The 69,819-nt window shown below is 45.6% G+C and overlaps 4 protein-coding genes and 3 long non-coding RNA genes across 33 annotated transcripts; 4 read left to right on the top strand and 3 right to left on the bottom strand.

The window, feature by feature from the left end:
- Window positions 1–498: 498 nt before the first annotated feature.
- LOC120705197 lies at window positions 499–1,535 on the top strand. The gene is made up of 2 exons (XR_005687836.1): window positions 499–767; window positions 1,246–1,535. It is a non-coding gene; the product is annotated as an uncharacterized LOC120705197 (long non-coding RNA).
- A 29,822-nt stretch (window positions 1,536–31,357) lies between these two features.
- Window positions 31,358–32,600, top strand: LOC120703773 (atherin-like). Of its 2 annotated transcripts, none has more exons than XM_039987944.1 (3): window positions 31,358–31,714; window positions 31,808–31,939; window positions 32,235–32,600. In XM_039987944.1, exons 1-3 carry the CDS (start codon window positions 31,432–31,434, stop codon window positions 32,297–32,299), a joined length of 480 nt encoding a protein of 159 aa, XP_039843878.1. In that variant the 5' UTR covers window positions 31,358–31,431; the 3' UTR covers window positions 32,300–32,600. The 2 variants fall into 2 exon arrangements, with proteins under 2 accessions (XP_039843878.1, XP_039843879.1); XM_039987945.1 differs by having other exon boundaries at window positions 31,368–31,714; window positions 31,811–31,939.
- An 865-nt stretch (window positions 32,601–33,465) lies between these two features.
- LOC120703774 lies at window positions 33,466–34,465 on the bottom strand. Its single transcript, XR_005687249.1, has 2 exons — window positions 34,213–34,465; window positions 33,466–33,901 (listed from the first exon to the last, which is right to left on the bottom strand). It is a non-coding gene; the product is annotated as an uncharacterized LOC120703774 (long non-coding RNA).
- Window positions 34,466–36,703: 2,238 nt separating this feature from the next.
- On the bottom strand, window positions 36,704–39,116 carry LOC120703771. Its single transcript, XM_039987943.1, has one exon. It carries the CDS (start codon window positions 39,022–39,024, stop codon window positions 37,000–37,002), a length of 2,025 nt encoding a protein of 674 aa, XP_039843877.1. The 5' UTR covers window positions 39,025–39,116; the 3' UTR covers window positions 36,704–36,999.
- Window positions 39,117–40,442: 1,326 nt separating this feature from the next.
- Window positions 40,443–42,717, bottom strand: LOC120703770 (pectate lyase-like). The gene is made up of 3 exons (XM_039987942.1): window positions 42,141–42,717; window positions 41,275–42,060; window positions 40,443–41,159 (listed from the first exon to the last, which is right to left on the bottom strand). Exons 1-3 carry the CDS (start codon window positions 42,350–42,352, stop codon window positions 40,799–40,801), a joined length of 1,359 nt encoding a protein of 452 aa, XP_039843876.1. The 5' UTR covers window positions 42,353–42,717; the 3' UTR covers window positions 40,443–40,798.
- A 1,675-nt stretch (window positions 42,718–44,392) lies between these two features.
- On the top strand, window positions 44,393–49,336 carry LOC120703769. 24 transcript variants are annotated; one of them, XR_005687231.1, is made up of 9 exons: window positions 44,393–45,009; window positions 45,076–45,445; window positions 45,608–45,706; window positions 45,807–45,867; window positions 47,066–47,181; window positions 47,286–47,367; window positions 47,715–47,826; window positions 48,056–48,185; window positions 49,144–49,336. It is a non-coding gene; the product is annotated as an uncharacterized LOC120703769 (long non-coding RNA). The 24 variants fall into 24 exon arrangements; XR_005687248.1 differs by adding an exon at window positions 47,458–47,591 and having other exon boundaries at window positions 44,393–45,706; window positions 45,812–45,867; window positions 47,718–47,803; XR_005687241.1 differs by adding an exon at window positions 47,458–47,591 and having other exon boundaries at window positions 44,393–45,706; window positions 45,812–45,867; window positions 47,718–47,822.
- Window positions 49,337–62,366: 13,030 nt separating this feature from the next.
- Window positions 62,367–66,946, top strand: LOC120703768 (calmodulin-binding protein 60 D-like). Of its 3 annotated transcripts, XM_039987938.1 has the most exons (12): window positions 62,367–62,615; window positions 62,721–62,778; window positions 63,208–63,260; window positions 63,718–63,778; window positions 64,160–64,208; window positions 64,449–64,924; window positions 65,038–65,198; window positions 65,249–65,455; window positions 65,562–65,733; window positions 65,822–65,941; window positions 66,200–66,306; window positions 66,396–66,946. In XM_039987938.1, the coding sequence occupies exons 6-12, from the start codon at window positions 64,588–64,590 to the stop codon at window positions 66,558–66,560; spliced, it is 1,269 nt and encodes a 422-aa protein (XP_039843872.1). In that variant the 5' UTR covers window positions 62,367–62,615; window positions 62,721–62,778; window positions 63,208–63,260; window positions 63,718–63,778; window positions 64,160–64,208; window positions 64,449–64,587; the 3' UTR covers window positions 66,561–66,946. The 3 variants fall into 3 exon arrangements, with proteins under 3 accessions (XP_039843872.1, XP_039843874.1, XP_039843873.1); XM_039987940.1 differs by lacking the exon at window positions 65,822–65,941 and having other exon boundaries at window positions 62,372–62,615; XM_039987939.1 differs by lacking the exons at window positions 62,367–62,615; window positions 62,721–62,778 and adding an exon at window positions 62,794–63,075.
- Window positions 66,947–69,819: the final 2,873 nt, after the last annotated feature.

The following is a 69,819-nucleotide window of genomic DNA, read 5'->3' as shown; positions in this document are numbered from 1 at the left end:
AGTCAGTACAGGACATAGTCAGGAAACAAAACTCAAACTATCAGTCCATCAAAAGAATACCCAGGACAGTATTTTGATTCTGGATACTAAAACCAACTTTATCTAGACAAAATTTTCACAAAATGGCACCGTTTCTGAGAATGTTAAAATCTTCGTCTCGAAAGCTTTCCCATAAATTGATTTCAGGAAAAAAGAATAGTACTAACAGCAACCCTGATGAACCAGTGCCAAGTGTCGCTTGCATTATCCTGAACCTGCACTAAGAAAGTTGACATTTCAGGCTTCATATAGCACACTGAGATTCCGGTAGGCCACCAACCTTTGCACGCTGCTATTGACCCATCCAGCTGCCGAAAACTTTGACCGAGGAGAATATATTCATCTGCAGAACTTTCCATGACTCTGATACAGCCATGATGTAAACGCACACCCGCCTTCTAAATGAATCTATGAAAGCACATGATAGAATTCTTCGGTTCCCAGGTCAGGTAGGTGGGTCAAATGGTGCTTTTCCTTTTCTGTCATCCAATTGCATACCCTTACAAGCAAACTCCCTGAAGACAGTCTCACCCTTCAGGTTGCGTTCTTCCTAGAGCTGATGACACTTGATAACAACTCCCCCGTTCAGTTGGCCCCTTCATCAGTTAGCAATTCTCCAGCCACACCGACCATTGCACCTCCAGCCACTCCAGGCAGCAGCGATCCTCCGGCTACTCTTGGAGCAGGAGGTGATCCTCCGGCAGTTCAACCCGTCACACCTCCTGCAGGTAAAGGCTCGATCATCATGATTGTACTACTCTGAATCACTAGTGACTAGTTTGATAAATAAAATTTAGTTGTTTACAAGAATTGTTACTTAATTATTTACTTGTATGTGCAAATATTATGAAATATAAATTCTTATGGACAGTCACTACTCAAATGCTGCTTAATTATTCCGGGCACCAAAAGTATATATATAATTGCTGAACATGACACATTGGCAATTGCATTTTACATCAAGTTATATATAATTAGGAGGCATGCAATCGTCAAGTACATGTAAATCTCATGATAACAGTCAAAACTTAAGTATTCTTTTCCCTTTTTGTGAAGAGTCACAAGGCTTAAGCCATATGAAAAATTCCTCCAATTGCACTCCTCAATATCTCATTTCTTTTCCCCTTTAAGAATGCTGCACATATATTTCTTTTTCTTTTTTGTTGATTCATTATAGATCTAATTGGTTGATCCACAATGTTGCAGTTCCAGATCCAGATCCGGATAGTGAGAACCGTCATGACCCCAAAGCATTTCTTCGTGACCCATGATGTTGTGAGCTGAGCTCGAATCATGACCAGCCTTAGGGTCCATTAACACCGACAGTGCTATTTGGCAAAATTGTGTTCCAAAGTGCATCAAATTTGGAATTTGAGTATCACCACATAAGAGACCATACCAACTATGTAACCATTATTACTACGATGTTGCAGAGTTATATTATTGTAAAAAAAAGTTATTGGGCATACAAGTTTAGCAATTGGACCTATTATTAACTTGTGCGTGCTATTCACCTTCTCTGTTTTATATTGAAAGCTATCAGAAAATTTACTTATGCATGAGATAATTGGCCTTCTTTTTCTTGTTCTACAATGAAAGCTAGGGTTGGACCCCAAGCATTGATATAGACAATTCTTATAATTGGGTCACGTAAATTGACAAATAAAAATAACCCTAATGACTAACCAATGCCAAGTTCTGAAATGACTTACGTAGACAGACCTAAAGATGCTGAATATGTTATCAATATGTCACCAGTCAATCCCACACTATTGATCCTTGACGATTAATCCTCACAGGCTGGTAGAAAATTATATGAACAACTGGATAGGAGAAAAATTTAATATTTTAAAACATCTGCAAAATGCAATTTGTGGAGTATAAATTATGTCATAGACTTGAAGCTATATTTTTAAGCGAAACAAACCTCCCTTCAAGTTAGTTACTGAACGCCTATTAGTGGCAAACTAGTAAATATTTGAATATTTAAAACTTATTCAGTATGGTAATGTGTCATTGTTTTAAATACTATTAGCGAAATTAGGTCTCTCTTGGTCAATGGCTAGAAATGGTGTCACCATCCTACAAGTCGTCCTGGGCACGGAAAATCAAGAATCGAGAACTGAACCGAAAGAATCGGGAACCGAAACCGAAAGAACCGGAACCGAGAAAGTTCGGTTCCTATGAACATGGAACCGAACTAGTACCGAACTTTCTCGGTTAATTCGGTTCTTGGGCTCGGTTCCCCCGAAGAACCGAAATTTCCGCCCAAGCCCAATATGGAGCAGGCCCAAGTACAAACACTAAAATTCTTTCACCCATCCCAGCCGCCAGCCGCCAGCCCCCACCAGCCACCTGCCGCCAGCCCCCCCGACCCCAGCCCGGCATCCCCCTGCCCTACCCCCTGCCCGATGCCGCCGCCCCCAACTCCCCAGCGCCGCCTCGGCCGGCCGGCGAGCTTCCGCCGCCATCGTTCCCTCCCCCGGCGCGTACCCGCCTTCCTCGGCCCCCAGCCCGCGCACACCACCCTCGGCCCCGAGCCCCGGCGAGCGCCCGCCGGCCGCCGCCCTCAGCCCCACCCTCTGCGAGCACGCACCAGCTGCCCTCTGGCTCCCGCCCCTGGCCACCATCCCCGCCTGCCACAAGGCAATTGGTCGCCGCCCCCCAGCCCCGGCCGCCCGCCCACACCCCTACAGCCTGCAGGCGTGGTGGCGGCTCGCCCCAGCAGGCACGACTGGCGCACAGCGGCGGCTCCCCAATAGGCGCACCGGCGCGGCGGCGGCGGCTCCCTAGCAACGCACCGGCGGCGGCTCCCCAGCAGCGCACCGGCACGGCGGCGGTGTCGGTCAGCCTCCAGCAGGCCTGGCTGGACAAGATCTAGCTTTTTTTCCCTTCTGAACGGGCAGTCTGTGTTCTGTTCGGTTAGTTCGGTAGAATCGAGAATCGAACCGAACTAACCAAAACAGAAGTTGCTCGGTTCCCAATCTTGGAAAGAACCGATGGGTCCCAATTTTTTTAAGAACCGAATTTCTCTAAGAACCGAGGAACCAAACCGGTTCCTCCCGAATGCCCAGCCCGACCTACAAGCCTACAACATGATCGACCGATACTACACTTATACTACTAGGAAGGTTTTGTGTGAAATCTACTTTCAATGTGCAAGACGAAATAAAGGATAACTTTTTTTAGAACTTGTTAGTTCATTGGAACGCATATGCGACAAATGTTGAACTCGGTGCTCTAGCAGAGGCATTTGCCTCTATGAAGACTCTTTTTGAATAAGCCCGAATTTTTCTTAGAGGTGAAGAAATTTCTTGGGGGCCGAAATAAAACAGCCTTCATCTAGGACAACAAAACCAACGTTCCAAACAAATGACAAATTAGCATGAGAAACATCTAGGGTAAAAGGTAAATTTGTACAAAAAAGTTTCGGTATTTTTACTTCAGATCCGTAGAACCATGTAAGGTGACTCAACTATTTTTTCACATTTTTTTATCTGCATGAGAATTTGTATTGCTGAAACTAGGAACCTTTTTCGCAAGCAATCTGAATAAACTTCAGCTAAATGTTCACATGGACTAATTAAAATTAATATAAAAATAAAACTTATAGCTAATATTATAATTATCTGTCACACACCATGTTTCATCCATTAGATATTCTAACACATACTCTAAAATATATATTTATCATATCTAATTACAATAGATTTCATTTTGCATCACACCTTCATATATGTTTGATATATATTTAATTGAACCGCATTTGTTTGTGAATTGGTATTCTGATCTCTTCCATCATACATGAATGATGGTGACACATAACATGGGTAGTATTATTTATATAAACAAAAATATAAAATATATTAGTAATGATAGAAATAGTATCCTTTGTGACAAGGGGGTGCCACAAATGCTAAAAGGCAAATTCTATAGGACAGCAATTTGTCCGGCGATGTTATACGGTGCTGAATGTTGGCCTACAAAAAGGCGACATGTCCAGCAACTGAGTGTAACAGAGATGCGGATGTTGCGGTGGTTTTGCGGGCACACAAGGAGGGATAGAGTCCGGAACGAAATTATTCGGGATAGGGTCGGGGTGGCACCAATTGAGGAGAAACTTATCCAGCATCGGCTGAGATGGTTTGGACATGTCCAACGAAGGCCTCCTGAGGCGCCGGTGCGTAATGGGGTTCTTGAGCGGGTCGATAATGTAAAGAGGGGTAGAGGTAGACCTAAACTGACGTGGGATGAGTCAGTTAAGAGAGACCTTAAGGATTGGAATATCTCTAAAGAGATAGCTTTGGATAGGAGCGCTTGGAGACTAGCTATCAATGTGCCTGAACCTTGAACTTATTGCTTTCGGGTTTCATCTCTAGCCTACCCCACCTTGCTTGAGAAAAAAAGCTATATTGCTGTTGTTGTTGTGCACTTTAATATTTTATTATAAGTATATAATTTAAATTCAGATTTAGATATTACTTTAACTTTAAATCTGTACCTAACAGTATGGGTGATCTAAAGGCACCTGGAGTGGATGGGATGCCAGAATTGTTTTACAAACAATTCTGGGATATTGTGGGTGCGGATGTCACGAGAGAAGTAAAGAAGCTGCTGGGTGGAGGTGCTATGCTAGAGGGTTGGAATGATACGATGGTGGTACTAATTGTCAAGGTTCCTAATCCAGATCGGCTGAAGAATCTCAAGCCTATCAGTCTGTGTAATGTGGTCTACAAAATTACATCGAAGGTACTGTCCAACCACTTGATGAAGATCATACTCGTATGATCACTGATAACTCTTAGCATATGAGCTGACTCACTTCATGCAGACAAAGAGAGGTGCGGGAGAAAGCTATGCAACTGTCAAACTTGTGATATGCGTAAAGCATATAACCGTGTGGAGTGGCAATTTCGGGAAAAAATGATGAGCAAACTAGGTTTCTGCCAGCAAAGGGTGGTCACAATAATGAAGTGTGTTACAATGGTTAAATATCATATAAAGGTGAATGGTGAGCTCAAGGAGGAAATTATCCCTGAATGTGGTCTTCGACAAGGGGATCCTCTCTCCCCCTACTTGTTCTTGTTGTGTGCCGAGGCATTTTTCTAGTCTGCGCCATGCAGCTGAGGAGGATGGTGAGCTGGTGGGGGTGAAAATATGCCAAAACGTTCCAAGTATAAATCATCTATTGTTTGCAGACGACTAAAAAACTGATGATCAGAGTGCAAACCGTGAGGAACGAGAGAACTCTATTCTGCCTATGATGAGTGAATTGTCAACCGTGTGGTGTGATCGTGCTCTTGGTCTTTAGATTGCAGGTACACGGGCATCGAGTGTCGATGGGGAGCTGCCGTGGAGGTGCTGTGGCCGATGGATCGTGCAGTGGACGGCGGTGAAGGGCAGTCGGGACCGGAGCTCGGACCGGGCGGCAGCTATGGCGTCCACTCCTGGATCGAGGGCGCAAGCGGCAACGGAAGGCGGGTTTCTTGGTTTGCGCCACAAAACCAAGCAGGCGGACGGCGGTTGAAGACGCCAAGTCGTGGAGGCACGGGCGTCGGTCTCGGGACTGACGGAGGTGACGGGCGTCGACGGCATCTAGGGCCTCGCTGCAGGCGAGGAGGTGACGGGCGTCGGGCGGCGTCTAGGGCCGTCAGGAGGCCGAGGCGGGAACGGCGTCTAGGGCCACGGCGTGGAGGCGGGAATCTTCTCGCGCGTGGAGTTTTGGCGGTTTTCTCAAAACCGGCCATCTACCCGGGTTTCACGGACCTTCCAAAACCGTGGACCAGATCTTCATCAAGATGGCGGTATCGTGGAGAAGACTTCGTTCCGAAGAAAGAAACTCAGCCATCAGATGAGATCGTGTACAGGGGGTGCTGCAGACCAACCGGTCTGATCGGTCCCTAGCACCGGTCTGGCCGGTCTAACCAACCGGTCTGACCGGTCCATGGAACCGGTCTGACCGGTCTCCGCGGGTATAAATACCCCTTCACTTGTATTAGGTTAGTGGTGGCTTTTGTATTCTGTTCATGGACTGCTTGTTCCTCCAGGCCGCCGCCCCTGTGTCTCTCTCCCCCCGTTCTTCTCTTTAGAGTAGGATTTGATTATGGATTTGTGAGACTCTGTATTGGATTCGATTGGGAAAGGAGGCCCCATCCTCCTTGTGCCCTCTGGGCTTTTGAATCAATCCAATCCCGTCGTTTTTGTGCCTTTTTGAGATGGATTTTGGTTTCATTTTTGGTACACATGATTGCGATGGTTTTACGAGCTCTTTGTTGTGATTCCCTTGCTTCTAGCTCTAACCCAAACCCTCTGGAATCGAGAGCTCTTTCGAATTGGATTTCTTGAGTTCTTGAGAAATCCCCATCCCTTTTGATCTCATCCCGAAATTCTCGTGTTATGATTATCTTTAGGTCGAGATCCCTTGGAGATATGCTCACAGGGTAGGGGCGAAGCTATCCCCCAAGTTTCATTGAATTCCGTGGTCGTTTGGTCGAGATTCACCATTTGGATTCAAGTTTTCGGTGTTTTTCTGGGTGCCACCGATCAGACCGGTCTGCTCGCCCTTGGACAGACAAGACCGGTCAGACCGGTCCAGTGCACCGGTCAGACCGGTCCAGGCAGACAGGACTGCTGTTTTCCCGATTCGCTTCATATTTGCTTCTGAGTCTTCGCTCACTCGTTCTATGCCTTTTTGTGTTGGTTTAGCTTTTCCATAGCTATTCCAAACTTTGGTCAGAACGCTCGAGGGCTTGGGTGATTTTGGGATATAGGCCGACGGGTTGAATTTCGAGAGAAATTTTGATCGGCTCCCATTCACCCCCCCCTCTGGTCGCCGGTTTCGGTCCCTCAATTGGTATCAGAGCTTGGTTGAGGTTTTTAGTAGCTTAACCGGTTCGAAAACCACTTGGCGACCATGGCGAGTCTTGGGAAGATCCCGGTGTTTTCTGGAGAGGACTATACCTACTGGAAGGTTCGCATGAGAGCCTTCTTGCAGAGCATGGGAGCCGAGGTCTGGGATATTACCAAGAATCATGCTTACGTGGTGCTTGCCGCTTGAGTCACTCCTCTTCAAGTGACTGAGCACGAGGCTAACGCCAGGGCTGTCAATGCCCTATTCTCTGGCGTTTCTCGTGCGGAGTTCTCACGCATCCAGGGTTTTCAGGAAGCCCACAAGATTTGGACGTGCCTTGAGAACTATCACGAGGGCACACCTCAGGTCAAGGCTAGACTGTTCGAGACTCACCGGCGTGAGTACGAGAACTTCACACAGGAGCCAGGTGAGAGCATTGACTTGATGTTCAGTCATTTTTAGTCGATTGTGAACAAAGTCAATGCGAACAGATCTGCTGATGCCCTTGAGTACATAGAGCACGAGAAGGCCCTCAAGTTGCTCTACGCACTTGACCGCTCTGTGTGGGATCTCAAGGTGAACACCATCATTGAGTCTGCTGGCTATGAGACTCTGACGATGAACGAGCTTTTCAGCAAGCTCAAGGCCACAGAGTGGATAACCAGATACGAGCCAAGCTCAATGGTGCCCCTCCTTCCAAGAGCATCGCTCTTGTGACTGGCCCAGGTGGATCGAGCTCTAACGCTAACTCTGCTCTTGGCTTTTCTCTTACCTCTTTACCTTCTGTTACAGATGAGCAGCTGGAGACGCTGGGCGACGACGACTTGTGCCTCCTTATCAGCAAGTTCCAGCGCGTCTACCACAACAGGCAGAGGAAGAAGAACCCCGGGTGCTACAACTGCGGTGATTTGAACCACTTCATCGCCGATTGCCCCAAGAAGTCCGGCGGTGGCTAGAACAACCACTTCGACTACTACCGCCACCGCAACCGTGACGAGGAAGGCTCCAACAAGGAGCGTCGGTGCCACAAGCAACGCAGTCGTGACCGGGGAGGACGCTTCGACAAGGAGTCGCTCAAGAAGCGCTTCCAGTACAAGGCCAAGAAGTGGAAGATGGCCTTCCTGGCGCAGCTCAGCGACCTCGACACCGACCGCTCTTCTTCACCGACCTCCGGTGATGACGACAAGAAGAAGAAGAAGCGGGACAAGGAAGCCACCGGCTTCATCGGCCTTTGCTTGGCGGTCGGTCAGCGCAAGGGCTTCTGCACCATGGCGGGTGAAGCCGATGGTGCTCGTGCGTCTTCAGGTGGACATGTAACACCGACGCATGCCGACTCTTCTCCTGGATCTGAGAGTGATTCAGAGGTGAACTCCACGATCGACCTGCTAGATACAGAGGTTAGGGAGTTGTACGCCGCTCTCGACAATCAGAAAAGGCTGCTTAAGGAAGCAGCTAGAGAGCGTAGAAAGCTTAGGGCTGAGCTGGCTTGTGCTAGGGAGAAATCTAGTGAGGATGAGTGCGCTGGCTGCATATCTCACATGAACAATCTTGTTGCTCTCCGTGCCAAGCATGATGAGAATGTCGCGAACTTAGATGTTGCTAAGACTTCGCTTTCTGACGTGTCTCATGAGCTTGCTAAGGCCAAACATGAACTAGAACTGGTTAAGGACACTCCTATTGTTAGCGATGTGCTTGAATGTGATGAGTGTCCTATCTTTAAGTCCGATCTAGCTTCGTTGCAGTCCAAGTTTGCTACTGCTGTGTGAGAGCTAGAGGAGATGAAGTCTATGCCAGTTTTGCTTGGTGCTTGTAAACTTTGTTCCACGCTTAGGTCGGAGCTAGATGAGAAGAACGCTTTGATCAAGTCTTTTGGGAAGACTAAGGTCGTAGAGTCTAGCCCACCTATTGACTGCTCTGTTTGCCCTGGTTTGATTGCTGATTTAGATAGTCTTGTGGTAGAGAATGCCAACTAAGAGAATGAGAATACCTATCTTAGGGCGATTCTGAGTTGGGTTTCTAGCAGTAAGCCGCAGTTGGGCATGATGATTAAGCAGTTTAAGCGTGGTGATGGGTTTGGGGTCGGTTACACGTACACGAAGTTAGACTTTGACAGGTTGTATGGTAAGATTGGCAAGGCTACTGGAAACACTGCTAGCACGAGCACGCAGCCTACGCTTGTTGACCCCGCGGATGGTGTGCTTAAAGAACCACCGAAAGCACCTCCGCAGAAGCAGGTTTGGGTTCCAAAACCCAATGAGCTGAGGAATCCCCTCGACACGCTCCCTGCTGTCGCAGCCCAGGTTGCCCAGAAGAAGGGGGCTGCTCCTCCCTGTCCGCATGCTAGGCCTCCACCTCCCAAGCGTGAGGTGAGGTACCACTACGAGTTCTGTGACAGGGAAGGTCACCTGGAGGAGTTTTGCTTCAGGAGGAAGCGGGCTGTGAGGTGAGAGCAGGAGAGACAGAACGCGGACATGTACTCTGCTCGGGTGCATGGTCCTTCTCGGCGTGGTGGTAGGCAAGATGCGAGGGCGCGCTGTGTAGGTGGAGGTCAGGGAGACGGTGGTGGTTACCGTGCTCCAGCGGGTGGTCGCTTTGCCGGCCGTGCTCTTGGTCATTTTCAGTACGGCTATGGACCACGGGACCGAGGCTTTGGAGGAGGTTTTGAGGCTCCACGTTTTGCTCGCGGTGGTGTTTGTCAGTCACGCGGTAGATGGGACGGGGGATACGCTTTGCCTGATTTTGCTAACCCTTCTGTAGAGCAAATGTCTCGACACTGGTTTGCTTCTCACTTTGCTAACCCCAGTGTTGAGATATTTGCTCACCCTTTGTCTCACTACTGATGTGCAGGTTGGAGGCTTGGAGAACAGGTGGATCATGGACTCCGGTTGTTCGCGACATATGACCGGGAATGACAAATGGTTCTCCGGCCTCACCCTGATGCGCTCAAAGGAGTATATTGTGTTAGGGGATAATGGAAGAGGAAAGGTACGTGGACTTGGCGCTGTTCGAGTTTCTGATCGCTTTACCCTGAGACAGGTTGCTTTGGTTTCTAACCTTGGGTTCAATTTGCTTTCTGTTTCGCAACTTCTTGATGAGGGGTTTGAGGTTCGCTTCAAGGAGGGTTGCTCGCGTGTTTTGGATTGGAGAGGAGATTTGGTTTGCCGGATTACACCTTGCGATCGGGTTTTCTTGGTTGACTTCTCTGGAACTCCTCTTGGCCCTTCTCGTTGCTTGTTGGCTGGTCCTTCTTCTGATCTGTGAAAGTGGCAAAGGAGACTTGGACATTTGAGATTTGACTTGTTATCGAGACTAAGCTCACTTGGCCTGATCCGAGGATTGCCCAAATTGAAGTTTGAAAAGGACCTTGTTTGCCATTCGTGTCGCCACGGTAAGATGATTGCCGCTTCTCATCCGCCTGTTAACCAGGTGATGACCACTCACCCTGGAGAGTTGTTACACATGGACACAGTTGGTCCTTCTAGGGTGATGTCCGTTGGTGGGAAGTGGTACGTTCTTGTGATCGTGGACGACTTTTCTCGCTATTATTTGGTCTTTTTCATGAGAACCAAGGATGAGGCTTTCGAGTTTGTTCGAGACTTGATCTTGAGGTTGAAAAACGAGCTATCCCAGGCCATGCGAGCGATTCGCAGTGATAATGGCATAGAATTCAAAAATGCTCGTTTTGACGCCTTTTGCAGTGATCAAGGGCTTGAACACCAGTATTCTTCTCCTTACACTCCATAGCAGAATGGAGTTGTAGAGTGGAAGAATCGGACGCTGGTTGAGATGACAAGGACGATGCTCGATGAGCATAGGACTCCTCGCAAATACTGGGCTGAGGCGGTTAACACTGCTTGTTACGTGTCCAACCGCATTTTCTTGTGTGCTTTCATGCACAAGACTTCTTATGAGTTGCAGTTTGGACGCCAGCCCCGTGTTGACCATCTCAGAGTTTTCGGTTGCCGGTGCTTTGTGCTGAAAGATGAAAATCTTGATAAATTTGAGTCTCGCTCGTCTGACGGCATTTTTCTCGATTATGCTTCTCACTCCAAAGCTTACCGTGTGCTGATTATTGATACTAACATCGTCAGAAAGACTTGTGAAGTCACTTTCGACGAGACTGCACCGTGCAATTCTTCTGTCTTTGAAGTTGCAAGAGATGATGAGCTCGGCACCTCCAACTTTGAAGATGAGGAGGAAGAAGCTGCGGAGGGCGACGCTGAGGCTACCACGCGTGCTGTGGACCCAGTTGCCTCCACCATGAGCTCAGACGATGATGATGGCCCCGATCCGACTACGTCTACTTCCAGGGGGCCGATCGAGGAGGTGACTCAGGCTTCACCAGCTGCACCTGAGGAGATACCAGCTTTGGTTGAGGAGGAGGCAACTTCGACACGGGAAGCACCTAGACATATTCAGCGTCGTCATCCACCTCAACAGATGCTAGGTGATCTCAACGAGCGAGTCACCAGGTCCAAGGTAACAAGTATCGCTGGCTTTGCTCATTCAGCGTTTGTTGCCTCTTTTGAGCCCAAAGATATTAGACACGCTCTTTCTGATTCTAATTGGGTCAATGCCATGCATGAGGAACTTGAAAATTTTGAAAGAAACCAAGTTTGGGTTTTGGTCGAGCCTCCACCTACTTGTAATCCCATCGGAACGAAGTGGGTTTTCAAAAACAAGCAGGGTGAGGATGGGTTGGTTGTTCGAAACAAGGCTCGTCTTGTTGCCCAGGGGTTTTGCCAAAAAGAGGGTATTGATTTTGAGGAAACTTTTGCCCCTGTTGCTCGTTTGGAAGCTATTCGAATCTTTCTTGCATTTGCTGCTTCCAAGGGTTTTAAAGTTTTTCAAATGGACGTTAAATCTGCCTTCTTGAATCATTTTATCGAAGAAGAGATTTATGTGAAACAACCCCCTGGTTTCGAAAATCCCAAGTTTCCAAACCCTGTTTATAAAATTCAGAAAGCTCTTTACGGTTTGAAACAGGAGCCTAGAGCTTAGTATGATAGACTGAAAACTTTTTTGCTGGCTCAGGGTTTTAAAATGGGATGTGTGGATAAAACTTTGTTCCTCATGCGATCTGGCACTGATTTTCTATTAGTTCAGATATACATGGATGATATTATCTTTGTTGGCTCTTCTCACGCTCTTGTCTCCAAGTTTTCTGAGCAGATGTCCAGGGAGTTCGAGATGAGCATGATGGGTGAGTTGCAGTTTTTCCTCGGGCTGCAGATCAAGCAAACTCCTCAGGACACTTTAGTCCATCAAGCCAAGTACACTAGAGACTTGCTGCGGAAGTTCGACATGAGTGACTTGTCTCCTCAGCCGACTCCGATCAGCACATCTACGGTGCTTGATGAGGACTTGGACGGCGAGGCGGTGGACCAGAAGGAGTACAGGAGCATGATCGGCTCTCTCCTGTACCTGACGGCGACGCGACCGGACATCCAATATCAGGCTTCTCCGTGCACCTCCCATAGGCAGGTGGTGAAACGCATCTTCAGGTATCTGAAATTCACCCTTGAATTTGGTTTTTGGTACTCTGCGGATTCTTCTCTGGTTTTGGTGGGCTTTTCTGATGCCGATTTTGGTGGGTGTCGGTTGGATCGCAAGTCAACATCCGGCACTTGTCAATTTCTCGGTACATCTTTGGTGTCTTGGTCCTCTCGCAAACAGGCTAGCGTAGCGCTTTCTTCCACAGAAGCTGGGTATGTTGCCGCTGCTAGCTGCTGCTCCTAGATACTTTGGATGAAGCAAACCTTGCAGGATTATGGTTTGAGTTTCGGTAGGGTTCCAATCTTTGTAGACAACATGTCAGCCATTAGCATTGCAAAGAACCCTGTCCTACACTCCAGAACCAAACACATTGATATCCGGTTCCATTTTCTGCGAGATAATCATGAGAGAGGACACATAGACTTGATCCATGTCCCTTCAGAGAGGCAAACCGCAGATATCCTAACCAAACCGCTTGAGCAGGACACTTTTGCTCGTTTGCGAGGGGTGCTTGGGGTTTGTTACCCCTTTTGATCGCTAACTTTTCTTTGGTTAGCTTTGTAGGTTTTACTTGTCCTTCTCTTTGTTTTTTAGGTTTGGTAGTTGCGTTGTGCATATGTATTGTATATATTTGCATTTTGCATTGCCTCACTTGCACTAGCATTCTTGTATACATTGTTATGATCTTCTAGTGCCTGCTAGTGTGAGTTGATAAATTTGATCATGTATAGCTTGCTCCACTGTGTATATGACATCATCTGAGTTAAGCTAATTTGATTTGAAAATCTGAAAACATAATCACCCTGTCTTGGCTACTAGCATGTTAGGGCGTGTTGATATGCTTTGCTATCTTATTCATGCTAGTGTAGCTTTTTGTTCAGCAATTCATACTTGAAATGATCTAAATTTGATAAAATTGCTTGAACTGCACTTGAAATAGTTTGAAAAGATCCAAGTGGGATTGCATGTCGCACTGATTGAGCTTTCGGGACGGCTCACTTTGCACTTGTGAGAACTCGGGCAAGGCTGTGCATGATTGAAACGAGTGCGTTAAGCTTCTGATTGTCTTTTGGCATAGGCTTGGCCTCGTTGCTAAGTGAAGCATGACAAGCTTTCAACCCCTGGCATTAAGAATTGCTTGATAAAAATTTGGCTGAAAAATGAATGTGTGCAACATGCTTTGGCTGGTTTGGCTCACCTGTATGAGTATGAATAGCACTGCTTTCCATTCCCTACCTGTTAATGCTAGATCATGTGTGATGCTTTTATTTCTCCTAAACTGAACTTGCCTAGCTCTAGACTGATTTGATATACTCTGTTGAGCTAGATACAGGTCTTGTTTATGGATGCACACATGCTTGTGACTAGATGTCGCTCATATCTTTTGTATCCTTGAATGCTTTCATTTACACCTCCTGCATTGCATTCATTGCATAGCATCTGTTCAGGGGGAGTCTCAGCTTCAGGGGGAGCTTTAGGTCTTTTTAGGCTTGATGTGTGCATGTGCCAACAAGGGGGAGAATTTTGGGAGAAGTGATCGAACAAGGGGGAGACTTGTTTGATTTTTGAAAAACTTGTTGTGCACAGGGCTTTGAGAGTGCATCATTTTGGGAGAGTTGCACTTGTGAGAGGGAAAAGCTTTGGTTTGGGAGTGTCTGCTTTGTTTTTGGCTCCTGGTTTTCTTTGTTTTCCTTCCACTTCCAGCATGATTGCGTCGAGCGTTACCTCTGTCTTTGAGGAGTCATGTTTTGGCTTTTGATCGATTGCATCGAGCCGTTGCCCTTGTCTTAGGGAATCGATTTGTGCTTGAGTAAGTGACTATTCTTGACTTTCTGAGCTTTTTGTCACTTGCTTGAGTTCTTCACTTTCTTGCTTCTCTTTTTATCACTTCTCTGCTTTCAGGTGGTGTGTTGACAATGCACTCATCAAGGGAGAGATTGAGGAACGAGAGTACTCTATTCTGCCTGTGATGAGTGAATTGTTAACCATGCGGTGTGATCGTGCGCTTGGTCTTTGGATTGCAGGTACACGGGCGTCGACTGTCGATGGGGAGCTGTCATGGAGGTGTTGTGGCCGATGGACCGTGCGGTGGACGGCGGTGAAGGGCAGCCGGGACCGGAGCTCGGACCGGGCGGCAGCTGTGGCGTCCACTCCTGGATCGAGGGCGCAAGCGGCGACGGAAGGCGGGTCTCTTGGTTTGCGCCACAAAACCAAGCAGGCGGACGGCGGTTGAAGTCGCCAAGTCGTGGAGGCACGAGCGTTGGTCTCAGGACTGACGGAGGTGACGGGCGTCGACGGCGTCTAGGGCCTCGCTGCGGGCGAGGAGGTGACGGGCGTCGGGTGGCGTCTAGGGCCGTCAGGAGGCTGAGGCGGGAACGGCGTCTAGGGCCACGTCGTGGAGGCGAGAATCTTCCCGCGCGTGGAGTTTTGGCGGTTTTCTCAAAACCGGCCATCTACCCGGGTTTCACGGACCTTACAAAACCGTGGACCAGATCTTCATCAAGATGGCGGCATCGTGGAGAAGACTTCGTTCCGAAGAAAGAACCTCAGCCGTCAGATGGGATCGTGTACAGGGGGTGCTGCAGACCAACCGGTCTGACCGGTCCCTGGCACCGGTCTGACCGGTCTCACCAACCGGTCTGTCCGGTCCATGGAACCGGTCTGACCGGTCTCCGCGGGTATAAATACCCTTTCACTTGTATTAGGTTAGTGGCGGCTTTTGTATTCTGTTCGTGGACTGCTTGTTCCTCCAGGCCGCCGCCCCTGTGTCTCTCTCCCCCGTTCTTCTCTTTAGAGTAGGATTTGATTATGGATTTGTGAGACTTTGTATTGGATTCGATTGGGAAAGGAGGCCCCATCCTCCTTGTGCCTCTGGGCTTTTGAATCAATCAAATCCCGTCGTTTTTGTGCCCTTTTGAGATGAATTTTGGTTTCATTTTTGGTGCACACGATTGCGATGGTTCTACTAGCTCTTTGTTGTGATTCCCTTGCTTCTAGCTCTAACCCAAACCCTCTGGAATTGAGAGCTCTTTCGAATTGGATTTCTTGAGTTCTTGAGAAATCCCCATCTCTTTTGATCTCATCCCGAAATTCTCGTGTTATGATGATCTTTAGGTCGAGATCTCTTGTAGATATGCTCACGGGGTAGGGGCGAAGCTATCCCCTAAGTTTTATCGAATTCCGTGGTCGTTTGGTCGAGATTCACCATTTGGATTCAAGTTTTAGGGGTTTTCTGGGTGCCACCGGTCAGACCGGTAGGTAAGACCGGTCTGCTTGCCTTTGGACAGACAAGACCGGTCAGACCGGTCCAGTGCACCAGTCAGACCGGTCCAGACAGACAGGACTACTGTTTTCCCGATTCGCTTCCTATTTGCTTCTGAGTCTTCGCTCACTCGTTCTAGGCCTTTTGTGTTGTTTTAGCTTTTCCATAGCTATTCCAAACTTTGGTCAGAACGCTTGAGTGCTTGGGTGATTTTGGGATATAGGCCGACGGGTTGAATTTCGATAGAAATTTTGATCGGCTCCCATTCACCCCCTCTGGTCGCCGGTTTCGGTCCCTCAAGCCGACTGCAATACATTCTTTCATTGTATGAGGATTGCTTGGGGCAGATCATAAACAAGGACAAGTCTTCGGTGATGTTCAGTAAAAATGCCAGGCATTCTGAGAAGCAACAGTTGATGGCAGTAGTGGAAATTACAATGGAAGCCCGTAATGAGAAGTATCTGAGATTGCCGGTTTATATGGGCCGTTCCAAGGAGAAAACTTTCGCTTACTTGAAGGATAGGGTGTGGAAACGAATACAAGGCTGGAAGGAGAAGTTATTATCCAAGACCGGGAAAGAGATTTTGATAAAAGTTATGGCACAAGCTATTCCAAGTTATGCAATGTCGTGTTTTGACCTCACAAAGACCCCCTGTGCAGTGGCGGAGGACCATGGTGGCCGGGTATGGCGCCTGCCATACCTTGTTTTTTTCCGGGTATGGCGCCTGCCATACCTTGTTTTTTTCCGTGGTAGTCCACTGCTGTAAATTCCAGTTCACTTCTATACTTATACTATGACGCACAACATGTTGCAAGTTTTATTATTTGAGAATCAATTGACTCCGCCACACCTCAATTTTTGTCCGTCCTCCGCCACTGCCCCTGTGATGATATTATGATAATGATCTGCCACTTCTGGTGGGCTCAATAAGATCAGCAAAACAAAGATGCGTTGGCTGTCCAAAGAGACATTGTGCACACGAAAGGAGAATGGTGGACTTGGGTTCAGAGATTTGCATCTCTTCAATTTAGCTATGTTTGCATGATAGGGGTGGAGGCTGATAATAAACAACCCCGAGTCTATGTGCTCTAGTGCCGAGGGCGAAGTACTTTCCCGAGGGGAACCTGCTGGAGGTATTAGAGAAGCCGGGCATTTCTTATGCTTGGCGCAGCATTGTTCGTCGAGTGCCTGCTCTGAAGAAAGGGTTGATTTGGAGAGTGGGAGATGGAACACAGATTGACATTTGGAGTGATCCATGGATACCAGATGGTCTTACTAGGCGACCAATAACACTGTGAGGTCGCACACTCCTACGACGAGTTTCTGAGCTGATTGATCCAGTGACTGGAGATTGGGACAGCCAGCTAATAACATTAGTGTTCTGGGAGGAGGATGTACATCGTATCATGGGTATCCCGATGAAGCATGGCATGGAGGATTTGCTAGCCTGGCATTTTGACAAGAAAGGCAACTTCTCGGTGAAATCAGCTTACCATGTCTTCGATAATGACAAGGCACGTGCACAGTGTTGCCAGCAAGGAAAGGGCAGCTCTAGTCCAGGACCGTCTGTGTCAGTCAGTTTCAATTGGAAATGTATATGGCGTCTAAAGTGCCCTCCAAAAATTAGACATTTCTTTTGGAGATTCACACACAATAGTCTGCCCTTGAGAAGAAACATTTCTAGAAGAGGGATGGAGATTGACACGAGCTGCGCTCCAGTCTTTGTGAAACAGGTTGCAGAGCATATTCTAAAGCTGAAGGAGCAGAGAAAGCTTCTGACCATTGGCCTCCTGTGGTCTTGGTGGGAGTGGGACGCTCGGAACAAAAGTAATGCAGGGGAACAAAGGAAATCAACAGGTGAGGTGGTCTACAGAGCTCGCATGGCAATGATTCATACTGAAATACCCATGACGGTTGAATGAGGAAGTGTGCTGAGAAGCCAGCGTAGAGGCTGGGAACCACCACCTGAGGGAGTTTGGAAAATTAATGTGGATGGTGCTTTCTGTGCGGGAGATAAGAAAGGAGCCTTGTTGTGCGCGACTCTGATGGCTGCACGTCCCTGGCAGGAGCTGGTAGCATTGTCATGGCAGCAGATGCTCTTTGTGCTAAAGCTCATGCGTGTGTCGCCGACCTGAACGCAGCAGATGATGTGGGGATGCAAATTATTATATTGGAAACAGACTCATAGATCCTGGTCAAAGCGTTGCAAATGGAGGAGCATGATCGGGCGATGGGTGGAGTGCTTTTTATGGAAAGCAAAGTTCATCCTTTCCACTATGTTTAATTCTGCTAGAGTGTTATTTGTCCCTCGTACTTGTAATTTTTCTGCTTATGATTTGGCTTGCTTGGGCCGGAGTCAGGACCCAGATCATCCAAGTGTTTGGATGGATCCCCTCCCTAGTCTTGTAATCGAGGGACAAATGTAGCAGTTACGATCTTAAAATTAAAATTCACCAAATTGTGCTACTTTTTAAGACTATCTGATTTGCTATGGCACAAAAGTACTATCCACAAATTGAGAATAATACCTAATATTTCTAAGACATGATGTATTAATTTATAAAATTATTTTGTATCATATGTTACCTATAGAATTTTGAAGTTTTGTTAAAGAACTTCAAAATTATCTAAGTAACATATAGTACAAAATAATTTCATAAATTAATGCATCTGATCTTAGAAATATTAGGTATTTTTATCAATTTTGGATAATATTTTTGTACCATAAAAAAATCAAATAGTCCTAAAAAGTATCGTAATTTGGTGAATTTTAGTTTTAATATCGTAAATGATACATATATTTATTTTTACAAAATGGATTCATCTCCATTAGTTGTATCGCTATAAAAATTCTTACAAATTTTGGAGGTGATTTGGATGTTGTTTTAGTTATGAAAAGGAGGGCGAAAAAACACATGTTACTATTCGTGAGTTAACTGAGTTGACTTAGGGCCAAATATGGAAGATTCAATTTTTGAGGGTCATAGAAGGGAGTGGTATTATTCCTAGAGCCATAAAGGGAATTTACCCTTAATTAAATATATTGTCAGTGTTTATTTTCAAATTTTTGACGCGTATTTTATTTTCAGAATAACATCGAGGTTATCTACATTTCCATGCTTTGCTAATTTTTCTTAGAAACTCAGCTGCCATGTTACTAGAAACTTACAGCTCGTATCAAGTCAGGTTAATCTGGACGTTATCTTACATTTTATGACTACAATCCAAGACGGACCAGACCAATCCCAACTTCACTGGAATCTTACTATTTGCTAGATCATATCAAAATTGATATATATGATCCTACATACTTCCAATAAAATGTTAAAAAAATTCTCAAATACGCAGGAGAGCTGCGCATCTTTGTATTAAGGAGAAGAAACACAAAAGTATTTACAGGTTGTAAAACCCCTCCAAAGGCCACCCAGGCAAAAACGCCTAACACTAGAACTAATGGACATCCACGGTTCCAAAAGAACAACGTCTGAAAAAAAAAGAGGAATGAGAGTACTCAATCCTGCTTGTGATGAGTGAATTGTCAACCGTGCGGTGTGATCGTGCGCTTGGTCTTTGGATTGCAGGTACACGGGCGTCGAGTGTCGACGGAGAGTTGCCGTGGAGGAGCTCGGGCCGGGCGGCAGCTGTGGCGTCCACTCCTGGATCGAGGGCGCAAGCGGCGACGGAAGGCGGGTTTCTTGGTTTGCGCCACAAAACCAAGGAGGCGGACGGCGGTTGAAGACGCCAAGTCATGGAGGCACGGGCGTCGGTCTCGGGACTGACGGAGGCGACGGGCGTCGACGGCGTCTAGGGCCTCGCTGCGGGCGAGGAGGTGACGGGTGTCGGGCGGCATCTAGGGCCGTCAGAAGGCTGAGGCGGGAACGGCGTCTAGGGCCACGGCGTAGAGGCGGCAAGCTTCCCGCGCGTGGAGTTTTTGCGGTTTTCTCAAAACCGGCCACCTACCCAGGTTTCGCGGACCCCTCAAAACCGCGAACCGGATCTTCATCCACATGGCGGCACCGCGGAGAAGACTTCAACTCGAAGAAAGAACCACGGCCGTCGGATGAGTCCAATGTATCTTTTCCGGTTTTGCCCCTAAGGGCTTTCTAGTGTCTAATTAAGTCTAGGGGTAGTTTGGTCTAGAGTTAGTGGGTTAAATACCCTTCCATCTCTCTCTTTCTCCCTGCGCTTGGAGACATACACGGCAGCAACCTCCCAGGCGCCCCTCTCCTCCTCCCTCTTCCTCCCTCTCTAGGATTAGGATTAGAGGTATGGATTCTTGAGGTTTTTGTACTGAGATTGTGTGGGAAAGGAGGCCCAATCCTCCTTGTTCCCTCCGGGGTTTTGAATTCAAATCAATCTCGTACGTTTTGTCCCTAGTTTTGGTTGAATTCGATTTTCCTTCGTCGATTCTTGAACACGAGATGATTTGTGGGTTCTTGATGACTTCGTGACTTTTTGTGATGATTCCAATCCTTCTAGCCTAGTGCTAAACCCCTCGGAATCACGAGTCTCCTCGAATCGAAGTTTTCGCGTTCTAGAGAAAACCCCGTTCTTTCTCGGGAATTCCTCGATTCCTCCCAAACCATGGAGTGATTCGTCGATTCCTTCCGTGGATATGTTCACAAGTCCTTTGTGATCGTGTATACAAAGTTTGGCAAGGTTTGGACATGATTTGGTCTTTCGATCGTTGAGTTTGTCAAGAAACGCGGGCCGGAAAAACCTCTCTGGTTTCTGCTTTTCCTAGCACCGGTTGAACCGACGCTTTGAAGATGTATGCGTCGGATCAACCGGTGAGTAGGTTTCTCTGATATTAGGGTTTTTTGGTGTTCTTCAGTTGCACCGGTGCTTTAGCTACCACGAGCATCGGTTCAACCGGTGTAACTGCTGGGTTTGCAGTTTTTGTGCGTTCAACCGGCGTATAGATTTTTCTAGACGTTGGTTTAACAGGTGCTCAGTTGGATTCGATTTGCTATCTCTCTGGACAACTGCACCGGTGTTTTGGTTTTGCTCAGCGTCGGTTCAACCGGTGCTCACTAAGACATTTTGCAGTCCCTCTGGACAACTGCACCGGCATTTAAATTGGATTTTGCCGGATCATCCGGTGTGTGACGTCGGTTGAACCGACGCAGTTCAAATCATTGCGTCGGATCAACTGGTGTTTGCTTCTCTCGTGCTGCCGGCTCTACTCGTCGGTTGAACCGACGCCATTCAAACTCCAGCGTCGGATCAACCGGTGAGGTATACCGTGCGTTGTTTCATCTACTTCTTCTCGCTGTTTGTTTCTGCGCCGATTCTCGTCTGTCCTAGGATTGTTTTGTGTTAGTGTAGCTCCCCTATAGCTACTCTACACTTCACCTAGGATTCAAGAGTTGGGTGTGTTCTCGAGATCATAAGCCGAGCTTTTGTTTGCAAGAATTTTTATCGGCTCCCATTCACCCCCCCCCTCTGGTCGCCTTTTCGGTCCCTCAATTGGTATCAGAGCTTGGTTAAGGTTTTCAGTACCTTGACCAGTTCGAAAACAATTTGGCCACCATGGCGAGTCTTGGTAAGATCTCTGTGTTTGCCGGCGAGGACTATGCTTATTGGAAGGTGCGTATGCGAGCCTTCTTGCAAAGCATGGGAGCCGAGGTTTAGGAGATTACCAAGAACCAGGCTTACGAGGTGCTTGCCGTTCGGACCACACCTCTTCAGGTGTCCGAGTACGAGGCCAATGCCAAGGCTGTCAATGCCTTGTTCAATGGCGTTTCTCGTGCGGAGTTCTCACGCGTCCAGGGTTTTCAGGAAGCCCACAAAGTTTGGACATGCCTTGAGAACTACCACGAGGGCACACCTCAGGTGAAGGCCAGACTGTTCGAGACTCATCGGCGTGAATATAAGAATTTCACACAAGGGCCGGGTGAGAGCATTGGCGACATGTTCAGTCGGTTTCAATCGATTGTGAACAAAGTCAATGCGAACAGATCTGCTGATGCCCTTTGAGTACACAGAGCATGAGAAGGCCCTCAAGTTGCTCTACGCACTTGGCCGCTCTGTGTTGGATCTCTAGGTGAACACGACCATCGAGTCTACAGGCTATGAGACTCTGACCGTGAATGAGCTTTTCAGCAAGCTCAAGGCCACGGAGGTGGATAACCAGACACGAGCCAAGCTCAATGGAGCCCCTCCTTCCAAGAGCGTCGCTCTTGTGACTGGCCCAGGTGGATCGAGCTCTAACGCTAACTCTGCTCTTGGCATTTCTCTTGCCTCTCTGCCCTCTATTACAGATGAGCAGCTAGAAATGCTGGGCGACGATGACTTATGCCTTCTCATCAGCAAGTTCCAGCGTGTCTACTACAACCGGCAGAGGCGGAAGAACCCCGGGTGCTACCACTGCGGCGATCCGAACCACTTCATCACCGAGTGCCCCAAGAAGTCCGGCGGTGTCCAGAACAACAACCCCGACTACTACCGCCACCGCGACCGCGACGGGGGAGGCTCCAACAAGGAGCGTCGGCGCCACAAGCACCGCAGTCGTGACCGGGGAGGATGCTTCGACAAGGAGTCGCTCAAGAAGCGCTTCCAGTACAAGGCCAAGAAGCGGGAGAAGGCCTTCCTGGCGCAACTCAGTGACCTCGACAAGAGCTCTGACACCGACCGCTCTTCTTCACCGACCTCCGACGACAATGACAAGAAGAAGAAGAAGAAGAAGAAGAAGAAGAAGAAGAAGAAGAAGAAGAAGAAGAAGAAGAAGAAGAAGGATGCCACCGGCTTCATCGGCCTTTGCTTGGCGGCCGGTCGGCGCAAAGGCTTCTACACCATGGCGGGTGAAGCAAATGGTGCTCGTGCGTCTTCGTGTGAACATGCTACACCGACGCACGTCAACTCTTCTCCTGGATCCGAGAGTGATTCAGAGGTAAACTCCACCATCGACCTCCTTGATACTTAGGTTAGGGAGTTGTACGCCGCTCTCGACAACCAGAAGAGGCTGCTTAAGGAAGCAGCTAGAGAGCATAGAAAGCTTAGGGCTGAGCTGGCTTGTGCTAGGGAGAAATCTAGTGAGGATGAGTGCGCTGGCAGCATATCTCACATGAATGATCTTGTTGCTCTCCGTGCCAAGCATGATGAGAACGTCGCGAACTTGGATGTTGCCAAGACCTCACTTTCAGACGTGTCTCACGAGCTAGCCAAGGCCAAGCATGAGCTTGAACTGGTTAAGGACGCTCCCATTGTTAGTGATGTGCTTGAATACGATGACTGTCCTATCTTTAAGTCTGATCTAGCTTCTTTGCAGTCTAAGTTTGCCACTGTTGTTTGTGAACTAGAGGAGCTTAGATCTAGGCCTGTTCTGCTTAGTGCCTGTAAGCTTTGTCCCACGTTTAGCTCGGAGCTAGATGAGAAGAACGCCTTGATTAAGTCTTTGGGGAAGACTAAGGTCGGGGAGTCTAGCCCACCTATTGATTGTCTTGTTTGCCCTGGTTTGATCTCTGATTTGGATAATCTTGCGGTAGAGAAAGCCAACTTGGAGAATGAGAATACCTATCTTAGGGCGATTCTTAGTTGGGTTTCTGCTAGTGAGCCGCAGTTGGGCGTGATGATCAAGCAGTTCAAGCGTGGTGATGGGTTTGGGGTCGGTTACACATACATGAAGTCAGACTTTGACAAGTTGTATGGTAAGATCGGGAAGGCTGCTGGAGCTCCAAGTGCTTTGAACACTACTAGCACGAGCACACAGCCTTCACTTGTTGACCCCGTGGATGGTGTGCTTAAAGAACCACAAAAAGCACCTCCACAGAAGCAGGTTTGGGCTCCAAAGCCCAATGAGCGGAGGAATCCCCTCGATACGCTCCCTGCTGCCACAGCTCAGGTTGCCCAGAAGAAGGGGGCTGCTCCTCCCGTCCGTAGGCTAGGCCTTCACCTCCCAAGAGAGAGGTGAGGTACCACTGCGAGTTCTGTGACAGAGATGGTCACTTGGAGGAGTTTTGCTTCAGGAGGAAGCGGGCTGTGAGGCGTGAGCAGGAGAGACGGAACACGGACATGTACTCTGCTCGGGTGCATGGTCCTCCTCGGCGTGGTGTTAGGCAAGATGCTAGGGCGCGCCATGTAGGTGGAGGTTAGGGAGACGGTGGTGCTTACCGTGCTCCAGCGGGTGGTCGCTTTGCCGGTCGTCCTCAGTACGGCTATGGACCACGGGACCGAGGCTTTGGAGGAGGTTACGATGCACCACGCTTTCCTCGCGGTGGTGGTCATCAGCCTCACGGTAGACGCGACAGGGGACACGCTTTTGATCTTGTTAACCCTTCTGTAGAGCAAATGGCTCGACACTGATTTGCTTCTCATTTTGCTAACCCCAGTGTTGAGATATTTGCTCACCCTTTTGTCTCACTACTGATGTGCAGGTTGGAGGCTTGGAGAACAGGTGGATCATGGACTCTGGTTGTTCGTGCCATATGACCGGGAATGACAAATGGTTCTCCAGCCTCACCCCAACGCGCCACAAAGAATACATCATATTTGGGGATAATGGTAAGGGCAAGGTACGTGAAGTTGGCACTATTCGAGTTTCTGATCGCTTCACCCTGAGAGAGGTTGCTTTGGTTTCGAATCTTGGCTTTAATTTGCTTTCGGTTTCGCAACTTCTTGATGAGGGGTTTGAAGTTCGCTTCAAGGAGGGTTGTTCTCGTGTTCTAGATTCCAGAGGAGATCTGGTTTGCCGGATTTCACCTCGCGATCGGGTCTTCTTGGTTGACTTCTCTAGAACCCCTTTTGGCCCTTCTCGTTGCTCGTTGGCTGGTCCTTCTTCTGATCTGTGGAAGTGGCATCGGAGACTTGGACATTTGAGCTTCGATTTGTTGTCAAGACTTAGCACACTTGGCCTAATCCAAGGATTGCCCAAATTGAAGTTTGAAAAGGACCTTGTTTGCCATCCGTGTCGCCACGGGAAGATGATTGCCGCTTCTCATCCGCCTGTTAATCAGGTGATGACCGCTCACCCTGGAGAGTTGCTACACATGGACACAGTAGGTCCTTCTAGGGTGATGTCAGTTGGTGGGAAGTGGTACGTTCTTGTGATCGTAGACGACTTTTCTCGCTATTCTTGGGTCTTTTTCATGAGAACCAAGGATGAGGCTTTCGAGTTTGTTTGAGACTTGATCTTGAGGTTGAAAAACAAGCTACCCCAGGCCATGCGAGCGATTCGCAGTGATAATGGCACAGAATTCAAAAACGCTCATTTTGACACCTTTTGCAGTGATCAAGGGCTCGAACACCAGTATTCTTCTCCCTACACTCCATAGCAGAATGGGGTTATAGAGCGGAAGAATCGGACGCTGGTGGAGATGGCTAGGACGATGCTCGATGAGCATAGGACTCCTAGAAAGTACTGGGCTGAGGCAGTCAATACTGCTTGCTATGTGTCCAACCGCATTTTCTTGCATGATTTCATGCACAAGACTTCTTATGAGTTGCGATTTGGACGCCAGCCCCGTGTTGACCATCTAAGAGTTTTCGGTTGCCGGTGTTTTGTGTTGAAAGAAGGAAATCTTGATAAGTTTGAGTCTCGCTCTTCTGATGGCATTTTTCTCGGTTATGCATCTCATTCCAGAGCATATTGTGTATTGCTTATTGATTCTAACATCGTCAGAGAGACTTGTGAAGTCACTTTCGACGAGACTGCACCGTGCAATTCTTCTGTCTTTGAAGTTGCAGGAGAAGATGAGCTCGGCACCTCCATCTTTGAAGATGAGGAGGAAGAAGCTGCAGAGGGTGATGCTGAGGCTACCACGCGTGCTGTGGACCCAGTCGCCTCCACCACGAGCTCGGACGATGACGACGGCCCCAATCCTACTACGTCTACTTCCCGGGGGCCAGTCGAGCAGGTGACTCAGCCTTCACCAGCTGCACCTGAGGAGGCACCAGCCTTGGTTGAGGAGGAGGCGACTTCGATAAGGGAAGCACCGCGACACATTCAGCGTCGTCATCCACCTCAACAGATGCTAGGTGACCTCAATGAGCGAGTCACACGGTCCAAGGTAACAAGTATCGCTGGTTTTGCTCATTCAGCATTTGTTGCCTCTTTCGAGCCCAAAGATGTTGGACACACACTTTTTGACTCCAATTGGGTCAATGCCATGCATGAGGAGCTTGAAAATTTTGAAAGAAACCAAGTTTGGGTTTTAGTCGAGCCTCCACCTGCTTGTAATCCCATCGGAACGAAGTGGGTTTTCAAAAACAAGCAGGGTGAGGATGGATTGGTTGTTTGAAAAAAAGCTCGTCTTGTTGCCCAGGGGTTTTGCCAAAAAGAAGGTATTGATTATGAGGAAACTTTTGCCCCAGTTGCGCGTTTGGAAGCTATTCGGATCTTTCTTGCATTTGCTGCTTCCAAGGGTTTTAAAGTTTTTCAAATGGATGTGAAATCTGACTTCTTGAATGATTTTATTGAAGAAGAGGTTTATGTGAAGCAACCCCCTGGCTTTGAAAATCCCAAGTTTCCAAACCGTGTTTACAAATTTCAGAAAGCTCTCTATAGTTTGAAGCAGGCGACTAGAGCTTGGTTCGATAGGCTTAAAACATCCTTGCTTGCTCAAGGTTTTAAAATGGGATGTGTTGACAAAACATTGTTCCTCATGCGCTCTGACTCTGACTTTCTGTTGGTTCAGATTTACGTGGATGATATCATCTTTGGTGGCTCTTCTCACGCTCTTGTCTCCAAGTTTTCTGAGCAGATGTCTAGGGAGTTCGAGATGAGCATGATGGGTGAGCTGCAGTTCTTCCTCGGGCTGCAGATCAAGCAAACTCATCAGGGCACGTTCGTCCATCAAGTGAAGTACACCAAGGACTTGCTGCGGAAGTTCGACATGAGTGACTTGTCTCCTCAGCCGACTCCGATCAGCACATCGACGGCGCTTGATGAGGACTTGGACGGCGAAGCGGTGGACCAGACGGAGTACAGGAGCATGATCGGCTCCCTCCTGTACCTGACGGCGACGCGGCCTGACATTCAGTTCGGCGTCGGCCTCTGTGCGCGGTACCAGGCTTCGCCGCGCACCTCCCACAGGTAGGTGGTAAAACGCATCTTCAGGTATCTGAAATTCACCCCTGAATTTGGTCTTTGGTACTCTGCGGATTCTTCTCTGGTTTTGGTGGGCTTTTCTGATGCCGATTTCGGTGGGTGTCGGTTGGATCACAAGTCGACATCCGGTACTTGTCAATTTCTCGGTACATCTTTGGTGTCTTGGTCCTCTCGCAAGCAGGCTAGCGTAGCGCTTTCTTCCATAAAAGCTGAGTATGTTGCCGCTGCTAGCTGTTGCTCTCAGACTCTTTGGATGAAACAAACCTTGCAGGATTATGGACTGAATTATGATAGGGTTCCCATTTTGTTAGATAACATGTCCGCTATTAGCATTGCAAAGAACCCTGTCCTACACTCCAGAACCAAACACATAGATATCCGGTTCCACTTCCTGCGAGACAATCATGAGAGAGGCCACATAGACTTGATCCATGTCCCTTCAGAGAGACAAACTGCAGATATCCTAACCAAACCTCTTGAGCAGGACACCTTTGCTCGCTTGCGAGGGGAGCTTGGGGTTTGTTACCCCTTTTGATCGCTGACTTTTCTTTGGTTAGCTTGGTAGGGTTTATTTGTTCTTCTCTTAGTTTTCTAGGTTTGGTAGTTGCATTGTGCATATACATTGTACATTTCTGCATTTTGCATTGCTTCACTTGCACTAGCATTCTTATATACATTGCTATGATCTTCTAGTGCTTGCTAGTGTGAGTTTATAAATGTGATCATGTATAGCTTGCTCCACTGTGTATATGACATCATCTGAGTTAAGCTATTTTGATTTGAAAAAATTAAAAACATGGTCACCCTGTCTTGGCTACTAGCATGTTAGGGCGTGTTGATATGCTTTGCTATCTCATTCATGCTAGTGTAGCCTTTCCTTCAGCAATTCATACTTGACATGATCTAAAATTGATGAAATTGCTTGAATTGTGCTGAAATGGAATGGAAAGATCCAGGTGGGATTGCTTGTCGCACTGATCGAGCTTTCGGGATGGCTGACTTTGCACTTGTGAGAACCCGGGCAAGGCTGTGCATGACTGAAACGGGGGTCTTAAGCTTCTGATTGCCTTTGGCATAGGCATGGCCTCGTTGCAAAGTAAAGCATGACAAGCTTTCAACCCCTGGCATTAAATTGCTTGATATAATGAGTTTGCAAAAATCAATGGTTATAACATTCTTTGGATGTTTTTGGCTCACCTGTATGAATTTGATTAGCACTGCTTTCCATTCCCTACTTGTTAGTGCTAGATCATGGGTGATGCTTTTATTTCTCCTGAACTGAACTTGCCTAGCTCTAGATTGATTTGATATACCCTTTTGAGCTAGATGCAGGTCTTGTTTATGGATGCACACGTGCTTGTGACTAGATTTTGCTCATATCCTTGTATCCCTGAATGCTTTTACTTACACCTCCTGCATTGCATTCATTGCATAGCATATGTTCAGGGGGAGTCTCAGTTTCAAGGGGAGCTTTAGGTCTAGGCCTTGATGTGTGCATGTGCCAACAAGGGGGAGAAGTTTAGTGATCGAACAAAAGGGGAGAATTCTTTGATTTTTGAGAGAACCAAAAACTTGTTGTGCACAGGGCTGTGAGAGTGCATACATTTGGTGAGAGTTGCACTGGTGAGGGGGAAATGCATTCCGTGAGATTTTCTGCTTGGTTTAGCTCCTGGTTTTCCCTCCGCTTCTGCCATGATTGTGTCGAGCCCTGCCTCTATCTTTAAGGAGTCATGCTTGTGTTTGATTGATTGCGTCGAGCCGTTGCCCTTGCCTTAGGGGATTGAACTTTGCTTGGTCAAGTGACTTGTTCTTGCTTCTTTCGAACTTTTGTCACTTGTTCGAGTTCTGCTTCTTCTTTGTTCTTCTCGGTTTTGCTTCTCTTTGTTCACTTTGTGGTGTGTTGACAATGCACTCATCAAGGGGGAAATTGAGGAATGAGAGTACTTAATCCTGCTTGTGATGAGTGAATTGTCAACCGTGCGGTGTGATCGTGCGCTTGGTCTTTGGATTGCAGGTACACGGGCGTCGAGTGTCGATGGAGAGTGGTCGTGGAGGAGCTCAGGCTGGGCGGCAGCTGTGACGTCCACTCCTGGATCGAGGGCGCAAGCGGCGATGGAAGGCGGGTTTCTTGGTTTGCGCCACAAAACCAAGGAGGCGGACGGCGGTTGAAAACACCAAGTCGTGGAGGCACGGGCGTCGGTCTCGGGACTGACGGAGGCGACAGGCGTTGACGGCGTCTAGGGCCTCGCTGCGGGCGAGGAGGTGACGGGTGTCGGGCGGCGTCTAGGGCCGTCAGAAGGCCGAGGCGGGAACGGCGTCTAGGGCCACGGCATGGAGGCGGGAATCTTCCCGCGCGTGGAGTTTTGGCAGTTTTCTCAAAACCGGCCACCTACCCGGGTTTCGCGGACCCCTCAAAACCGTGAACCGGATCTTCATCTACATGGCGGCATCGCGGAGAAGACTTCGACTCGAAGAAAGAACCACGGCCGTCGGATGAGTCCAATGTATCTTTTCCGGTTTTGTCCCTAAAGGCTTTCTAGTGTCTAATTAAGTCTAGGGGTAGTTTGGTCTAGAGTTAGTGGGTTAAATACCCTTCCATCTCTCTCTTTCTCCCTGCGCTTGGAGACATACACGGCAGCAACCTCCCAGGCGCCCCTCTCCTCCTCCCTCTTCCTCCCTCTCTAGGATTAGGATTAGAGGTATGGATTTTTGAGGTTTTTGTACTAAGATTGTGTGGGAATGGAGGCTCAATCCTCCTTGTGCCCTTCGGGGTTTTGAATTCAAATCAATCTCGTACGTTTTGTCCCTAGTTTTGGTTGAATTCGATTTTCCTTCGTCGATTCTTGAACACGAGATGATTTGTGGGTTCTTGATGACTTCGTGACTTTTTGTGATGATTCCAATCCTTCTAGCCTAGTGCTAAACCCCCCGGAATCACGAGTCTCCTCGAATCGAAGTTTTCGCGTTCTAGAGAAAAACCCGTTCTTTCTCGGGAATTCCTCGATTCCTCCCAAACCATGGAGTGATTCGTCAATTCCTTCCGTGGATATGTTCACAAGTCCTTTGTGATCGTGTATACAAAGTTTGGCAAGGTTTGGACATGATTTGGTCTTTCGATCGTTGAGTTTGTCAAGAAACGCGGGCTGGAAAAACCTCTCTAGTTTCTGATTTTCCTAGCACTGGTTGAACCGACGCTTTGAAGGTGTATGCGTCGGATCAACCGGTGAGTAGATTTCTCTGATATTAGGGTTTTTTGGTGTTCTTCAGTTGCACCGGTGCTTTAGCTACCACGAGCATCGGTTTAACCAGTGTCACTGCTGGGTTTGCAGTTTTTGTGCGCTCAACCGGCATATAGATTTTTCTAGATGTCGGTTTAACCGGTGCTCAGTTGGATTCGATTTGCTATCTCTCTGGACAACTGCACCGGTGTTTTGGTTTTGCTCAGCGTCGGTTTAACCGGTGCTCGCTAAGACATTTTACAGTCCCTCTGGACAACTGCACCGGCGTTTAAATTGGATTTTGCCAGATCATCCGGTGTGTGACGTCGGTTGAACCGACGCAGTTCAAATCATTGCGTCGAATCAACCTGTGTTTGCTTCTCTCGTGCTGCCGGCTCTACTCGTCGGTTGAACCGACACCATTCAAACTCCAGCGTCGGATCAATCGGTGAGGTATACCGTGCGTTGTTTCATCTGCTTCTTCTCGCTGTTTATTTCCGCGCCGATTCTCGTTTGTCCTAGGATTGTTTTGTGTTAGTGTAGCTCCCCTATAGCTACTCTACACTTCACCTAGGACTCAAGGGTTGGGTGTGTTCTCGGGATCATAAGCCGAGCTTTTGTTTGCAAGAATTTTTTATCGGCTCCCATTCACCCCCTCTGGTCACCTTTTCGGTCCCTCAAAAAACAAATTTTGAGATTTACTATAAACAATAGCATGAATATATCCCCTTTGTTAAAGGATTAATAAACTTTTTTAACTATTACAGAACAAACGGGAGCCGATTTTGGTTCACTTGCATTACTATGAACCTGCATATATATGTTGGTGCTAAGATATTTGGTATCCGAGGTTCAGACGTTCAGAATAAGATAGAGACAGTGAGAGCCTCTCCCACTTCCCTTTGTCGACCCGTTGAATGCACGCGGTCAGCAACACGCTACTTGACAGATTAGTCGTCCTCTGAATGGCGATTGATATGAACGCACACCTTCATCTCAGCAACTCAATGTTCTTCGACTCGCCGGAGACAGAGACAAGGATGCGACCTATCTGAAATAATTTAGCCACTGCTAAAATTTTCACAAAACAAGCCCCTCCTCTTTCCCTTAAAAAAATCACAAAACAAGCAATGTAAACAATTACAAACTGCAGTTCGTTATTCTGAACCTACGAGTTGGTTCGATGGATTGTGGTTTTTTGATACTGGGAGTGCACCAGCCTTCCTCTGCATACGTCGCCCTCATGGCTAGCTGCAATCTGACATCTTTTTTTTTTTTAATGGGAGCTGCAATCTGAGCAATTGGTACCGGCCGCCGATACTAACCGCTGACCTGTGCTGGTGCTACATTTTCTAGCAGTGGACTTAGACCGTACGTCCCTACCAAAGTCACACTCCACCACTTGAGATTATTGATATATGAACGCATGCATTTTTCTCAGGAAAGTTCGAGTCGCCGGAGCAGGTAGCCTGCTGGCTTTCCGGCCGTCGACCGGACCCTTGAGATCTTGGCATCCAAATGCATAAATACCCCTTTGGCCTTTCAGGCAACCGGCGGTCTGGGCCCAATGCAGTAGAACACCTTACTTTCAGCTTGAACTGTGTTAAAAAAATGGCACTTGTTCTCTTCAAGAGGTTAAGCCACGGCGGGGTTTTGCGCACCTTCAAAATGACACTTGTTAACACCTACCCCACCTCCCCGACTGTTCTGTTGACCACTTGCGCCAGCGATCCTCCGGCCGTGACGACCGCTAAGCCTCCAGCAGCCTCAGCCAAAGGCGATTGTTCACATGCTCCAAAAGGTAGGCTACTTGCCTCTTAGCTCTTACGGCTGCAATCTATGAAATCGAGTCTCACGAATGCTATGATATTCTCCTTGGTCCTGCGTCCTCCAGCAGCTCCAGGATGTGATCCTCCTGCAGCTCCAGCCAAGAAGCCCGATGGCTGCGATCCTGATGAGGCTGCTCCTGCCGTTGAGCCACCAGCATACCCACCTTCTGGCGATTGTCCATGTGATCCACAACAAGGTAAGGATGATGGAATCAAGTAACTAGTGGGCTGGGTGACGCCTATTAACTTTCCTCAAGGATTCTTATGGTGCCAGATGGTGCTTTAATTAATCATTCTAGACTACTAGTCTTCTATCTTGAGAGTATAGGACACCATGCAACGCTCTTAGGTTAGCATGCAAAATCATTTTGAGTTTTTGACTGATTATTAGTTAGCGTGCAAATTTAAGATCATCACTATTTAACTTCATGCCGTATATTATTTTATTTTTCTTATGAATTTGATTAATTGGCTGCTCCGATGGTGTTGCAGCTCAACCTGTTGGTCCAGGTGCAGGGACCCGGCATGATCCCAAGGCCCCAACACCTGACCCATGATATTTCTTGAGCAGCGACAAAATCCCAATGCTGTCCAGCATAATTTTCAGATCTGGCATAGATCAAATTCAAGTTTAGATTTAAATTTCAGATAAGAATCCCCAGTAATTAGTAGTATTTACAGGGTGTATGTGTTGCCACTTATTGATGTAAATGATTTTTCTGTACTGGGTTATGGTTTAGAAAACTGAGCAAACATGTACCGATATTACATATTTGTTATGTTGTTGCTATTAAAGTTTAGTCGCGAGAAATTAAAATTTTATGGGTGGGATGCAGCAAAGTTCATCTCCGGTTTGAATGTCAGGACCTGGAATCCAAAATATCTGATCTCCACGGCTGTAGTAGTACCCTGCAGTGTCCTTCAACAATGTTAACAGTGATCCTGGGTCACACATCAACATTATTTACTAGTCACTGATAATGGTTAATCACAGATTTTATTCTGATACCAAAATATCAAATTTCGATGTACCTGAACCGAAACATTATTTACTAGTTCATCAAGTAATTTTTCAACCCATATTACCTCAGTTGTGTTGCATTTGCTTTTGCCATGACCTTGCCGGGAAATTGTTGGTAGCTCCCACGGACAAGTCTTTTTATAGCTTATAAGAGAGTGTATTTAAAACAAAACAAGGAAAAAGGAGAAATAGAAACTAAGATAACGAAGAGTCAAGCCACGTTGGTGCTTCTTGATAAATATCAATTCTTTAATTTGAACAAGGAAAGACGAGAGAGGAAGATTTGATCATGCAATTTCTTTGAGCACTTTGTCGATTCAATCACGAGTACCTGGACTGGAGACCACCTAGAACCAATAAAATCAGATTTTTTTATTTCAATGCTCGCTTTATTTAAAAAATATTTCTCTAGAGCAAATTACAACAAACTAGCACCTTCCTCTGCTGGATGAATGAAAAATGAGTCTTCATCTTACGTTAAGATGAAAATTGAGTTTTCGTTCAGCGGATGAACGAAAATAGAGTTTCTGTCATTGGGATGAGAAAGTTCCATCTATCTAGTGGGCGAAAACTGAACTTTCACATATAAATGACAGACGAACCTTCACATGCGTTCGATGGACAAAACTCAATTTTCTTACACCATCGGACGAAAATTCAATTTTCATGACACCAAGGAAAAGAAACGGTGCTAAAACTCAATTTGAAAAAAGTTCTGTAAATAACTTACCATATAATATGAAAAACAAATCGGAGACATCAGGAGATCAGTGACAACACATGAGCTGCTGCTGCATGATACCAACAGAACTAAAACATAAGCTACAACTTTAAGGCGAAGTTCAACTGCAGCAAGCAGCAGAAGAGAGGGCTCGATACAGACTGTGGATCTTAAGCAAAATCTTAACCTAAAATTGACACACAATACTGTTCACCTGAAACCAAGATTGCACTCAACCAAAGTTATTTGCTGGACCAGGGATACAACCGATCCCAGTCGGCCAGTTCTTAGCTTCTAAAAGAACACTACTGGATCCCAACTATTGCTGATTAATTTGTTCCTATTATGTCATTATATATCATGGATCAAGGATTGGCGGCGGAAATGGGTTGTTCTCAGGTTTTTTACCCGCCTGACCTTCAACGCCAAGAACAATGTATTAGCCAACAAAGGGTAAAATGTTCATCCTCAATTGCAATTGGCTATGCCTTGAGAAGGTATGTTTGGAATCCAAAATCCTTAGAATTTAATTAAAAATCTCGTAGAAAGTGTTAAATTTGAACTAAAACTCTCAGCCCCCAGGCCAATCGCCATCTTCCAAACAGTACTTACTTCTGTAGTTAGTTATTAATTATTATATACTAATATCAAAACAGACCCCGGCAGATTCATGGTGCAAGAAGTTTTCCATGTAAGCAAGCACGGAGTAATTGCATTTGCATCCCTACCTGCTGGAGGCTTATCGGGTCTTGCTGCCGGGGGGTCAGCTCCTGGAGCTGCCGGGGAATCGCTACCTGGAGCACCTGGAGGCTTAGCAGCCGGAGCAGCTGGAGAATCGCAACCTGGACCTGGCTTCACGGCCGGAGCAGCCGGAGGACCGCTACCTGGAGTGGCAGAGCATTTGCTAGCAAGCGCCATTTGCTCTCGGCGGAGACAAGGTGAAGTGAAGGAGATGACTGCCTCTGCCTGCTTATTGCTGCTTATTGCAAGGGTATTTAAGCACCTGAATATGAGATGTGTCTGCCCCACGAGTCACGACTGAGCTGCCTACTCCCGATGGATTCATTAATTGCTGCCTGCTGCCGGCTGGGTCAATGCAACGTATGCAGGGGTTGGTGGCATCTCACCATCTCAATCTCAGTTTGAAGTCTTTGCACTGAAGAGTCAAAGCTTCGTAGCACCAAAAATGCACCTTCCTAGCTACGAATTTCTTCAAAAAGCACAGCATGTGGCTAGGAATCCTCAAAGCACAGTGGCTTCCTAGCTATAAATTGAAAACCAAAAGTAAGACATTGGCTCACATAAGTTGCTCTTGGTCGCAGCAATCAACCAAATGAAAGCAGGTACAGAACTGGAATGGCAAACATTGAATGGAAACAATGGAGATCGATGGGGAGACTGCATCCAAGGGCCTCTTTTAACCTGCCAGCAATCCACTCAGGTGCCTTCAATGACATGGCACTTTTTGAGGTTTATTTCCGAGCTACAGGTTTGTTTGGTGTTTCACCAGACTCAGACAATATCGAGCATGCAAGTCTTCATCAAATCTGAAGGGCAGTGACAGCATTCCTGTTGTTCAAAGTCGTTCAAGAGGTCAGTGCTCAACCCAAAGAATCCCGATTACCTTGCACATGGAGTTTGTGGCAATGCTTTGGACATGCATAGGATTCATGTCGAAGCACCAACAGCAGAATGCTCATAGCCATGGCAAGGAAGTGCGGCTTCTGTAGGATAGCAGAGGCAGCACCATCATATCTGTAGTACAGGGGAAAGACACCACTCTGTTTTGTGGCATGGGCCTGAGTGTGGGCACTTCCTGCAGTAGCTTGCAGAAGATCCCTTCATAGGGCCACTGACTCAGTAGCAACTATTGTTGCTCCCTCAGCAATTAGACATAAGGTGTTGGCCCAATTGGATCTGATTTCATTCAACCTCATTAAGCTCAAAGAACAGTCTTACATATATAGACTCTTTAACACCTAATCAGCCACAAGAGGCTAGAAAAAACTCCGTGTGATCCCATTGATGGTCGATATCACCCCCCCGGGGGGGGGGGGGGGGCTATACCTAGCCCTATCTAGCATATAGGAATGGTGGACATCATAGCAACCCCACATGCCCTCGTCGAGCCAAGGAAGAGCTGCTATGGTGTCAGGAAGCAATCTGAGCTCCCGCCATGCAGCTCCAGTGAGGGAGCAACAAGCATAGGAGCGAGCTCGGTGGATGGGCAGCATGGCAGCCAGCCTGCCTAAGAGCCTTGTGATGCTGGAACTGGTTGGGTTCAGCAATGCCATCAGGCTCAGAGCAGAGCTGTCCGCCTCAAGGCGGCATATCTGCCAGCGATGAAGGGGCACGGTTGGTTCCCAAGAGCACCAGAGCCCAAATCTGAGATTCTGAAGCTATAAGTTAGGGGGAGAAGGGGTTTTATTTCATTTCATTTTATTGCTCACCTCATTGATACATTGGTCGACTGCGACGGTAAGGAAGCCGACGGCGACAATGACCCTGGGAGTGATGAGATGTGGCGGAGCATAGGTCCTCTACTTATTGTCCATCCAAGCACCTACTACAAAGGAAAACTACTATAGGCTAGGAAGCCAAGCAGATGGCCACTTCCCTCTCACCACCAGCGAGGTCACCCAAGATGTCAAGGGAGGGGCCAGATCCGAATTTGGGCCGGAGCACTGGAGAAAGAAATGTGTTTCATTCAGCAACCATCTCATTGGCACAATATTGGTAAAGCCAGTCATATTGGTAGAGCCAGTCGATCTGGACAGAAACTTTTCCTTTGGGATCATGTCATCACCCCAATTTGACTTGGGTGATAACCCTTCCATTCTAAAAAATGATTTGTACTAAAGCTGATTTAAATTAAATGTTCTAGTTTCTACATGATGATCGATGATCACCATTTTTAAATAAATCATATGAGGGTGTTAGCTAAAACAAATAAACAATCACTTAATGGATTCATTACTTGTCTGACACAGCCTATAAAGTCACTAGCCAATAATTATCTTAAACGTACTCTCTTGCAGTTTAAAATGTTATATAATTAGCAGATCATTCTGCCAGACAAAATACCAGAATAACAAACAATACTGAGGCACCGACGTTGTGTAGCATGATAGCATCTAGTATTACTGTTAGCAGGCAATCTGAAAACTAGACATGAGCATAGCATCTATCAAGGTTATCCATACGATGAGAACTAAAGGAAACAAGACAATCCACAGTAAATTAAAATAAATTCTGAAAATTCTAGATCAACAGTTTGTATCAAGGACAAATTCAGGCACATGGAACTTACAACACAAGTGGGAGTATTACTTCCCTCGAAAGAATCCAGTATATCTCACACAAGTAAACTCATCTGCTTGAAACAAGATGCAACCCCTGTTGCGTTACAGCTCAATGTAATGTGTAGGGATGCAACTTCCTGAGTGCTGTCTAACTATGGTATTATCAGGCTCAAACATTCAGACAGTATCCATGAACTAAAATGCTGTCAGAACTCAAAACTGTTTCCTTTTGCTCCTAAATAATTTATTCCTTTTTGAGTACACATAAAAGAAACCAAAAACAAACACTCCAGACATGGAAACTGAGACCCAAGGGAATGGTGGATCTTTGAAGCAAACCAGTGTAGCCTCAAGCTCCCGGGACGCCTGATACACCAATGAGTGAATTTCATACAGATCATGGTCCGAAGATCTCAAAAGGTACATTGCCTTATCGTAGTCCAAGCGTGACATGGCTGAAACCACCTTGTCCAATTTATATGTGAGCAAATTCCACCTCTGAATGAATTCAACGTGCCTTTTCTTTCTAAGAAGTATGTTCTCCCCACCATGCGCTGCCATTGACTCCAAAACATAAATTGTGCTAGTGATTGTGTAGTTCAGGGTGGTGAGAAGAACATTCCTCCGAGCTGCATCTTTCTGCACAAAAGACAGTGATTTGGTCTCTGAAAAAGGACCAAATGGTGTATGCCCAGTGCTCCAAGTGTAATCAACAACTGTGGCGTTGTGCTCAGGGCTCCATGACTGATGTGTGGGTGAAACCCCCCACATGCTCTGCAGAACTGAGCCAATGATTGGGCGCTCAAGGTTTCTAGTCATTGTAAGCACATGTCGACCATTACAGGTGTAGTCACTTACAGTTTGTGAGCTCCTCGTCCTCACAGCAAGCACCATATCCCCGAATGCCACTGCCTGGTGGTACCTATCCAGTGGCAAAAGTTTATCGTAATCCAAATCAAACACAAAAACTGTCACCACCTTGTCATGCTCATCATTGTCATGAACACCAGCCAGACGATGTATCTCATCCGACGAATCAGACAGCACCTGCCTCAACAGCTTGGAATCCAAGTACTCATTCACTATCATTGTGTAATTTTCAAACAGGAACCTCGATGTAAATGAGTTTGTCGACCGGGCAATTGCAAATGAGCAAATTGGGCATTCAGAGTACCTGACCGTGTGCAAATCAAACTTCAAGTTCTGCCCACTATAAGGTAGATCCCCATCTCGAATCGACTGCTCTATCACACGGAAATCAAGCCCCTCTGGTTCCTTCCGGTCCCCATGGATGTGAACGAACCGAATCAGCAACGAGTTCTCATAATGCACTGGAATTCTGAGTGACGGCACTAGTAAAGACTTGTAAGCACTGAGCACCAGCGATGCCAGATCAGCGAGGAGAGCTTTCTCCGACTTGGGCCGACCGTGAAGGGTGGCAAGAGGGTGGAACTCACCACGGGGGAGCACACCATCTCCAGAGAGCGCCGGGCCATAGTTCACCGGGCCGGCACCAAGGTCGATCCAAATGTACCGATCCTTGCCTGTCCACACGGGACCAAGGCAGCGGGAATACCCGGGAGAGGAGACGTCGGTGCCGGAGGCGGCCGCAGTGTAGGCGTACTGGCGCGGCTGCGGGCCGAGGTCGAGCAAGTAGATGTAGATGGCCTCAGCGGGGCCGGAGTCAGCGAGCGCGCGGTAGTCCTCGGCGACGAGCACGTCGACGAGCGAGTAGGGAACGCCGGAGAGCGCGTTGGCGTGGAAGGGCGCGGGGGATTTGTCGAGGTGCGCGCGGACGGCGTTGCCGGCGGCGTTGGCGAGCTTGGACGCGGCAACGGGGCCGGTGACGTCGAGGTGGAGGGTGTGGGAGACCGCGAGGCGGTGCGGGCGGCGGCTGGAGAGGAAGGGGGCGGAGGAGACGGCGGCTTTGACGAGGGAGGGGAGGGACCGCCCGGCGGAGGCCGGGAAGGAGGCCCCCGCGAGGCGGACGTGGACGGGGACGGCGGCGGTGAGGGAGAGGAGGCGGGAGGGGAGGAGCGGGGTCGGGGCGGAGAGCGCGCGGCGGAGGCCGGCGGGGAGGGCGGCGAAGGTGTCGTTGCCGGCGGACGGGTCGCGCGCCGCCGCCGACGCGAGGAAGGCGTCGAGGCCCGAGAACGCGGCCGCGGTTGTGGCTGGGGCGAAGAGAGAGACAAGGAGGAGGACGAGGAGGGGTAGGATCTGGGGTGGAGGTCGAGCCATGGTCGCCGGCCAGACGGACGGAGAGGCGGAGGTTCAGACGGGGTTCAGAATTGAGATCGATCTGAGATGGGAGAGGATTTACTTCAAAAAAAAAAGAGATGGGAGAGGAGGCTGATGAAGCGCAGGGGTCTGCGATTAGGATCTTCTGTGGTAGAGATCTATGAAGCGTCGACTCTGTGATTCCGGTTCCGTAAGCTGTTGTCGACTAGATTGGCAACTCGGAGAGTAACGTTGGATGTATTCGGATCCAATACCCATGGAATTAGAGTTAGATAGCATATATTATCATATTTTAATTTTGGTTGGAATTTTAATCTTATCAGATATGAATACAAAATGAATAGTTAGAATTTGAATATAAATCTTATTGAATACAAATACAAAATAAATAATTCAAATTCAGATACCTTTTCGATTTGGAAGATAGCGCTATCACGACTATCAATTTGCTTTGTCAACGATTTTGTTTGAGTTTAAATCACAATACAAGTAGGCACATAAAGATAGCTAATAAAAATAACATACGAATGGATAATTAATATATCAAAATATTATCAATATAAAGTAAATATAATTTAAATACTTAATGATTAACACATATAAAGATGATTTTCTAACATTCATATCCATCTCATAGACGGCATGGAACATAAATCGATATTGAATCTTTTTTCTTTTGCAAGTGTGATGAAAAAGAAGAGGTCAGAACGTCTACAGAGTGATTATGAACTGTAGCAACTTTTACCATTAATTAGAGATATTAAATAAAGTCAGTTTGCAAAACTAATTCCACAACCCTTGCACTACTTTGCGAGACGAATCTAATGAGCCCTTTGACCGCACGATTAGAGGATGGTTACTGTAGCATCACGGTAGACAATCAACGATTAATAGATTCGTCACGAAAAGTTACACTCATCTGCGAAAAAGTTTTACAAATAAACTTTGTTTAGTACTCCATGCATAGAGATTTGCACAAATCATTGTTCATTAGCACACAACGAACCAAACAAGGAGTAACAGGATCTCTTTTTTTTAAAAGAAATTTGCTCATTCTTTATTCCCCGAACTCCGGATCAGCTTGAACGCGATCCAAGGAGTAACAGGATCTCACTAGACACTACCATCAAGCTCATCATGAGAGCAAGGCAAGTAAGAGAGAGATATGAATCACCGTGGCCGGAGGCACCATATCGCAAAACCACAGAGAGGCGCCATATACATCGTCCAAATTAACGGCCTTTTGTGAGAGGGAGAGATATATGGATAATGGAGGTTGTGTAAATGGGTTTTGTCACAAGAATTCCTTTCAACTCATTTGTCCAAATATTGAAAGTTGAGGTGTGAATAGAGCTCTAAATATAAAAGTATATTTTGGCATAATGGACAACAAATCGATTCCGGGCCCTTCGCATATATGCATGTTCTCAGTCATGACGAGGACTCCCTCCCTCTCCAGCAACAAGCCAGCCCTATACATACAAAACAGTGGTCTTTCATCATCACCCTCTTAAGTTGCAACGCCCCTACTTTTCACCTCCCCTCTTTCTTACATGGCGAGTGGGAATGCTTCTTACAACCTATAGGGTCGTCGTCTCAATTTAACCCCACAGAGTTCTTGACTGCCCTAGATAGTACATACATGAATTTACTTCAATTGATTTGCATTGCGTGACGAAATTAAAACTACTAGCCATGCCCCGGGCACCGCCTCTCGCCGCCGCCGCCGCCGCCGCCGCCGCCGATCTGACCTCTAGCAGGCTCGCTCTGAGATCTAGCAGGGCTTGCCGGGCCTGCAGTCGAGGGAGCCGCTGAAGCGCGTGAGCCTGGTGACGTAGGAGCCGGGCTTGGGCTTGATGAGGTCCTTCTTGTTGAACTGCCTGTTGATCTGCCCGCCGGTGACGGTGAAGTAGGCGCCCTCCATGAAGAGGTCGTCCTCCGAGTGCCACACCCAGTTCTTCCACACCGACTCCGGCGCGTCGTGCTGCTTGGTGACCTGCTTGGCGGCGAGGTTGGGCGGCGCGATGTACCGGTTGCCCTGGCTGATGATGGTCGGGGCCTTGCTGCCGCCGATGGCGTACATGAGCCAGTGCGTGTAGTCGTTGTTCACCACGTGGAAGAATCCCCAACGGCATCTGCAAATTTGCTTGAGAAGTTTCAGAATCTGGGTCTCAATTCGCGAGCCTTTCAGAATTTGACACGGCGTGTTCCTGGCCGCCATGGATGATGGATGGGATGAGCTATATGTACCTGGGCATCCTCTGCACGAGTCCTCTGCCAAAGTGGTTGAAGGCGACTGTGATCTGCATGATCTGGTCCTCCGGGTGGCTGTCGCTGGAGCTGAAGAGCATGACGTCGTTGTGGTTGGTCATGTGGCAGTTGGAGATGGTGACGCCGGTGGACTTGGCGATGACGTCGATGAGGCCGTCCTGGCAGTTGGAGAGCGAGAGGTGGTCGAGCCACACGTTGGTGGACCCGAAGACGGTGATGCCGTCGCCGTCGGAGACGGTGCGCCAGCCGAAGTGGTCCGGCGAGTCCCGGATGTTGCCGCCGTTCTTGTTGGAGGAGATGAGGTCGTGGATGTGGATGTTGTGGATGATGACGTTGTTGGCGAATTGCACCGTGAGCTGCGAGCCGTTGGCGATGCGCACCTGCACGCCGCGGCCGTCGATGGTCTTGTCGCCGCGGATGATGAGCTCCTCCTTGAGCGAGATGATCATCGTCTTGGCGAAGGTGATCCACAGCGGCTCGTACTGGATGACGGCCCACCGCAGCGTGCCCGGCCGCGGGTTCACCACGTCCTCGTCGGTGCCGTCCGTCACCACGTAGAACTTGCCGGCCAGCCCGCCGGTGGTGTTGCGCCCGAACCCCCGCGCGCACCGCGCCAGCCGCTTCCGGTCCGTCGCCCAGTCCTGCCGGCACCGCCAGCACCGGTCGATCGGGTTCGTCGCCAGGCACGGCCCCTTGTACTTGTTGCCCTTCTTCTTCTGCGCCATCATCTCCCTCCTCGCGCTCATCTCCTCCTTCTCAACCGATCTGAATGCACACACACTCAGCAGCTTATTCGATCGTCTACGTACCAATAATTTTGCATGCATGATCGATGGCCTTCTTGCCTGTGGACGGCGCGGTTGAGTTGGTTGGCGACCTCCACTGGGTCGTGCTTGTAGGTGGCCTCCGCGGCGGCGTCCGCCATGAGCTTGCGCTGCCGCCAGTAGTCGTCGAACTCGCCGATGTTGGCCTCCGACGACACGGCCGCGGACAGGACGACGACGACGACGTACAGGACCAAGGAGCCCGGTCTGCTCCATTGGAAGCCCGCCTCCATAGTTATCTCTATTAATTAACTAATAATAACTCTCCAAGATATCCTGCCTCCACGGTAATCAACACACTGATGCGCCTCCTCCTACCGTTATCTTTCTATGCAGTGATCCAACTGCTAGGTATATGAAGGTAGGTCGGTGAGCGCCATTGCTCCGCCGTTGCGTCGAGGAACGGGGAGGATTATATAACAACCTGCTCCCACACGGGGATCGATCGACCGAGGTGCGGTGGTGGTAAAATTAGGGAGCGGTGATGCGAGGAGGGAGGCGAGCCGCATGCAAGAACTTAATTTAGCTCTTGGGGGACCGAGGTAAGCTGTGGGTGCTGAGCTTGTGTGCCGGTCATGTTCTTGCTATTATTGGATGATGAGGTGCTGGATTGGGCACTGCAGAGAAAACGAGATGAGTGGAGGTTTTGTGGATGGAGAACTGCTAGCCGATTTTGTGGATGTGTATATACATGGGCGCATTGTCTTTATTATTATATTTTAATTTCTAGGTTGATTGCTATTTTCTTGTCTTGACTCCTGATAATGGCCTTATTGAAGCCATTGTTTGGAGTTCAAAGAATTCGCTGTCTAAGACAAAAACACATTCTTAGTCCCATACTCTGATTTTAACTGGTTGGACCATGGCAATAATAGTGTGCGCGTGTCATTTCCTTGTTGGAGGCATTATTTTTGGAGAGCCTCTTTCGTGGCCCAAGTGTTGCTGTGCATGGAATTGAATGTTAAGTTATCATTAGTCTTACTAAGCCATGATATATGATGTCATGCTGTTTAGGTTGTCTAGGAGTGGTCTTGGTATGATTTAATGACCTTGATGTCGTTATCTAAGATTAATAATTAGGCAAACTGACGTAACTCAGCCAGTGAAGTTCCTTGTGGTGAACCTGCCCTCCCGAGAGTTCTGAGTCCTAGACTTGGATCGGGTGCTCGTATTTTACTGGATTTATTCCAGAATTTAACCAGCGCTATTATTCCAGTGATAGGCGACCCAGCGACAGCGAGGCATATGTGGTGACTTCGTCAATTTTGAGGATCTGCTGACTCAGTCTCTTGGAGGTGTTCATAGGGTATGTTGCGTACATATATTCATAGGGGACAGTGTGCTTGCGTGTATGTGAGCGACATCATTTATTTGAAAGTTATGTTTCAAAGCCGTATGTCTAGACAGAATTTAATCTTAGAACATATAAATATTAGAAAGTTCGGGGAAGAATCTTAGAATATCTAACTATTAGAAGTTCATGAAAAATAGACTATTATAACTCAGTTGTAATTAATATATATTGTTTATCTTTGCTCTCTTTGTTCATTTTTCAAACATATAGATCTTATTTATGAAAAAGTAAATATTTAAAATTTGAACTTAAATCTCAAATTGTACAAGGAGAAACAAAAATATAAATTTTGTTCTGGGTAGATTGGACCATTTGAAATAGTTTAAGGGAGTAAATGGACTCTAAATTTTATTCTTGAGGTAAACTTTGATCCCCTCTATTTCTTCACTTGGTGGAATGAGATTTTGGTCACTTAAATCCTAAACTTTGGAAATCCTGCCACAACAAAGTCACAAAACTATGAAGGTTGAATTCCTCCTCAAAACTTTCTTCTATAGAACTTCTTGTAAACATCACCAGTGAAAGTATTTCATAATTATAATTATCTCCATAAGTAGAAACTTTATTGCTGATTCCATATATTGCAGATAGGAAAAAAAATTCAATTTACTACCCTCAACTATAGTCAAAGTCTGGATAACCCCAAAAACTATAACTTGGTTCAATTTATCCCCTAAACTATACCATTTAGTTTATTTTACCCCATAATACAATTTATCTTTTTTGTTTCTCCATACATAAGTTGAATTTTAATATCAAATTTTGTAGGGTAGTAGTAGACATCACAATGCATATTTAGAAAAAATTATAATTTTCCTCCATTAGTTTTCATATAATTTTGAACTCCAATGGTTAATTTCTATATATCAATTGCGCACCACTCTGCGCGCGATGAGCGAGGCCACGATAGCAAAAAAATTTTACAGCGCCGGATGATGAATCAGCGGTTCACATTCACTTTACCCGCACGATACTGTAGCAGTAAAATATCTCGCTTCCAGAGTTTTCATCTTCCTCCCCGTCGCCTCTCCAGTCTCCCCCTGCATCTGCAGTGCCCGCGATGGTGGCGATGGCGGCGACCGCAGCGGTGGCATCGTGTCGAGGAAGCCGGCACCTGTGGCGGCGCCCCTTCCCTCCCTTCCGTCACCGCGTCCTCCAGCTCCTCCCCCTCGTCGCTTGACTCCACGCTGCCGTCCCCAACGGCCCGCCGCTGCTCTCCGAACCGACGACAGTGTCGCGGCTGCCTTCGCAGGTTACGGCCTCTGGCACTGGCGCAGGTGGTCTGCTTGGCACTGTAGCACGCGGAGTCAACCTCATCCCCACGGCCGGCAGCTGGCCCTGCGTCTAGCGGGCTCCGCTGATGCCGCTCAAGGTCTGCTCGGTGCCGCAGCACCAGCTCCACCCATGGCGTCGACATGTTGAAGTCGTGATGGCGCAGCAGCACCGACAACAGCAAGGCCATGGTCATGTTCAAGATGTGGTTCCACGCCACGCACTCACGGCATCGCCTCCTTCCCTCCCAGGCCTGAAGCAGAGGTTCGATTTTTTTCCCATTTTTGACGCGTAACAGGGTGTGGTTCCTAATGCATGTGCCGGACCTAGCCTCCTGGGGGTGGGAGGCGATGGTGGTGGTGGTGGCGCTACAGGACACAGGGTGGCCGACGGCGCGGTCGGAGCCCGCGGATGTCGCCAGCGGCGCGTGCCGATGGGCCCCCATCTGGGAGGCCACCAAACTCCCTGCTGCTCGGCAAGGACAGGATCTTGGTTCCCAGTCCGGCGACGAGCGGTGGGAGGCGGCCGTGGTAGGAGACTGCCGCGCAGTCTTCGGAGAAGAAGGCGGAGTAGTACAACCCCGTGCAGCTCGCCCAATAGCGCGGCTCCTGCGGGTCACCCTCCCTCGCGTCGCCTCTCCTGCGCTGCCGCGGCTGGTGGTCCACCATGAGCTCGGCATCTCCGCTGCCGCGAGCTCGAGGTAGCAGAGTAGATGTGGAGCAGCGGAGCAGTGCAAATTTCCTAGCTCCACGTTCCTATGTTCTTGATTATTTTTCTTTTCCGCTTTCTTACTGGTCGCCCGCGGTATCCAATTCATGATGATTTTTATAACTATGATTTCATTTATCTCTTTGTTTTGCAGGTTCTACATTCTACAGTCCAATTCACTCTACAGAGGACTGCTACTTACATTAGGGATTTCACAAATCTGTCTTCGTTCCTGTTAATTTTTCTCAGTTAGGTGAGTTGACTGCACATATTTAGCATTCTTAGTCCTGTCGGGTCATCCCGTCGAGGCAGTGACTATTAACTCATTTTTCATTCCCTCTCCAATTCGATAGTGCAGCACAGTTAGCTTCTATGGAAGGAATCTTAAGGCTGCAATACTACCTTGGCAACTAGGTAATCCCTTGGACATGTCTTCCATATTTGCTTTGTCTATATTCGCAGTTTAGTTCATCTGTGTATTATGCTGTGTAATTCCTGTCAATCTTCAAGATTGGGCTTCTTCAATAGATCGATTTCTATGAGATTCTATGATTAGTACGATGTTTAGCTGAAATTTCTTTAGAGAATGCTGCTTCCTTCCTTTTGTCTGTCAAATTTGAAGCTTGATTGAATGGTCATGATGATAGATCATTAAGTGATCCATCAGGATAATACATACAGGGCTCAAATTGGATGTGATGAACTAATTTGAGGTAAAAAAAATGTTCCCTAGACAAGCTATTTTTTCGATATTTAATTGGAAAGCACAAAAATTAGTTGTAATTCGATCTATTGGATTATCCTGATGGGATTTTTTTTCCAAGATTGGATTCTTCTCCTTTTATTTTTTTCCCCTAAGCATGAGAATGGTTTATGTTACCAATATTAGTTATAGTTCAGAAAGTTCTTTGAGTCGAGTATGCTATCAGATTGAAAGAGCAGTATTAATATGCAAAAATATCTATGCAGGACCAATCCTTTCCTTTTGCTTTCCTTTTCAATGGTGTAAGCAGTCCTGTTGCTGCAGGCTGATTTAGGTGCTAACCCATTTGTTCATCAATTTGACTGCTTCTTTTAGTTACTTTTCCACTATGTACAAACAAAAACCTATGCATGCTATTTTTGTGTCGAACCCCAAAATCCCATCCAATCTTGGCCTCAACCCCAGAACACCCATAATGTGTAAGCTCTAGATCAGGTCAATGATGGTTAAGTGAATTATTCAGTCTAAATTTTGTTTTACATAGCTTCTTCCTAATTCCAAGTATGATGCATTTTTTATCTATCTGCTTTGATTTCAGCTTTGGTGCTTACATTTATTAACTCTGTCATTACTTTCCATGGCTAGGGAGGTATCATTTTCTGGTACTTATTTTTTGAGAGGCCCAGTTCAAATGTGTAGATTAACATGTTGCCTAATCTTTGCAATGGTTAAAATAAATTTGTAAAAGTTCAAGTGAACAAGCTCCTCCCTGTTCTGTACAGAAACTTAAAACATGCAGTGCAAAACTTGGAGAGAATCTAACCATGGAGATAAATTTTTTAACTGGTTATCATTTCTTTTATGTTCGTCACTTAGGAGTTGTTTGCTTACCAATTTCTAAACTTTAAGTTGACCTATAACCTATTTCCCAACAAAGATCCATCAATGGTCGCGAAGAACAAGCAGAACAGTAAGGCAACATTGACCAATGAAACAATGATGGCATTAGCAGGCTTTGATCAAAGGTATGATCGCCTTTTGATAGCGTTAATAGCCTTCTTTTAATGCTTAATATGGATGCCATTTCTTTCCAAAGAGGTCACAAAGTTCTACAATAATTTGATTTCAGAGATGCACATAATGGAAATGATGTCTTTCCAAACATGTGATCAGGTAGCTCCTGGCTGGATTCTCCATTTTATACATGTCTGGTAAGGTTCCTCTAACTTACCTTAAAAAATAAGCCCCTGCAAGTCCTCATGAATTACTTTTTTTTTGGTCTATGAGGAACTCCACCTCAGACTTATACAACAAAAAGAATATAAATGGTTTCACATTAGGAAACATCAGCTCTATGAAGATAGTAAATTCTGCATATATGAGCCAAGGCCAAGCAGTCCCAAGCAAAATATATCGTCCACCGAAAAACAACTATGTACTTATGTATTTGTTTTCTATTAATACTCACACTTTTACCTATCCGGCGTTGCCAAAAGCAATCTCATGTAAAAAATATTATTCATGGCCAATGATGTTCTCCCTTTCTTTGTTTTCAAAGAAGACATGGCGGCAGTGGCGAACCTGCATTTCCTGGGCTCGCGACTGCGTGAACATCAACTGGGGCCTGGAATTACTTGAACACACTACGTATGGTGCTTACAACAGTGTTGGTATTCCCCATCCTCTTGATGCTCTTGCTACAACACCTAAGGCCTTGGAAACCACATATGAAAATCCATGTCCACTCCAAACAATGCATCATCCAACATACACAAGCAATATATCACTCATGTTGCTCCGTATCAACACACCGCATGGCACCACCACATCGTTATGCCTCATTTCTGTCCATTCCTAACCACGACCATCACCTGACCAAGATCAACCGTCGCAATATAGTAACAGTGCATGTACAAAACGATGCTCCAGCGACAAGATGTGAACCCAGTCTTTATTACAAAAAAAAAAACAAAAAAAAACAAGGCAAGATCATGACACTCCCTGGAGCGCCAACAAAAACTTAATACAAGTAAGCATCAGGCATATTCTCTTATTTATTTCAGGAATCAAGTAAGCATTAGTTTTTGTATACATCTACAAATTTATATGGCCTGCAGGTAATAAGAGCCGCGAAAGACACAAGAACTTCATGATCGATTTTTTCTGGACCAATAAAATATTTAGCTATAGAATCTCCGTACAAATATGTACTTCTGCATTTAAATTTCAATGCAAATTATAGATACTAGCTTTAGTATCATTATGTGCAAATGCACTCCTTTGGTTAAATTCCTATTTTGTACAAAAAAAAAATCTTCCGTGATAAATGTTTCATTACAAACATATAAATTTGAAATTTAACTATATCAGAAAAAAAATAAGATAAAGGTGCCCCCAAAGTATTTTACATGAAGAATAATTGTACTACACCATATAGGGCAAAACCATGTGCTTAGAGCATCTTCAGCAGTTTGGCAAATCGAGTTGCCATCTTTGATTTTTGGCAAAAACGTTAAAAATACTCCTCCAATAATTTGGCAAAAGACTTGGCAATTTTTGGCAACTTGGTAAAAACCAGCCTCCAGCGCGTAAATATACGCGCGCGGCGCGCATCGTGGTTTCTAGTCAAGTGGGAGGGTGAAAAAAGAAATAAATAACAGAGGAGGGTTCCTGATTTAAGTTTTCAAGAGGTGGAAGGGTATAAATATAATTTTGTTTCTCTCTCAGGGTTCCTGATGTAAGTTAGATCTGAATTTGGCAAGTGAATTATGCCAAATTGTTGGAGATAAACTCTTTTTTTACTTGACATATCTTTTTAGAAGTTGGCAAAACATAAGATATGCCAAGTAAAATATGGCAAACTTTTGGAGATGCTCTTAGAGCACTGAGCCAAATTGAAAAAAGGTTGCCAGCATCTGCTGCTGCCTTGATACCTTGCAATTAACACCAACTTATCACTAATTCGAATTAAATTGCAATGGTTGCAGATCAGGAGCGGGACAACCATTCACCATTCCACGGAATTTACTTCAGCACTGCCTATGCTGGAAGCTGGAAAATGTAATAAGCAGTAGCGCTTTTTGTATAAATAATTGTACTATTATATATGCCTAATAATATATGGACATACAATGCTAATGCTATGTCTATATGTATTAATGATGTCCAACCTTAACCTAATGATGGCTAGGCGCGCCAAGGCGTGCGCAAAGTACTCGTTTATTATTAAATATCCTAACCTAACAAAATAATGATAAAAATTATGATATATTTTTTTCTAACATGTGTTATGGTGTGTACTATTATCTTGTAAAATTTCAACTAAAAAGTCCACCAATGCATGGAGAAATAGAAAAGACAAATTATATTAGGGGATAATTTGAACCAAATGGCATAGTTTGGGGGTAAATGAACCAAATGATAGTCTAGGGGGTTATTTAGACTTTGGCTATAGTTGAGGGGAGTAATTTAGACTTTGGCTATAGTTTGGAAGAAATAGAGCGGCAACCACCAAGGGTCCCCCTAAGTGTATTTCATCTTGATTATTGAAATAAATTTGTATCTTGGAGATTTACGAACCTTGAAAAGCCAAAAATCTCCAACACGATCCACCATATCACTGTCCATAAGGATATTGTTAGGCTTAAGATTACAATGAACAACTAGCTTTGGCTTGAAGGCATCCTACTGAGCCTTTGTCAAAATGTTAAAATTTGTTGACCACCATGCTCGTCAATGTTAACATGCAGCTACTTATCCAGATTGCCATTTCGTAGAAATTAAAAAAATAGCTTTAAAATCTTGTTGTCTAGGATCTATAGTTGATCAACCTGTTAAGATCTCCACAAGATTCTAATGCCAAAGATATTTAATGTCTTCAAATTCTGCAAGAAAGCTGTGGGATACTCCCTCTTGTAGAGTTTGAGTATCTTCACTGCTACAATATTTTGTTTCAAGGCTCATATTTCTCATGTACATATAACCAAATCTTTCCTTACTAATAAGATTTGTGATGGAGATCGAGCCCATTTGTTGCTCTAGAGAAATCAACATAAGAAACTTCTGGTAGTTGACTCCTAGCATATGTTGGATGAGTGGTCACCCTCCGTCATATTGTTGTTTCCGATAGTGATAAATGATATGATGATGATAATAAATAAAGCTGTTATTACTGACAAGGCTACTGTGAGCTTTAGAAAATCATACTCCTTCATTGATTTTCATCTTGGACATGGTGAAAAACTCAATGTTAGAATACCATTGCAAAGAGCGTAGTTCACAATAATAGATAAAACAATTGTATTATATAATATCTCGGCTTTTAGAACTTGACCTATCAAGTTATTGAATGAAAGGTCAAGATATGTGAGACCAAAAAAGGTGTCAAGAAATTATGAAATGGTCCTAGATACATTGTTGTATGAAGAATGGTCCTAGATACATTGTTGTATGAAGGTCTGACAACTTTTCATCGTAGAAGGGATAGGATCATGTAGAAAATTCTTCCCAAGATAAAGATATGCAAGCTCTGGCGTACTCCTATAGATTTTGCAAATTTCTTAGGAGACAAAGCTCTGAAGGAAAGGCATTTTCCCAAGTAGTAAGTTTTGGGAAGCTTGAACTTCTTAACATACTGGATAAGAAAACCTCTAGAATCTTACCTATGTCATATTGTTCTGAGAGATGCAAGAAAAGATTGAGATGGGAGTTGGGTGAAGGATGTCGTTAGGGTGGCATGATGGTAGAGGTGCTAACGCTGGTACAAAGGAGGCAAAGTAAGGAGAGATAATAGGAGTTGCATCTTGGCAAGATTAGAAGGTGGCAAGGTGGTTGGAGACCGATGTACATTAAGGGCACCTCTAGTGTGTCAGAGCAACTCCAGTAGGGCTGCTAAATTTGGGTGAGCAAATGCCTATTTAGAAGCCCATTTCTAAATTTTACTCACCCAAATATGGGTCTCCACTCCAGCAGGCTGAGTAAATTGGGCTTCCATTTTTTCAACCGACAACTGGGCCCCACCTGTCATTCCCTCAGCACCCCACCCACCTCTCACACCTCCTCCGCGGTGTTCCGGGACCAGAAGCCCAAGGAGCCAACAAGCAGGTACTCCTGGGATTGGATTGACATCCAAAATCCAATCGGAGTAATTCAATTGAAGTCCAATTAAATTAAGCATCCATCCAATCCAATTCTAACAATTAGTCTCCAACATCCAATTCAGTCCAACCCAACTCCCCTTAATCCAAATCCATCCAATATAATCCAAAATTCAAGCATATAGTGAGAGCCATAAATAATCAGCCATGCTGGACACCCTCATCAGCAACGACAAACTCACCGCGGCAAGGAAGGCAGGAAGCTGCGCAGCCTTCTCGCCGGCTCGGCTGCCTGTAGCACGCCGGCTCCCACCGCCCACATCGTCCGCGCTGCTGTTGGACCGCGCTGCCTCCGCTCGCGGCTCACCTGCCCACACCGGTCTCCGCTCGTTGTCGCACTGGCTGCCGCTCGCCGGTCTCTGTCCGCGGCTCGCAGGCTTTGCCACCTCGACGCCCGCGTCAACTGCCGATTGCTGGCCGTGCTGCCTCGCCTCTATTCGCCATCGCACGGCCTTCGTCCGCGCCTCGCCGGCTTCGTGCCCGCGCCAACTACGGCTCGCCGGCACCGCTGCCCGAGGAGTCAGGGAAGAGAGGCGGCATCGTGTGCCCCGCACGGGAGGGGAAGTGGTGACATGGTCTTCATGCAGCATGGTGGCGCCCTTGAGGAAGAGCGTCGTCGGCAAGGACTAGGCCCCCACGACGTACGGAGACAGCCACGGGGTTGGGCGAGGCTGGAGTGGAGAGAAAGGGCACGGCCGTGGGGCGCAGCGGCAAGAAGAAGAGGTGCTCTGGCACATGGCCGGTTCCGGAGGCGAGGGCATGCGAGAGGCGCACACGGGGCGGGGGAGAAGATGCACGGCGGCGGAGAAGAAGCAGTGCGGCTGACTTTCTGGGTCCGTTTCCCTTCTCTAATCCAACAAAATTTGGATTACTCCCTATTTTTTATTCAATATAATCCAACCCTATTAGATCCAAGCAAATGGATATCCATATCCAATTTGATCCAAATCCATTAAAATCCAAGTCTCAAAATCCAGTTGGATTTGGATTTGGTCCAATCCATTCCCAGGAGTACAAGCTGGGAGGCAATGAGGAGGAGGAGGCGTACGGGGAGGTGGACCGTATCATCTCCAGCCGCACGGTCAAGAACCCGGTGTTCGCGAAGGACGGCTAGGCCACGACGTCCGTCGCCACGGAGTACCTCGTGGAGTGGAAGGACGGGCACGAGCCGTCCTGGATCCCTGCGGAGGCCATAGCTGCGGACGTCATGGCGGAGTACGAGACGTCGTGGTGGACGACAGCCAAGAAGGCGGACGCCGAGGCGCTGGCCGCACTGCTCGCGGACGAGACGCTGCAGCGGGACCCGAACGCCGAGAACGCGCAGGGGCGCACCGCGATGCACTTCGCCGCGGGGCTGGGATCCGAGGACTGCCTGCGCTTGCTCGCTGCGGTCAGGCCGGAGTCGGAGCCGGGGAGGAGGAGGCGGACCGGAGGAGGGGGCGGCGGCGGCGGCGGCGTGGCGGGGCGGGGGCGAGGGCCGAAGGGGATCGGGGAAAGGAAATGAAAAAAAAAGAAATCGGTGGGGCCACAATTGGCAGTCCAAATAGAGGGCCACCAAATTAGGGGGTGGGGGAGAAATTTAGAAGGCCTACCAAAATGGCAACTCATTTGCTCCATCTGCTGGAGATTAATTTTTAATGGCAGCCCATTTGCTCTCCCCACTAGAGTCCCGCAAAATCTGTAACCTATCTGAATATTCGCTGTCCATAGTGTGTCCATCAGCTGATGGGGCCCGCTACTCAACACACAACCGCACAGCTCCATCCACATGTCAGGTTGTGTGCTCGCCATGACTCCGCTCATGACTCATCTTCGTTCTCAGGGGCGGAGTTAGGGCCCGTGCTGGGCGTGCTGCAGCACGGGCCTAGCTCAACTTATTCATTGCAAATTTGTAGTATTTATTAGGCTTAACAATAATAGCATTCAGCTTAATTTTAGTTAGTCTAGCACTTCATCCATAATTGGTTAACCCCGGGCGGGAGGCCTTTCTAGCTCCGCCCCTGTTCATTCTTGTTGTGCACTTAGATCTTTTTATTCATCTTTTTGGTTTGACGTTTTTGTAGAATGCAACTCTATTTTGACACACAAATAGGCTGCCACTGTATACTATGTTTAGTTAGGAAGCGTACAGGATAGTTGGAGCTAGACGACAGGTAGCACCCATTATTCGGTCACGACTTTCTTCTTCTCACCATTTACTACCTAGATTATTATTATGATACAAATTTTTAAAAATATATTTTACTATTTACTCCCTATAAAACATTTGTGTTAAGCACTACATAATCCTTAATTGAGGCGGGGAAAATTGATTAACCGAGGTGGTTTTTGCAACTGCCTCGGATTCAAGGTCAGGGTAAATGACTTTTTTCCGAGGCGGTTTTGCAGCCTGACTCGGTTAATCAAATAAAAAAATTTTAAAAAAGGAAAAGCCTGTCGACGAGCCGCTGAGCCCATTCACGGGCCCGCCAAGCCCATCGACTGGGGGCCGCCCACCGCGTCCGCTCCACGCTGCCTCTTGCGCCTGCTCCGTGCCGCATCCGCTCCGTGCCGCCAGATCCGCATTGAGAGAGGACGGATCCGGGAAGGGAGGGCAGCTCGCTGGCCTTTGTTGCCTTTGGCCGCCCGCCCGCCATCGGATCCATGTCGAGGGAGGATGGATCCGGTGAGGCAGGGCAGCTCACCGGCCTTTGGGGCCTCCTGCCATCCGCGCCGCCACGCGCTTCCCATCGCCGCCGCTGATGGGTGCCACCACGGTGGCGGCGGTGGCCGCCATGCTCGCCACGGAGACCGCGGCGTGCACGCGGCCCGCTCGCCACCAAGGAGAGGGAGAGGGAGAGGTGGAGGCGTGAGGAGAGAAGTGTGGGGAGCGGAATGAGAGGGGAGGGGTCGGGCTGGGTTGGACTTTTAGGGTTTGGCCTCAATTAACTGAGGCCGGTGCTATAAGTTGTCCATCTCCGAAAATAGGTGTATTTCTGGAGGCGGTCCTTTTATAATAACCGACCACCTCCGTTAATGAATTTTGCGTGGAGGTTTGTAACCGCCTCGGTTAATAAAAAGTAATCGCCTCAGTTAATGCTGGCCATTAACTGAGGCAGTTATTTTTTTGCTCGCTTCTGAGGACCTTTTTAAAAGTCAAGGTTAATGTTTTTTGTAGTACTGAAGATTGAGCTGGGTGTTGGATTTTTTTAAAGAGGCGTTGGGTTGGGAGAAGCCTCCAGCCTCACTGCAGGAGCTGATGGAAAACTAAGTTACTACCTTTAGAGGTCCCTAACTATAGCTATAAACTCTTTATTTTCGTTGTAATCTTTTAGGTGCTCTGGAAATGTCGTAACAAGATGATGATTGAGGGTGTCTTCCCTACACACCCTATTAAGCTTATTTTTCAAATCTTGTCTTGTCATTAGAGGTGGCGCATGCTCTTGAAGGATGCTGACGGGAGAAGAATGGAGGAGCACATAACCTTGGTGGAGTCCTGACTGGGGGGTTTTGAGGCAGCGAGTAGTACCACGGATGAAGGAACTTGCCTTTAATCTATATATCCTATATAGATAGCACCCACTAACTATTTTTCTATTCATGCAAGGTGTCCACCTCATTCTCTACTAAGTGTCCCACTAACTTTCAACTATCTTATTAATTACAAAAAATGTTCATGTCATCTCTACAATATGCAATACTTTTAATCTTTAATTAAGTAAAGTAAAATCATATACATACGCTATTTTTTCATCACCTATTCTCTTATAATGTGATCAAATATTCTATTGGTGTTTCTTCTTTTAGCTTATCGATTTTTACGAGATTCAATAAACAAGAAAATGTCCATATGACCTCTACTATGTGCAATACTTTTAATCTTTAATCTATTAATGTAAAGTCATATACATACTCTATTTTTGCAATACTTTTAATGTTTAATCTATTAATGTAAAGACTTATATACATACTCTATTTCTTTGAGCACCTATTCTTCTATAATCGGATCAAATATTCTATTGATGTTACTTCTGTTAGTTTATCGATTTCTATCAGATCCTCATAAAAAATAACATGCAAGTAAAATTCATATCATCTGCATAGCCTATATATATATATATATATATATATATATATATATATATATATATATATATATATATATATATATATATATATATATATATATATATATATGACACCCACTAAAGTCATTTACTCTATTTCTCTTAACATGCAAGTTATCCGCATCATATAGGAACCCATTATATCAAATGCCACATCAACGTCCACTAGGGCCATCTATTTATGTTTTCCATCGATTTTTTTATGAATGTTGCCATGCAATCATCTTAATTTTTCTACTTTCAAATTTCACGTTAAAATTTTATTTAAGAAATCCCGCGGCAATGCGCGCTGTATCACCTAGTTTTCTTTTAGCTTGAAATATGTGGTGAACCACTTGACAAAAGCCATTGAAACTATTGTGCGCTAAATATATTCTAAATTATAGATAATGCAGTACATATACGGGGGACAAAATATCGCTACAATAATTATATCTGTTCATCTTAAAGGTAAAATTATGTTCGATGATAGAATGTCAGCAAATGCATAAACTTCAAAAGGTGTCATTGTGTCGTGGGAAAAAAAGGATTGTAGTTGCAGTATAAAGCAGAATAGTTTTTTTTATGGAGTCGGAGCAACAGAGGGCGTGGGAAATTACTGGACATGCCTGGCATGAGGCAGGTGGAGATGGTATAGACATAGCGTGACCTGGGGCCGAGCGAGCCGACGGTCTTGGTCATCGCCTGTGACGGGATCCATCAACGGGCGAAATCAGGCAAGAATCATATCCTGATAGTGTTATTATGTGACAATTTAAGTACTCTATATATAAAATCAAGTATTATGAGATGGAGAGTCTTTTTCCTTTTTCTATTAAAGCCACCTGTATTCCAAAACTCACAGATTATACATATGTCCATTAGAATGGATATAGTCATCTATCATTCATCATTCATAAATTAATTTGTTGTCTTCATATATATATATATATATCCTTAGGAATAATTTATTTAGATTTTTCTCTATTAATCTCCAAATATGTTACCTAAACTATAACCTCAAACTATCATCTTAACTATAATCTCAAATTTCCGCAGCAACGCGCGGGGAATTCAACTAGTACTATGTGTCATTATGTCTCGCAAAAGATCGTGATGTCGTCATCTGGTAGCCAAGCCCAACAACGAGGCAATGCAGTTCGAATGCCCGGCTGTGTGCCTGTGTCTCCTCATCTATAACTGTTACTTTGAGAAGAGAATGCTATATATCATTGTATCTTGCAAAAGATCGTCATGTCTTCTGGCAGCCAGGCCCAACAACGAGGCAATGTACCGAGCGCTTTTTTCTTTTTTATATTTTTTAAAAATAAAAATGACAAAAATATATGTCCGTTTTAAAATATATCAAAAATACCCCCGGTCGCCCCCCATGGGGCGACTAAATATTTTTTCTTCAAATTCACAACGAGGTCCCTGGAAAAAAAAAGTGGGCCTGACGACTCCCCAACGGGCGACAGGGGCCTGTCGCCCGTTGGGGGGGGCGAAAGGGTCCCTCCCCCCTATATAAGCCCTGGCCGCCATATGCCGCCACCCCTTTGTCATTTGAGCCTAAAAATTCAGAAAAAAAGAGGGGTGAGGAGAAGAAAAGCGGCGAAGCTCTGCCGCATTACGTACTTGTGATATACCGGTAACTTCCGTATGAATCCATTGATATTGTATAACAATTTAATTTATTTAGCGGATTAGCTGAATTAGATTTGGTGCTTTAGAACACTCGTTTAGTATTACAATTTCAGTACTATTACAGACTTGTTTTTTAATTAATTATGAATTAGAATAGAATTATGAAAGTACCTTATTGATATTGCAGCATAAGGCAATGACTGCCTCCAATTGGGGAGGATTTTCATGGACCGAAGAAAAATCTAGTATAATACTTGATATCATGACCCATCTTGTTATCAGTAAGAAGTTGGATCCGTTAGCGGATGGTACGATAGAGATGGTGTTGTCCAAAATAGTAGAGTTTAAAGATTTCACATTATTTTGAGGTATTACGACCATCAAATTTTACATCATAATATAACGATAATGAAACACACATCACACATGCAGTGGCATGGCAGAACCCGTTGCAAACTACGGTAAACAGATTCCGGACTAACCTAACATGCAGTGGCACGGCAGAACCTAACATGTGTCAACGGATCAACACGGAACCCACGCTGCAGCCACTTACATATGGAACCAAAACTCCTTTCCAGGTGTTTATCTATGGCGCTAGATGTGCACTTAAAGGCAGAAAGATCTACTCCATTTGGCCCATACAAAACATTGTAGTCACCATAAAATACTTGAAACTGCATCTTGCTCGACATATCTGTATATCACATAATACTTATCGAGTTATACTCTTTACTTCACTACCTTATTCAATAATCCGTAAAAACTAAGTATGAAATTCAACTACAACGTATAAGTATTCATAACTACGTGATGACACTCAAATTCTATACTGCATATGCCAAATTCTATTCTAAATCATAATTAATTTATAAACACGTCTCTAATAGTACTGCAATTGTAATAATAAATGCGTAGTACTAATTTTCTAAACTAATTTACTACTACGTAACTACAAACTAAAGGATCATTAAACTCCAACTTAAATGGTTCTACTATAGCACTAATTAAATTAAATTAAATTACTCACCCCTATTTAAATTACTCCTACTTAAATGCGTAGTACTTAAATGGAAAAATATATAAACTAAATGTACTAACCTGCAGATCACAAGTGCTGAATCCGGCAGGGCTTCGCCGCTTCCCTTCTCCTCACCCCTCTCTTTTTTTTTGGATTTTTTGTGGAATTTTCGGGCTCAAATGAGGAAGGAATGAGGTCGCATCCTTATATAAGGGGGTTACCCCGGTCGCCCGAGGGGGGCGATAGGCCCCCTGTCGCCCGCGGGGGGGGGGGGGGGGGGGGGGGGCGCGACAGGCCCTCTTTTTTTCTGGGACCTCGTTGCGAATTTGAAGAAAAAAAAATTACACTTAGGGCCTGTCGTCCTATGGGAGGGCGACCGAGGGTATTTTTGAAATATTTCAAAACGGACATATATTTTTGAAATTTTTATTTTTTAAAAATATAAAAAAGAAAAAACCGCATGTACCGAATGGCCTAGGAATGGCCGTGTGCCTGTGTCTCGTCGTCCAACCACTTAAGAACAGCAGAAGCTCTGCTTCTAGACAAGAGGTAGAAACTGCAGCGGTAACAACTTACTGATAAGCCGAAGCTAGGAATCATATTTTGTATTTGTTAGGGAGGTCTTGCAATAGAATTTTTTTAAAAAATTTCCATAGAATCTGAACTCCCTTCGCCCGTACTGGTAGGATCGGATCCTTACTGTCCATACTCCAATTAAAATTCTGCTAGACCGACTGCAACTCTCCCAGTTTCGGAGAACTGTACTCGCAATATCTGAACCAAAGCACACTAACGAAGCGATTGCTCTGTTCTTTAGCGGAAGACAACGCTAAAAAGTCTCCAAGAATCAACAGTAGCAGTAATCCAAAGACGAGACCATGGGCCACTGGATCTGTCACTATCATACAAACACCGTGTTGTTTTCTGTAGCCCTGGAGTACACAGTCAAATGATAAAGAACAAATTATTCCTCGGGGGGAAAATGTGACCTAGCCAGTTTCCCAGCATAAAAGTTCTCGTACTCGCTGGGTAGTAAAGCCTATGGCTGAGCTGAGAAACAAAAATAGAAAAGGAAATTGTGGGAACTGGGCGAAGAGCTCTCGTACCCCAGCCTCAATTATATACGAGTATTACAATTTCAGTAGTTTGTCCCTGGAATAACAGGTAGAACTACTGATCTGGGAAGAGTCTCTTGTAAATTTACCTACCGAACCACCTGCAGTAATCATGCCAGGGTCGTGTTGTGAAGAATAGTAAGGTGTTGAAGGTTTTCGTTCCGTACTTCTTCGACTAATATTCCACATTTGTGTTCACTGTCTCAGCAAACCACTAGTACTCCACATAGAGTTCTGCTACGTTCAAAGGAGAATGATAACAAAATATTTGAACCGATGCAACACACATGAACAGAAAGAAAAAAAAAACATGAACAGTTAAGGGGAATGAAAGGTATCCCACCAGGCCTTGGTTTAGACGCTCTAACAGACGGCAGCAACAAGGAAACAAGGAATGTCTACTTTTCGGCCACAGAACATTATTTTTCTCTCACAACGATTCAGCCCTACAAATCAGCCGCAGCCGTAATAAGTTCAGTCGAACAAGAGTGCTTCACTTCCCATGAGTAGTACTCCACCCATCCTGAAATATAAGGTACTTTGGTTTGTTATAAGTCAAACCAGTTAAACTTTGACCAGCTCTATAAGAAAGAGTATTAATATTTAAGATGTCAAATGAAATATCTTTAAATCCATTATGAAATATATTTTCATAATTTAATTATTTGCTACGATACTTGTTAAAACTCTTGTCTATGAAGTTGGTCAAACCTAGACTTGTTTGATTTAGGACAAACCAAAGTACCTTTTTTTTTGAGGAACCATACTTGTATATTAAACAAGGGAAACATGGTACAAATACGGGTACAGCTCAGAAGGATACAGAAGGAACCACAGTTCCAGTACCAATACGAACAGGACCACAGAAAAGAAGAAAGAACTAAGGTCGAAGAAGTCCATGTTCTGTCCATCTTCATCCTCTTCGACCCGCCACCGACGCAAACGCCAGCCGGATCTCCCTTGGCTCCGAGGAAGCACCATCGCAGACCAGCTACTTTGTGAGCCGAATGAGAATCCCATCGAAGACAGATCTTCTTCCCTGTGGCACGTCGGCCGGGAAACATTCCCGAGCTCCTCGGTGCTTGAATCAGCCGTCTCCGTCCATCACTGGAGAAGGCGCACAGATCCAACCTCCTCATACCGCAAACCCAGTACCGGACGCAGGGCCCCATCCTCGGCGATGCCGCTGCCACCACCAAAGGCCATGGCCACACGATCGCAAGCTCCTGTACAACCCCCGACCAGATCGCCAAAATCGCAGCCGGGGTAAGTCTCACCGGATTCATCGACACCGAAGGAGCGACAAACGCCAAGAGAAATCCGGGAGAAGATTATTCCACCACGCATGGGGAAGCAGCAGTCCGGCGCCCCTGAGACGCACCAGCAGAGGTACACATACCTCACCAGAGGATCACCAGGGACCGCCAGGAGCAAAAGAAGCTGCCATGGATCCAAGCACGCCGTAGTCTCCGTCCGCCGACGAACAGAGCCCCCAGCGCCTAGAACCACCAGCAAAACCTAGTCTACTAGAAGGAACCTAATCTACTCTAGCAGCTACCTTCGCCGGACGCCGATCCGGTTGATTCCCGCCACGCTCGCCGGCGGAGTGCCCGCCGGAGGAGGGAAATCGAGCGGATCGGCACCGGAGCGCCGTCGCCCTGCTTTCGCCTTTTCGCTGGAGAGGATAAGGTCGACCGCAGGTGGAAAGACGTCAAGTACCCTTCTATTTCGGGACTGAGGGAGTACATTAGAATTCATTCAACCGTCACGTCACAAGGAAATGTAAAGAAGAAAAAGCCAAGTAAGGAAACGCGTCAGAAGATGTTGAGACGATACCAGGAAACGTCGCTGTTTCTTTGCTGTATTTTCGGGCTGTCGTCCTTGCAGCTTCTCTGAAACGGAGACAGTTTAGTAACCCATGTAGTGTGTCTGCAGAAAATGTCTACATGGTTTAATTCTGACACGGCTAACTTATTTTTTCTTTCTGAAGAAAGCTGTATGTGAACTTGCGAAGTAGGTGCTGCAGCAGGTCTTTCAAAAAAAAAAGTTGGTTCTGCATTTCCTCCGATCCCATACTCTGTTGCTACCTCTCTTCTGAATATAAATACAACAAGCCACTCACAATTCATGGACATAGGCACATTGCTCGGTTTCCTAACCCTAGATCTGCCGAGCCATCTCACACACCAATGCTAGGCGTTATCAAAACTGTTTGATCACAAACAATTTTCTTATGTTTGAGCCACACATTATTTTTTGTAGAACAAATGTGTCATTGTTTTACATACAACCGGTTCAGTTACGGTTTCTTGCAAAGCCATTATTACCGGAGGCCATATTTTTTTGGGTCTTCTGTTGTAATTCCTTGTTATAATATCACCAATGCAATAATAGTTATCATTTTGTTAAATTGTCTCCATATTAAAAAAATAGAAGTAGTCCCCAACAGGCCAACACCCATTTACAGTAAGTAGATACAAGCTCTATGCCTAATGAAGAGATGATCAATAGACTGTTAAAGTTAGTTACACTTTTGTGATTATACACATTAATACTAAAAGTAGTTAGCAACCATCAGTATTGAAGTTCAGGGTCTAAGTTATAGTACAAAAATATCATCAATATTTTCAGCTTCAGCTTCAGTTAGCAACCATCAGTCCGTGCATCTGCTTTTTTTTTACTACCTCCGTTTTTAAATATATGTCACTGTTGACTTTTAGTAAGAAGTTTGACCATTCGTTTTATTCAAAAAATCTATGAAATTATCATATATTTTTTCATGATTTATTTTATCAACAAAGGTAATTTAAGTATAACTCACATTTATGCATATTTGCATAAATTTTTTTAATAAGACAAATGGTCAAAGTTTGTATAAAAAATCACCGGCGACATATATTTAAGAACGGAGGGAGTATAAAACATTCCATGCGTTTGCTATTCAGCAAAGCAAACTAGGTCATTCAGAGAATAAATGATGCCTATCTACTCACCAACGCACCGTCCAAAACCAGTGTGGTTTCACACGGACACGGCGCGACTAGGACAAGACAAGCACGCATGATTGAGAGAGAGAGAGAGAGAGAGATGACCTCGCGGAGGCAACCGTGGTCGGCAAGCTCGCACGCGCTTTCCCGTGTACGTTTACGATCTCACTGCCGTCTTCGTCCCGGCGGTAGTGATGAACTGTGGCTTCGCTCGGCTGCTCTCAGTCCTAGCGCTTATAAATGCGCCATTGCTGGGCTGCCCTCACTGTCCCCCAAGAAGCGATCGACCGAGAGAGAAGGGGATGGAGAGGGGGAGAGCGATGGAGCAGCAGCCGCCGGCGAAGCGCGCGAGGACGATGACGGTGGCCGTAGAAGACGGCGACGAGCCGTCGCCGCCGGTGAGCCCCAAGCTGCGGCCGGCCTTTCTCGTGGTGCTCTTCGCTGTGCGAATGTGAGTCCTAGCTGCTTACCGCCGCACCCCGCACACATCCACTACCCCGTTTCTTGGACCCCCTGCGTTTCTCATGCCATTACTGGTGTGATGCCTTCTACGCAGGATCGTGATGAACCCGGTGACGGACGCCTCGCCCAGCATCTCGCAGATCGAGGACACGGTGAGCTGGAAAAAAAATACTAGAGCTAATCAGGAACTAGTACTACTATTAACTTGTGTTTTATCTGAACAATTTACTGTCTCCTCGCCAGAAGAAGCTGAATTTAGGTTTGCTACTAGCTTCTCCAAATCTAATTAAAATCTAGGTGACCCATGGAACAAGTCAGCGAGAGATGTTATATTTCTTGTTCCACTTTTTCTCTTTTGTTATCTGTATGATGTTTTTGGGAAAAAAAATCAAGGCCATCCCTTTCTTTATCCAAGGAATAAACAGAGGAGTAGCAGTGCTTACATAGAGGTTGGTCTTGGTCTCCTGTTTTATGTTCACTTGCAGAGCCTAAAACAACCCGTAGCAGTATTATCCTCTCGAAACAACATCACCCTCAGATTTCGCTGATGTGCATGGTGCCTTGGTCCTATGATTTTACAGGTACAGAGAATTGTTGATTGCGCCTTTAACCAATTCCATGAAATGTTTTCAAGGTAAGACTCTGCTTCTCATGTTGTTGGTGTTCTCCCTCTCGCATAATGATATTATTGATGTAACATGTTTTTGTTTCTTCAGAGTCAAAATGAATGACCTTTATATCATGTGGGTGAGTAGGTTAGTAGTCCAAGGGTTATAGTACAAAACGACCTAGGAATATTTGTTGGGAGCAATAAAATTCTTATGTAGGTAGTGTCGGCCCTACTTGAGAGCAAGAAAATTCTTATGTAGGTCAAATAGTTGTACGTGTGTTTCCAGCATTAATCATTAATTTCCTACGTTTCATTTGTACATTTGTCCCCTTATTAGATCTCACTTCTTTCTTTATATGCATTTTTACTTTTTTGTTAGTTACTAATTATTTTATGGCCTTTCATTAAAGATATTCATTCTCGTTATGTCAGAAACGTAACTAGGCTTTCGTTTTCTCTTGTTTGTTCTATTTTGTCACAGCAAACTTGAGAAGGCATTCCAGGCTTTCCAGGGGCAGATTGATAGTATCCACCATGAAGTGGTTAGATTATTTTCTTCAGAATAGCTTCCGTACTTGCTAATCTCTTTCTGAATTCAGTATTTATTTAACAAATTAATCTACAGGTTCCTTTGAGCATCTCCAGTAGTTTGCTTATAAAAATACCAATACCAAAAACCTACCATTTGAGAGTTTTTTAGATAGAAATCTAATCCAACGGAATACTAATCTCTTCTCCAATACTATTTTTTTATCAACCGCCAAAAACTTACCTCCTCTCCCCTTAATTGTTAGTTAGTTTTAACACATGCTAAAAACCAATCATTTGAAATTATTTGACACATGCTAAAACCCTTGCAATTATTGAATTTCCCTCTTATCCTTAAGAGTTCATAGTAACACACTCTAGTGTAAAAACTGCAGAGACAAATGGGGTGTCGTGTTCCAATCGCCATTCTGGTCGACACACAAGGTAGTAAATCAGCAATTTGTCTCAGCCTGAAATGTATGATGTGTGTTTCATTTTTCTTGCTGCCAAGTTAACATTTCTGTAGCTTTCCTCGTATATATTCAGCTTAGACCTTCACAAAAAATAGTTTACAACATCCATGTCATGCGGCTGCATATTGACAGAAGTCATGTGGATGTTAATTCAAAGAATACCAGCCCGACAATATCACTGTGTCATGTCCTTTGTCGTTCATTGTTTCAGATTGGAGCCAAATCAGGAGGATGACTCTGCCAATGCATCAAACACAAACATTAGGCTGCGTTTCCTGAACGATTTCAAGCTGCCTATTTACACAGACAAGAACATAGTAGACAAGAACAACGCAGCTATCAAAGTGGCCATGTTTGAAGGTGGGAGCAAGATCACATCCGGCCCCCTTTCGAAAGTGAAAGTTGAGGTCTTGGTCCTCCGTGGTGAGTTCTGCAACAATGAGCGCGACGACTGGACTGAAGAGGAATTTGACAACCACATACTGCAAGGTCGAGATGAGCAAGGTCTATTAGGAACTGTGCAGTTGACGAAAGGAGAGGCAGAACTCAGCCAGATCCGTTTCAAGAAAGGGACATGTAGGAAAAAAGTCATAATGGCAGCAAGAGTTTGCAAGGGTGAAAATATCGCTCTTCGGGTTCAGGGAGCCATCATGAAGCCTGTTGTTGTTCAGGACCGCAGAAATGAAGGTACAATCTAGAGGTCTAGACATTTTGTCAGGTTTATTACTGTTTCTATTGGATTTGTCTTTTATATATGGTGAATCCTAGATCCCTGATCCATGAAAGTTTATTCTTTGCAGCAAATGAGAAGAGGCACCCTCCAAGTTTAGATGATGATGTTTTTCGTTTAGAGGAGATTGCCAGAAATGGAGAATACCGCAAAAGACTGAAGAAGGAAGGAATCTGCACAGTTCAGGATTTCTTGAAGGCTTTGAACAAAGATCCCAACAAGCTTCGTAAAGTAAACAAAAGAAGCAATAAATCTTTTGTCTTTGTTTCTTGGCGTTGCAGATCCTTAAGATGGAAAATCAGAACAGTTCTTGGTTAAAACTCACAGGCCATGCTAGGCAGTGTGTTCTTGAAGACATGCCAGAGCTCAAAAGGTATCAGAGTGAAGAGGGAAATGTGGTGCTCTTCTTCAATTGCGTCCACGATCTCATAGGAGCAGAATTTGGTTGCCATTACGTTGCAAGTGGTAACTTCAGTCCAGATCAGAAGGTACGCGCTGGGCTCATCAACATTGTACACTGATGATCACAATTGTGACCAGTTCATCAAGACCATGAACTTTTCATAATTAGTAGATACACTGTTCCGGCTGCAGGCTTTAGTGAACAAGTGGAAATGGCGCGCCTATGACAAGCTGGAGGACATTGCATCTGATTACATAATCAAAGACAATGTTCCAGAGCGAATTTCTGCAAGTCCAGATGCTGCTGCTGGCCCATCCGTTCCTGTGTTCAGCGCACCGCAACCAAATTTTACAGCATCTCAAGGTAACCAGGACACCAGTTGCCAAGTTCTGGTTGTTCTTGGAGTTCTTTGCCACAATTAAATATCTCATATTGGAATTTCTGTTTCAAGGAACTGAAGCGGCTGAAAATTCACCCCACGGTGATATTAACCATATAATTCCACACCAAAATGGACACAGTGATGCCATGATTATCCATCCTGGTTATCTAAACACAAATGATTACCAAGGTACCTTACTTCCAAAAGTTATGATCTTGATTGTTCTTCGTCACCTCTTAATCCCCTGTGCGACACACACACACTGCACAATGATTTTAAAAATGTCTTTTCACCCAAGATTAAAATAGGAACCCAAGCCCTCGAACCTTAGGTTGCTCATCCACACCTCCCTCCAACTGGGATGGTCTTATTTATTTCTTACACATTGATTCTAAGTTCCCTTGTTTGAAGTAATTATTTTGTGAACAGTTATTTGAAATTTTGCAGCCCAACGAACTGCACTGCCTGCTCAGCAGCTAATCACTCCTGAATCCATCCTGCCAAGTTGTCAACAAAATGATGCAACCCAGATGGACCCTTGTTGCACATTTGAGGTGAGTGAAAATTTGACAACTCGCTAGCATTTGCCATGCTGACAGGGTTCTTTGCATGGTAACAGTTGCTCACGGCTGCACCTGCACAGTCCGTTTTGCAGTGCATCGACGGGCTTCAGGTTGCAATGCCAGACGCGGGCGCCTGTTTCTGCTTCGACATTGCCCTGCAGCCGTTGTGCCCTGTGCATGGGCAGGGACATAGCTGCTCTGAGCTTCCAGGATCAGGTCACAGCAACGACTACCCGTACCAGTAGGTACACAGGCACTTAACCAGATTACAAAAGTTTACCAGTCTAGGTCTGCATGTTTACACAATTATCATAATTTTGTATTCCCTCCTTTCCTGGTTACTACTCCCTCCGTCTCAAATTATAGGTCGTTTTGACATTTCTAGGTAGACACAATGAATATCTAGATGCATAACAAAATTTATGAATCTAGAAAAATCAAAACGACCTATAATTTAGAACGAAGGGAGTACTTACTAGCAGTACTGCAGTAGATTATGTAAGCATATTTGAGTTTCTGTCTGTATCAGTATGGTGTGTGTGATGCCGTCTAGACTTCCAGTTTACGTGCTAGTTTGTTAGCCATTATACTATTATAGCATGAATGAAGATGTGTGGGTAACTGTACGACATATATATGTGTATCAGGTGACATGTCTCTTCTTGTGGAAACTAAAATCTCTGCAATTTAATTATTAGTTTTCCTGAACAGCAAATGTGTCTTTTTCACGATTGTTAATTTGTTATAGATCTACAAATGGTTAGAATTTTCAAGATCGATTGTACACTTTTTTTTCAAAAGGGACGGCAAGAGATTTGCAGTCAGATTATATTAGACGATACAAAAGGAAAAAAAAATACAGAACGAGTACAAGGTAGGGGTGCTGATCACACGACCAGAGAGGCAGAGACCCAAACATCCCTCCACACCGACCCACCACTTAACAACAGCCACTAGCGCCACTGGTACAACCGCCACAAGCTGGTTCGGACCTCCACTATGAAGTAACAGAAAAAGCGAAAAAACACAGAACACAAAGACTGCAAACTAAGATTGAGTTATTTTCTAGTAGAGTAAGATTGTCAAGAAAAATCCAAGGTTAACAAACTATCATAATATATAACTCATTAAAATTGGCATTCAATGTGGCTTCACTACATTAACTTTTCACCATGCCAAAAAGGATTTTTTTTATCCGTTTGTCAGAGAGCATGGGTGATATGGGCATATGGCTCCATGTACACAGTGAAGTTAGTGTCTAGATGAACTAAATCAAATATAGTTTTAAAACAAGCTAGTGAACCGTTTGAAATTTATTTAGAATATATCACCTATAGACAAAAAGCCCCGGATATATCCCAAAAACAGATGGGTAAAACTTAAAATAGTTTGCAGTAAGTAATGAAAAATAAAAAGGCTACAACATACAAAATTCGTACAAATCATCTTGGCAGCGTTCTTGCTGGGTGGAGGCGATGGATGGTTCTAGTAGTGATTCAGGCGGGCATCACCACGTTGAGCATGAGGTGATAGTGTTGTAGAACTATGTTATACCGGAGGTGGTATCTCACTAGGCCATGGCAGAACCATCTGTAGAAACGGAATTGAAGCTTTCCGATGACACCTTGGAATGCACGAGGCTCATGACCACCCACAATACGAAAAGCACAACAAACTCTGCCATCAGTTATGATTTTTGCATGCGAATACAAGGCATTATGAAAAGAGAAAAAATATGAATTAAATCGAATGCAAAGCGCTAAGAAGAAAAGATTCATTTTTAGAAATGAATGCATAGCATGAAACGCAATGATAACCACTACTATAGAAGGGGCATTGATCCCAGGAGCCAAAACACATTAGCATCGGGTATTTTTTGGTTCGTTGTGCCATTCTCAGCCCCAGAAATATCTTTCGCACTAGGTCGTGGCTCCACCCGGTGCTAATGGTCTTCCTTTAGCACCTGGCGAAGCCACCACCCGGTGCTAAATGTCACCCAAAGAATTAGCACTGGGTGGGGTCCGCCCGGTGCTAAAGGAAGACCATTAGCACCGGGTGAGGGTACCACCCGGTGCTTTTGTGCCTTTAGGCGGAAAAATGGTACGGCTAGCTGGTGTTGGGGACATTGGTGTCGGTTTGTTCCACCACTCGACACTGTTGAGTTGTGTGATTTAGACGATTTCATATGACAAAATTATTTAGAGATTTATTACAAATGTTGTGATATAGATGATTTCATATGGCAAAATTATTTAGAGATTTCTTACAAGAGTTGTTATTGGATGATTTCATATGGCAAACTTATTTAGAGATTATTAAAAGTGTTGTGATTTAGATGATTTCATATGGCAAACTTATTTAGAGATTATTACAAGTGTTGTTATTTAGATGATTTCAAATGGCAAACTTAATTAGAGATTTATTACAAGTGTTGTTGTTTAGATGATTTCATATGGCAAACTTAATTAGAGATTTATTACAAGTGTTATTTAGATGATTTCATATGGCAGACTTACTTAGAGATTATTACAAGTGTTGTGGTTTAGACGATTTTATATGGCATAATTATAGAGATTATCACAAGTGTTGTTATTTAGATGATTTCAAATGGCAACTTAATTAGAGATTTATTACAAGTATTGTAACTTAGATGATTTCATATGGCTAACTTAATTAGAGATTTATTACAAGTGTTGTTATTTAGATGATTTCAAATGGCAAACTTAATTAGAGATTTATTACAAGTGTTGTTGTTTAGATGATTTCATATGGCAAACTTAATTAGAGATTCTTACAAGTGTTGCGATTTAGATGATTTCATATGGCAAACTTATTTAGGGATTATTACAAGTGTTGTTATTTAGATGATTTCATATGGCAAACTTATTTAGGGATTATTACAAGTGTTGTGATTTAGATGATTTCATATGGCATAATTATTTAGAGGTTATTACAAGTGTTGTTATTTAGATGATTTTAAATGTCAAACTTAATTAGAGATTTATTACAAGTGTTGTTATTTAGATGATTTTATATGGAAAACTTAATTAGAGATTCATTACAAGTGTTGTTATTTAGATGATTTCATATGGGAAACTTAATTAGAGATTTATTACAAGTGTTGTTATTTAGATGATTCCCTCCCAAAATTTTCGGCGAGAATGCCCCTTTAGTGTCCGTCCTTTCCACAGTCCGGCACAATTGGGCCCTCCCTAAAATTTCCGGTGGTAATGCCCCCCTTTAGTTCCGGTTCTTACCAAGGTCCGGCACTAAAGTCCCCTCCCTAATAAAATTTTGGTGGGTAGGCACCATTTAGTGCCAGACCTTGCGAATGCCCAGTTGTTTAGCGCCGGACCTAACCACGGCCCGGCACTAGAAGTGTCTTTAGCACCGGGCCAAAGTTCCGACTGATGCTAAAGTGGGACGGCTATATACTGGCGCCCGGCCTTCCCCTCGCCAATCCAATACTTCTTCTTCCTCCTTCCGCGCCGCTCCAAACCTCCC

The sequence above is a fragment of the Panicum virgatum genome, chromosome 4K, assembly GCF_016808335.1.
Source record: "Panicum virgatum strain AP13 chromosome 4K, P.virgatum_v5, whole genome shotgun sequence".
In the NCBI taxonomy this organism is placed as follows: Eukaryota; Viridiplantae; Streptophyta; class Magnoliopsida; order Poales; family Poaceae; genus Panicum; species Panicum virgatum.
Note: the sequence above shows the minus strand (reverse complement) of the source record. Positions and strands in the feature narration are given on the sequence as shown.

Coding starts and splice junctions, on each gene's coding strand:
- LOC120703773 (XM_039987944.1), top strand. CDS start 31,432: ATGCATAAATACCCCTTTGGCCTTTCAGGCAACCGGCGGTCTGGGCCC. Junction 31,715..31,807: donor TTGTTCACATGCTCCAAAAG/GTAGGCTACTTG, acceptor TGCGTCCTCCAG/CAGCTCCAGGATGTGATCCT. Junction 31,940..32,234: donor TCCATGTGATCCACAACAAG/GTAAGGATGATG, acceptor ATGGTGTTGCAG/CTCAACCTGTTGGTCCAGGT.
- LOC120703771 (XM_039987943.1), bottom strand. CDS start 39,024: ATGGCTCGACCTCCACCCCAGATCCTACCCCTCCTCGTCCTCCTCCTT.
- LOC120703770 (XM_039987942.1), bottom strand. CDS start 42,352: ATGGAGGCGGGCTTCCAATGGAGCAGACCGGGCTCCTTGGTCCTGTAC. Junction 42,061..42,140: donor CTCAACCGCGCCGTCCACAG/GCAAGAAGGCCA, acceptor GTGTGCATTCAG/ATCGGTTGAGAAGGAGGAGA. Junction 41,160..41,274: donor CTCGTGCAGAGGATGCCCAG/GTACATATAGCT, acceptor GCAAATTTGCAG/ATGCCGTTGGGGATTCTTCC.
- LOC120703768 (XM_039987938.1), top strand. CDS start 64,588: ATGTTTGAAGGTGGGAGCAAGATCACATCCGGCCCCCTTTCGAAAGTG. Junction 64,925..65,037: donor TCAGGACCGCAGAAATGAAG/GTACAATCTAGA, acceptor TATTCTTTGCAG/CAAATGAGAAGAGGCACCCT. Junction 65,942..66,199: donor AAACACAAATGATTACCAAG/GTACCTTACTTC, acceptor GAAATTTTGCAG/CCCAACGAACTGCACTGCCT.